A 72,089-nucleotide genomic window follows, 5' to 3' on the forward strand; every position below is an offset into this window, starting at 1 on the left:
CCAAAAAGGCCCCACAAGCTCATCTTTGATGATACCAGCCCAAACCAGTACTCCACCTCCACCTTGCTGGCGTCTGAGTCGGACTGGAGCTCTCTGCCCTTTACCAATCCAGCCATCTGGCCCATCAAGACTCACTCTCATTTCATCAGTCCATAAAACCTTAGAAAAATCAGTCTTGAGATATTTCTTGGCTCAGTCTTGACGTTCAGCTTGTGTGTCTTGTTCAGTGGTGGTCGTCTTTCAGCCTTTCTTACCTTGGCCATGTCTCTGAGTATTGCACACCTTGTGCTTTTGGGCACTCCAGTGATGTTGCAGCTCTGAAATATGGCCAAACTGGTGGCAAGTGGCATCTTGGCAGCTGCACGCTTGACTTTTCTCAGTTCATGGGCAGTTATTTTGCTCCTTGGTTTTTCCACACGCTTCTTGCGACCCTGTTGACTATTTTGAATGAAACGCTTGATTGTTCGATGATCACGCTTCAGAAGCTTTGCAATTTTAAGAGTGCTGCATCCCTCTGCAAGATATCTCACTATTTTTGACTTTTCTGAGCCTGTCAAGTCCTTCTTTTGACCCATTTTGCCAAAGGAAAGGAAGTTGCCTAATAATGATGCACACCTGATATAGGGTGTTGATGTCATTAGACCACACCCCTTCTCATTCCAGAGATGCACATCACCTAATATGCTTAATTGGTAGTAGGCTTTCGAGCCTATACAGCTTAGAGTAAGACAACATGCATAAAGAGGATGATGTGGTCAAAATACTCATTTGCCTAATAATTCTGCACGTAGTGTTGCCATCACAGATATGGACCCCAAAAATTTTAGTAGCTTCATAGTCACCCCACAGACACACCTGTCAGACCACAACCAACTGCTCCTATACATAAAATCCACAAGTAAACTACCAGCACAAACATCTCAGCAGACCGGCCTCTTCAGCCTACCTCCATCTTTTAAATGGTCCAAGATGTCAGCCCCAAAGTATATGGAGACCATAAACAGCACAGAGATCCAGGAGATGCTCCATAACTTCCATAGGAAAGTGTATGAGCTGAATCCAGAAGGAGTAAATCTTGCGGTAAGGGACTTTAATAATATACTTTGCACCATGGCGGAAATGTCTGACCTCAAAAGATGCAACAGAAGGCCAAAAAAGCAACAACCCAACAGCTGGTTTGACCGGGAGTGTAAAGATATAAGGAAGGCGCTAAGAATGGCCTCAAATAGGAAACACCAAGATCCGAACAACCCCAGCCTGAGGGAAGCCTACAACAACATACAAAGGCAATACAAAAATACCCTCAGAAAGAAAAAGCAAGGCAACATCTCAACCAAGCTCCTCCAACTCCAAGACGCTCTCCAGGACAACTGCTTCTGGGAACTATGGAAGCAGATGGACAAAACCAGCAAGAACACCAACCTCCACATCCAAAACGGCAACATCTGGCTCCAGTACTTCACGGACCTGTAGTAAGCCATTTCGAGGAAGGGTCAAAGCCCAGAACAAAAATAAATCACGAAAAAGCTGAAGGATATGGAGGAAAAAAATCAAAGATTTCCAAAACCCTCTAGACACACCGATCACGCTGCAGGAGATAACAGAGAGGATCTCAATGATAAAGAGTAAAAAAGCCAGCGGCCCAGATGGGATTCTTCCAGAAATGATCAAATACAGCCCGCCAGGTATCCAGGTCGCATTAGTAAAACTCTACAATGTTGTGCTGAGTGCCGGCTACTTCCCCCAGAGCTGGAACCAGGGCATCATCACCCCCATACACAAGGGCGGAGACAGGTATGACCCAGCCAACTATAGAGGGATATGTGTCAGCAGCAACCTGGGAAAACTCCTCAGCAGTATCCTGAATAAGAGGATCCTCAGCTTCCTCACCCAGCACAATATCCTCAGCAGAAGCCAAGCAGGCTTCATACCAAACCACCGCACCACGGACCACATCTACACCCTGCAGAGCCTCATCAAGAGCCATGTCCACAATACAAAGCAGGGAAAGATCTATGCCTGCTTTGTGGACTTTAAGAAGGCCTTTGACTCAGTGTGGCATCCGTGCCTATTCCTGAAACTTCTTGAAAGCGGAATAGGAGGAAAAACATATGATGTCATCAGAAGCTCCTACACTGAGAACAGATGCAGCGTGAAGGTAAATGGGAGGAGAACGGCTTATTTCCAGGAGAACCGAGGAGTCAGACAGGGCTGCAGCCTCAGTCCAACCCTGTTTAACATCTACATCAATGAGCTGGCGGCGGCTCTGGAGTCCTCCACAGCACCTGGTCTCACCCTCCATGACACTGAGGTGAAATTTCTCCTTTATGCAGATGATCTTCTGCTACTATCGCCAACTGAGAAAGGTCTCCAAGATAACCTGAAAATCCTGGAGAAGTTCAGTAACACATGGGCACTGCCCATCAATCCAAAGAAAACCAACATCATGGTGTTCCAGAAAAGAAATCGAAAAGCAGCCGGGCGTCCTCCCTTCCTGCTAAACAACTGTCCAATTTCAGAAACAGACAGCTACACCTACCTGGGCCTAGAAATCAGCCAATCAGGGAATTTTAAGAAAGCCATGGAAATACTGAAAGACAAGGCGAGCAAAACCTTCTATGCCATCAGAAGGCGTCTGTATCACCTTAAAGCACCAGTGACCGTCTGGCTTAAAATCCTTGACACCATCATCGCCCCAATCCTCCTGTATGGCAGCGAAGTCTGGGGCCCAGACACATACCCAGACCGGGCAAAGTGGGACTCTGGGCCAACAGAACTATTCCACCTAGAACTCTGCAAACACTTTCTCCAGGTCCACAGGAGCACCTCGAACAGCGCCTGTCGAGCAGAACTGGGCAGATTCCCACTCTACTTTGCTGTACAGAAGAGGGCGCTATCATTCAGAGCCCATCTACATAGCAGCAGTCCCTAGCTCCTACCATCACAAAGCCTTGCTACACCAAGAAGCCCCAGAAAAACAAAGCACCCCGCAACAAGTCACCCAAACCCAGCCTGCCCAATCCACCAACCAATATAGCCTGACAAAGGGCGGAATCCAGAGGACGATACACAAGTACAAAGAGGAGTATATTAGCGTCTGGAAAAACGACATAAGAACATCCCAGAAGCTGACAGTATACCAGAGCCTGCAGAGGGAGTACAAACTGGCCCCATATCTGGAGAAACTGCCCAATCCAAAAGACCGACAGATCCTGAGCCGGTACAGACTGAGCGCCCACAGCCTGCTCATTGAATCCGGGCGTCATCGACAGAGGTACATGCCCAGGGAGAGCAGACTGTGCCAGCAGTGCGACCAGGCGACCGTGGAGGATGAGGCTCATTTCCTGCTGCGGTGCCCCAAATACTCAGCAGTGAGAGAGACTCACTTCAGGAGACTGTCTGATCTCTGCCCAGACTTCACCTCCATGGAGGAGGAAGAGAGACTCTCCATACTGCTGGGGGAAGAGGAGAACACAACGGCCACAGCAGCACAATATATTACTGCCTGCCATGGACTGAGAGGAGCCTGATATACCATGGACTCTTATACCCCCACCCTGTATATGTCCCCACCCCCAACCCTACCCAATTATTTACCACTTGCTTTGGCAATGCTAAAATGTATTTAGTCCTGCCAATAAAGCTGATTTGATTTGATTGATTTGATAGATAGATATGAGATAGATAGATAGATATGAGATAGATGGTAGATAGATATGAGATAGATAGATAGATAGATAGATAGATATGAGATAGATAGTAGATAGATAGATAGATAGATAGATAGATAGATATGAGATAGATAGATAGATAGATAAATAGATATGAGATAGATATATAGATATGAGATAGATAGATAGATAGATATGAGATAGATAGATAGATAGATATGAGATAGATAGATAGATAGATAGATATGAGATAGATAGATAGATAGATAATAGATACGAGATAGATAGATAGATATGAGATAGATAGATAGATAGATAGATAGATATGAGATAGATAGATAGATATGAGATATGAGATAGATAGATAGATAGATAGATAGATAGATATGAGATAGATAGATATGAGATAGATAGGTAGATCAATAAACACTTTACTATTTTCTCATTTTGTAAAGCTGCAATCCCCCCCCCCCATAGATAGGTATGAGATAGATAGATAATGTCAATACACACAGGACATCACAGCTTTTTGTGTACCATGCTGACCTCTGTCCACCACGGAAAGTGCCTACAATGGGCTCATGATCATCAGAGCTTGAGTATGGAGAAATGGAAGAAGGTGGCTTGGACTGATGAATCACACTTACATATGAGGACGGCCAGGAGAGAATAGATGACACCAGGATGTACTATGGAAAGACAAGCTGGTGAAGGCAGTGTGAAGCTCTGGGCAATGTTGTGCTAGGAAACTCTGGATCCTAACAACATGTGGATGTACCACCTACCTAAACAGTGTAGATACAAGTATCCCACCACCACCACCACCTTTGCGGCAGCAGTTTTCCGTAATGGCGGTGGTTAGAAAAATGCCTAACCACGCTTCAAACTTTGTTCAGAAATGGTTTGAGGACAAAGAGTTTGAGGACTTAGCCTCCAAATTTCTCACATCTCAGACCCTACCTTTCAATTTGTAGGACTTAGGCTACATTCACACAAACATGAAGAATGGGCGCTATTGTAACGGCCGTCACACGGACATTTTTAGAGCTAGTTTAGGTCAATTGGGTTATTCACATGGCCATTCTCGTGTGCATGTAGCCTTTAAGGATCTGCTGCTATCGTCATGGTGCCATTTATCCCAGGACACCTTCAGAAGACTTGTGGAGTCCCTGCCTCAAAGGGAAAACGGCACAATATTATTGCACTGGGAACTAGCTATAAGATGGTCCATGGATAATAAATGTGTGAAATACAGGAACCACCTCTCTTACTCCATGTACTATTGTAGTAACCTGAGCCTTAGGCACTCGAAGCAGTGAACAGAGATAGATAATAAGCAACAGATCAGTTAACAGCAGCTTGCTGATGGTTTCTAGAGAAAAATATTTTATTTTATTGCAAAATCAAAGATTTTCAAAGATGACACTGTCCATACACTACCATACACTATATATCATTTTAGCTTTATTTGAGTTATTTTACAGATACGTGGAGGAGTGGAGCTGACACAGCACAGGTCACCCTGGTACCATCATTTCTTCTTCTTTATTGAGACCATCTTGCCGGGGGCTTCAGAAGTGGACATAGTGGTTGTGGTTGTGGATGTTGTCTGTTAATAATAATGATAATAGTAAGAAAGATATTCCTTCCTAGGTTACATATTAGCAATAATCACATAAAGCAGAGATGCTCAACCTGCGGCCCTCCAGCTGTTGTAAAACTACAACTCCCACCATGCCCTTCTGTAGGCTGAAAGCTGTAGGCTGTCCGGGAATGATGGGAGTTGTAGTTTTGCAATAGCTGGAGGGCCGCAGGTTGAGCATGCCTGACGTAAAGCATGCTCTTTACTCCAGTAATATTCCAATACACTGCCATCCTTAGGATGAGTATCAGAGTTTCTTGACTTTTGAGCATCTGGTTACCTGATATCTCTGTAAGGGCTCATGCACACGACCGTATGTATTTTGTCATCCGGAAAAAACGAATCCGGAAAAAACTACGGATGACATCGGAACAGCTGGCCCCTTATAGAACAGTCTGTGATGCGGACAATAATAGGACATGTTCTACCCCTTTGCGGAACGGACATACGGAAACGGAATACACACGGAGTAACTTCCGTTTTTTTTTTTTGCGGATCCATTAAAATTAATGGTTCTGCACACGGTCCCCAAAAAAAACAAAAACGGAATGGACACGGAAAGAAAATACGTTTGTGTGCATGAGCCCTGAGTCAAGATTTTTCTTTGGTGCAGCTAAAAAGCTTGTAGAGGATTAGAAAAACATGGCTGCTTTCTTCCAAAAAGGATTGTTGAGACTGGAGACTATGGTAACAACCCCTCAGCTGTTAGAGATATTAGGTCTGCAGAGAGTTATTTTCCTATGAAATTGATCATATGGTCAGATAGAGACTAATGAGTGGTGAGTAGTTATAATCTGGAGAATATTGTAGAGCTACCGTACCTAAGAAACGAGTTTGCCAGTTGTCAGCAGACGGTACAGGTATCAGTACAGACAGTATCAGGACAGTACAGGTATCAGTACAGACAGTATCAGGACAGTACACGTAATACTGCCATAAGGTGCCCGGCAGTCTTGTCTACAGATGGGGCCCCAGCAGTCTGTCTACGTGTACATGCAACCAGGCCCGTCGCTAACCGACAGGCAAAACAAGCAATTGCTTGGGGCCCCGAGCTGGTTGGGGCCCCGAGCTGGCCCGGGGCCAAGCAGAGCCGTTGCTTGTTTTGCTTCCTTTAAGGCTGAGTAACTCAGAAGATCCGATGGTATATTCTAACCCCCAAGCGTTCCCATGGTGACGCTTGGGGGTGAGATCAGTGAGATCGTAAAAACTCAAATCCGATGGTATATTCTAAGCTGAGCTCTTTACTTGGATTATTTGGATATCTTACTTTGTCTTAGCTCCGGTAATAGCAGGCAGTGCGGGGGGCGGCGCTCACTCACTGACCGACGTCATGCGCCTGCTCCTCCCACTAGGCGGCGCAGGCGCGTGACGTCAGTGAGTGAGCGCCGCCTGCACTGCCTGCTATTACCGGAGCTAAGACAAAGTAAGATATCCAAATAATCCAAGTAAAGAGCTCAGCAATGAGCAATGATTAAAGTTAAAGTAGTTACTGATTAGTTTATAAATATACTGCTGTGAGCGTCGGGGAGGGGGATCTGTGGATGGCACTGTAGGGGGATCTGTGGATGGCAGTGCCATCCACAGATCCCCCTACAGTGCCATCCACAGATCCCCCCTCCCCTAAACAGTGCCATCCACAGATCTCCCCCCTAAACAGTGCCATCCGCAGATCCCCCCTAAACAGTGCCATCCACAGATCTCCCCCCTAAACAGTGCCATCCGCAGATCCCCCCTAAACAGTGCCATCCACAGATCCCCCCTCCCCTAAACAGTGCCATCATGGCACTGTTTAGGGGAGGGGGGATCTGTGGATGGCACTGTTTAGGGGAGGAGGGATCTGTGGATGGCACTGTTTAGGGGGGAGATCTGTGGATGGCACTGTTTAGGGGAGGGGGGATCTGTGGATGGCACTGTTCAAATTTCATGCACATTAAATGCAACAGCAGTATTTGCACTGTAAACCTCCTTTTTTATTTATATAAAGTGTGGGTGAACTTAAACTGTATGGCTATACTGTGGTTCCTGTACGCTTTGCGTGCGTAAGGTGTGGAGGGGGGGGGGGGCCTCCATGTCTATTTTGCTTGGGGCCCCCAAATTCCTTCAAACGGCCCTGCATGCAACGGATAAGTTTTGCAGCAAGTTTGGTAATAATAAAACAAATAATAGTAAAGCGTGAGACTCACAGATGAAGATCTCCTGTTGAAGAGCACGTCCCGCACCTAAATGTAGATTAAACAACAGTTAGGCTACTTTCACACTAGCGTTGTTTGAATCCGACGTTCAATTCCAACACCGGAACTGCCCGCCGTATCCGGAAAAACGTGTGAAAACTGATTACATTTGAATCCTGATCAGGATTTTGATCACAATGAAAAAATGCATTGGAAAAAAACGGATCCGCCATTTATGGACTAACTTTTTTTTCACATTTTTCGGGTTTAACATGCAAAAGCCGGACCCGTTTTGACGGAACACAAGGCGCCGGATCTGGCGTTAATGCAAGTCAATGGGAAAAAGACCGGATCCCGCGTTCTGTCAAAGTGTTCCGGATTTTTGGCTGGAGGTAAAAATACAACATGCTACGGTTTTCTGAAAAGCCTGATCAGTCAAAAAGACTGAACTGAAGACATCCTGATGTATCCTGAACGGATTACTCTCCATTCAGAATGCATTAGGATAAAACTGATCAGTTCTTTTCCTGATTTGAGCCCCTAGGACGGAACTCAGCGCCGGAAAAGAAAAACGCTAGTGTGAAAGTAGCCTTACATTAGATAACTGATATCAGTGCTACATGTAGGAATTGCACTTTGTCAAGTTACCGTATGTACATCGGCCACATTTGTAGGATATTAGCTATTTTCTTGATGTTTGATGCAAGACAGAAACCCCTTTAAGGGGCATTATGTTTTAGATTTGATAGTTTGAGGCAAAATATCTACTTTTTACATATACACCCGGGTGTAAATTGTATGGAACCTATTACAAGGTGGAAAAGAAAACATCACACCTTGGAGAATTATCATATAGATGCCCACTATAGTACATTGGGGCCACCAGAGGAAAGGATTTTAATGGCTCTACATAGAATTGGTCCAATTTTAAGTGCAAACTTTGTGGTAGTATTGCATACGCACAGGGGTGCACCAGCAATGAGGCTAGGTCAGGTGATTGCCCCAGGTGGCAAGACCTAGAGACAAGCGGGGGCTGTGGGAATATCTCTCTATATTGAACTGTATCACAGTATGCCTTAAACAGTAGGGCTGGAGGGGTTGGGCGCCATTTCAATCTTCACCTCAGGCAGCAGAAAGGCCAGGTGCACCCCTGCACTTGCAGATTAAATGACTGATGGGTTATTTGTGAGAACAGGGTTGGACCCTAACACCAAATTATCATAGGATGCTTCAGAAGGCCAAGACTATGACACAAAAAGGGTCCAACAGAAGACAACCCCATTTGGAAGTCACTTCAGAGCCATTCATTTACCATAAGGGTGTATTTCTTATGGGGGGATTGCATTAACCTTATTGATGATATGTCCCATGTGTACAATGACAGGAATATGCATATATAAAGGGGAGAAAAACAGAGCTGGATCACACATCCACAATGCTATACTTAGGTCTACCGTATTTTTTGCCCCATAAGACGCACCTAGGTTTTTGGGGAGGAAAATAAGAAAAAAAATATTTGTAACCAAAAGGTGTGCTTTTGGTGGGTTTGGAACTAATGCTGGTCTGTGGATGGCACTGTTATGGAGGATCTGTGGATGGCACTGTTATGGGGGATCTATGGATGGCACTGTTATGGGAGATCTGTGGATGGCACTGTTATATATGTGCCATCCACAGACCCCCCCCCACCCCATAACAGTGCCATCCACAGACCCCCCAGCCCATAACAGTGCCATCCACAGACCCCCCACCCCTTAACAGTGCCATCCACAGATGTCCCCCATAAAACTGTCATCCACAGATTCCCCCCGTCACCGCTCCAGTGCTGCAGTATACAAATATAAAATGTCTTATTCAATTAAAAGTGATTAAACATGCCCCCTCACTCCTAATATTACTGTACACCCTAACAGCTTCTGTACAACGCCATTCATTCATAAAGTAGGCGGCGCAGGCACGTGACATCAGGGAGTTACGCTGCAGCCCGCCCGGCCTGCCTGCCTGCATTCTACAGAAGCTGTTAGGGTGTACGGTAATATTAGGAGTGAGGGGGCATGTGTAATCACTTTTAATTGAATGAGACATTTTATATTTGTATACTGCAGCACTGGAGCGGCGGGGCCGGAGTACAGTGACTGAACCGGCCCCGTCGCAATTGCCGGCCCCCAGCTCCTCCTCCCAGTCCCTCCCCGCTCGCTCATACATCGCAGCCTGCGATGTAAAAATGTCAGCATTCGCTCCATAAGACGCAGGGGCATTTCCCCCCCATTTTGGGGGTAAAAAATTGCGTCTTATGGGGTGAAAAATACGGTAATTAAACTCACTTCTCAGCGCAATATTAAAGTGTACAGCCCCCTATACTCCATGCTGTACAAGAGGCATTAGTGTACGTTTTTATCAAAAGGAATAAGCCCACTCACCACGCCAAGGTTGCCTCTGTTTTTGTGGCGCTGTGCTGGTGGGTTGGTGGGACCCAGTGTAATGGGTGGCATTGTCAGACAGCAGGGTTGCTGTTTGACTCCTGGGTCCTGCCACCTACTAGCGCAGTGTCGCTTTGTCACAGCATTGTGCTGCGCCTTTTTGTCAGAGTAGGTCCCACTCAAAGAGGCAACCTTGGCGTGACGACTGGGCTTATGCCTTTTGATCAAAATGTACACTAATGCGTCTTGTACATCATGCAGTATAAGGGGCTGTACACTTTAATATTGTGCTGAAAAGCGAGTTTAATTAGATCTAAACATAGCATTGTGGATGTGCGATCCAGTTCTGTTTTTCTCCCCTAGATACAGTCATGTGAAAAAATTAGGACACCCTTTGAAAGCATGTTGTTTTTTGTAACATTTTTAATAAAAGGTTATTTCATCTCCGTTTCAACAATACAGAGAGATTAAAGTAATCCAACTAAACAAAGAAAACTGAAGAAAAGTCTTTTCAAGATCTTCTGTAAATGTCATTCTACAAAAATGCCTATTCTAACTGAGGAAAAAGATAGGACACCCTCACATGTATTCCCTCTTAAATTGGCTCAGATCTCACACAGGTATATCACACCAGGTGCACATAATTAGTAGATCGTTACTCTGCATGTTGAATGAGGCTTGCCCTATTTAAACCTCAGACATTTAGTTTGGTGTGCTCCTGACTGTTGAAGTGAGAGTGAGCACCATGGTGAGAGCAAAAGAGCTGTCAGAGGACTTCAGAAAAAAGATTGTAGCAGCCTATGAGTCTGGGAAGGGATTTAAAAAGATCTCAAAAGATTTTGAAATCAGCCATTCCACTGTCCGGAAGATAGTCTACAAGTGGAGGGCTTTCAAAACAACTGCCAACATGCCCAGGACTGGTCGCCCCAGCAAGTTCACCCCAAGAGCAGACCGCAAGATGCTAAAAGAGGTCTCCAAAAACCCTAAAGTGTCATCTCGAGAACTACAGCAGGCTCTGGCTACTGTTGATGTAGAAGTACATGCCTCTACAATCAGAAAGAGACTGTACAAGTTTAACTTGCATGGGAGGTGTGCAAGGAGGAAACCTTTGCTTTCAAAGAGAAACATCGAGGCCAGACTGACATTTGCCAGAGATAAAGTTGACAAAGACCAGGACTTCTGGAATAATGTTCTTTGGACAGATGAGTCCAAAATTGAATTATTTGGACACAACAGCAGAGGACATGTTTGGCGTAAACCAAACACAGCATTCCAAGAAAAGAACCTCATACCAACTGTGAAGCATGGAGGTGGAAGTGTCATGGTTTGGGGCTGCTTTGCTGCAGCAGGACCTGGTCAGCTCACCATCATAGAATCCACGATGAATTCTACTGTGTATCAGAAGGTGCTTGAAGAACATGTGAGACCATCAGTTAGAAAATTAAAGCTGAAGCGGAACTGGACCATGCAACATGACAATGACCCAAAACATACTAGTAAATCAACCAAAGATTGGCTGAAAAAGAAGAAATGGAGAGTCCTGGAATGGCCAAGTCAAAGTCCAGATTTGAATCCCATTGAGATGCTGTGGGGTGACTTGAAAAGGGCTGTACGTGCAAGAAACCCCTCAAACATCTCACGGAGATGAAATAACCTTTTATTAAAAATGTTACAAAAAACCACATGCTTTCAAAGGGTGTCCTAATTTTTTCACATGACTGTATATGCAATGACAGCAATATGCTTATGATGCAATTAAAAGTGGGTGGTGCATGTTCTGTACAGATGGAAAGTAGACCTAACCATTATGTCCTCCGGTAAGCTCAAGAAACCCCAGTGAAAGGCTGTCTAACTAGACCTTAAAGGCTATGGACAGCTGCAGGGCAATTTTCTTTTTGGTGTGTATTTTCCAAATTTTAAGCTAAAATAATTTTGTAGAATTTGTCTTCATTAAAAATGTTCAGCTGTTTTTGAGTACAAGGGTTAAAAATCAGTCTGCAAGCTGCCAGATGAATCCCATCATCTGATAGCCCAAACTGATAACAATATGGCTTAAATAAGTGTTTATGAGGTCAGGAGATCAGAGATATGAGTTACACATGAGATGTCAGGTGAAGAGAATTAAAGAAAACACTGTGACAGCTTTCAAACAGACAGATTTTTAACCCTGGTAGCTCAGAAACATGTGAATGTCTTTAATTAAGACCAAATAAAAAAATTATTTTTAGCCCAAAATGAGTAAAGTACAATCTTAAAAAATCCACCCAAAGGTGGATCCAAGCCTGAAACTACAGTGTGTTTAAAGCAGGCATGTCCAAACTGCGGCCCTCCAGCTGTTGCAAAACTACAACTCCCAGCATGCCCTAATAGCTGTAAGCTATCCAGGCATGCTGGGAGTTGTAGTTTTGGAACAGCTGGAGGGCCGCAGTTTGGACATGCCTGGTTTAAAGTATGAAAATAATTAGAGCAGGTACTAAACTTCCTGGTTGTAGGCTCAGATTTGATTCCATCTTATTTGCTAGAAAAAACAGAGCAGCATGCAGAATAATTTTTTCGGGTAACATGACAGACACCATGACAGATGCTAAAAGACCCCTTTGTCCTGTATTGTAAGTCGATGGGGTCCATCTGGCTCTGTTCTGCTTGAACTTTGTTTTTCTTCTTCTATGATGGATCAGAAGAAAGGAATCCTAACACAGATGTGAACCCAGCCTTACCCCTGCACTGGTTTTACACAACCCCTCATCATGCCCCCTGGTCTTTTTACATTGAGCTTACCTTTCTTTCTGTGATGCAGGTTAGTAGAATGAAAAAACCCTGCCAACAAGATACATGAAATGAAAGAATAATAAATGATAATGGTATAACATGATCTATATCGTAGAAAATACAAAAAATAAGCTGTAATATCAGACATAACACTTTGACACCAGGGGCGCTGTTTCTTAAAACAAAATCCATGCAACGCCATTTGCCTTTGGATGGTCATTACCTTTGGTTTCCTACTTGTTATATTATAACTTACCCTACTCATGGATATTGTGGGCCATGTGGTGGGAGCTACTGTATGTAACAAGAGCTGCCCACAGCTCCCGTGAATATGTAGGCATCTAATCCAGTGTTCCCCAACCAGTGTTTTAGAGCTACATGTGATTCTTGGGCCCCTTGCATATGGCTCTCCAGCAGATATTGCTGGTAACTAGTGGCAGTAGGGGTAGCATTATGACAACTTGGTACCAGAGCAACAACCATATCACTGGACATTAGAATAAAAGCCATGTCCCTCAGTTATATTTTTACAATATCTTTTCATTCTATAACACAGATGTGTCCATATTAACAGGAGGTACATCCCCATTCCTACAAGCCTCATGATCTCTGCCAGGGGCAGATTGGCCATAGACCTTACAGGGAAATTTCCCAGTGGGCAGAATCCCACTGGGCCACCTGGGCCCTCCTATTTTGTGCTCCTATTTTGTGCTGCTGGCAGAATGGACTGTGGTGTTTGGCTGTGGTGGTATAATGTGCCACATTATGGTATTGCTGGCCCTAACTATCTATAATTTAGACCCAACTACAAAACAGGGCTTGAAGAAGATGGGGATAGGCTGTATATTAAAATATCATCCTGATTTCAGCCCTTGTGGGCCGAGCTGTTAATAATATTGAACCCTTTGGTCATCATTGATCAGATGCTATGTCCCAATAAAACGGCATGAGAACTGCACTGACTCAATACTTTTTAGTTTTCCCACATTCCAAAAACATTCCCTATAGGTTGTTTCCTATCAATGTGAGAGAATCTATTAGGTGGTCAGTATTATGATTCATATTGGAGGAGTCCTCCCAAATTTCAAAAAACATTCCCAATCCAGTGGCTTCCTATAGGTGTAGCATACAAGGAGAATTAGGTTGCGATTCCCACAAGGGGCAGGTTCTAATGTGGGTAATTTTGAAATGTGGTCAATACTACAAATTAATTTGTCACAACCTAAAAACAGGTAGTAGATACTGAGCTAAGCATATATAGCATGTTATTATTCACACACATATAAAATGGAATAAAGAAGATTAACACTGTGGTGCCTACTATTGGCACTTGTTTACCACAGTATCAAAACAACAATGAAGAAGGTGAAAAAAACTATTAAAAACCACAAGATTTATAAAAAGAGTGTATAACAGTTACTGTATCCTCCCATAGCACGCTCCTTAACTGATAGATGGGAGGAGAAACAACATCTTGTAATTGTGGTTTAGTGTCACATTTATCTGGAGAAGATGAGACAGATCTAGGTGTCCACTTGATAGCTGGAGAACATAATATAGGTCAGGGTGTTGGGGATCAGTTTCCACCACTATTATGACCTAATGAGGAACAATGACAGCCTAGAATCTCTGTCCTGTACCTGGAGGATAACTGTTTTTATAAGCATTGCTATATTTAAGGTTGCATTTTCATTCTTATTTCATCTTCTGGATTGTTGTTCCCATATAAACGGGACCTTATGTTTGTTACCTGGAAAGCATTCATTGCAGCAAATCCATATGTGAAAATCTGTTTGGTCAAGTAATCAAGTTCTGTCAACAAAGCAAATCCGAAGGACCAAGTCAATCCAAAAACAGGGGTTAGAACCAGGATGGCCTTCAAGATGCTCTTAGCTGTATCCCTATCTTCAGGATGGTTCTTATCAGATACAGAAGGGCGAGATAACTTGGCGATAACAACCAGAAGAGTAAGAAAGTTGAAGATGATGATGGATCCAGCTGGTATGGCAAAGGCATAGATGGCACCGCTTCCTGGATTCAACCAACATAGTTCTTCATGTCTATATCTATCTTTGGGGTAGAAATACAAAAATGTGCCAGCAGCTATGATGGCTGGAATCAAATATCCAACTAAGAATGACAGGGAAACATAAACTCTCTTTCTCAGATGGTGAAAGACAAAAAGTAATTGATGCAAGAGCATCACACTCTGGGCAAAGGTCCAGAAGAATAGAGCTAGATAGAAGAAATGGTTTAAGAAGGTTATTGAGAGGCAGATGAGCTTCTTGGTGATGATAGAAGGAAAAGCCGAAGACAAGAAGCAGACATCTGCACACAGTAGGGACACTGCAATGTTTACCAAGGAGATGTGTCGAAAATATGAGATATTTGTCTTGACTACGGCTTTCCATACATACCACTCAACCAAGACACAGATACAGAGAGAAAGTATGGAGACACCAAGTCCAACATAAGTCAATTCCTCTATTAAAGCCAGCGGTTCCACATTTATTGACATAAGTACTGCAAATGAGGTCAAGTGGCTGCAACTACAGTAGGTTATATTATCTTCCACCCATGAGGTGCAGCCACCATCTGACCAAGCCCCACCAGGACCTGGTAGAGAGAAGTCCCAAAAAACACAATGTTGGGAATACCTTTTATCTGACACATTTGTTTGAAAAGACATTAAGATATTGGAAGAAGCAGAAATGGAATCCGATAGCCGTATAGATGTAGACTGCACAAAGCTATTTAAATGTGCGTCATTAAATTTCTCAGTTGTACTTTGTAGGAGGCTACCGATGGTGTTGAAGGCAACACTGGTGATCTTCACCTTGTGTTTTTGCAGAAGTGAAAATATAGTTTGCTGATCAATTGTCGTGCTCACTCCAAGTTTCTCAAAGGTCTTCTGGTAGTCTTGCCCAGCTTGGCCTAGTTCATAAGCATTGCCTTTTACTTGGATATTTTCTACATCAATTTCAAAGGAGCCATTCTCTGCACGAAGAAGCTGGCTAAACCGCTCTACTGACTTAAGCACAGTAGAAGCTGGTGGACTATTGGGGGCTTTCCACAGAGATGTATAGCTCAAGTCTGTGAGGTTGTTGGCCACTTGGAGGAAACCCTGGAAGTGAAAGAATAGAGGTCACAAGGGGTGATTAAAGCATTAATAACAGGATATCTATAAAATTCACTCTTTTTTTTATGCCATAGAAGTCCCTTGGGAGATATCAAGATGTCCGTTTCTTGCTGGATCATTTTCATTGAACGAGGGTGACACTGTAAGGTCTTTACAAATTTATGGATATTTCTGTGGGTTCATTGCAGACCAGGCCATATTTTGAAGTTTAAAGGGCTGTCTAGTGAATTAAAGTTTGTTGTTAAAAGTATCTAAAAGTCTGTCCCTAACAAAGTCTCGTTAGGAGCGCTAAGATGAGGCCATAAGGGAAATGGGAACATTCAGAAATCTTTTCGAAAGTGCAAGGAGATCTCCATTCTCTACTCCTGCTTGTACTTTTCTGAGTGTACCCACCCGTGCCGTCATTAGGCTGGGTAAGCTCAACATCTTTATTTTCTTATGTTTGACTGTATATTGTTACGTCCCTCCTGGGGGTCTAGGGGATTGTATATGGCCATCACATTCCTCAGCCCTCTGCAACCCAGATGGATTTTCCCTAAGCTTTGGTGACTGCAGGCCATTGGTTCCAGACATTTGCAGGGTCTTAGGGCTTGGGGAATTGGGGAATAGGCTGAGCCCTTCCCATTTTGGGGAGGGATTGTATTTGACTACATGCAAATGAACACTTTTTGGTAGCAATTTCGAGCTTTTAATAGACAGAAACGTACAAAGAAAAAATAGCCTTACTGTGACTACATCGGACTCAAATGTATTGTTCAGAACTGATGCTATTTTGGAGATGGTTTCCAATATGGTGACCACTGCAGACACCTCCGCTGTATTGTTAACAAATGTCCCGCTACTGTTGGACATCTGTTGGATTATTTCTGGTACTTTTACATAAGAGCTTCCGAGACCTTCCTCCAGTGCCTGCAAAAACAGCATAAATTTATCAATCCATACATTCCAAAAAAACAATATATTCCTTATGGGGATTACTGAAGCTTATGGTGCACAGTATATAAATGTGGTGAAATAAAGGTTAGATTTTCATATAGTCAAAGATTTTCAGCATTGCCTTCCTGTGTTAGTTAGAAGAACTAGAGCATCCCATATACCAAAGTCCCTTAACGTTTTTGCCCAGATTGTGCTTGGACAGGCCTCCCTCCCCCTTATTCAGCCACCCCCCCCCCCCTTACACTGAGCATCTGTGGCTCCATCAGTGCTTCTCTGCCCACAGCCTACGACCTCTCTCTCTGTCTGCTGGGTGCTGGACTGGCCGATCATTATTTAGCAGTGCTAGTATAGCCTTCTTCTGATTGGCTACCCTATGGCCCAGCAGAGAAAGTTTACCAAGCCATGCCACAGGACTTAGGACCTGACCAGGGACCAGCATCACCAGTCAAGAGTGACTTGGCTGCAGTGCTTTGCGTGAAGATCTGCCCAGACACTCTACCACAGTGAAAGCAAGAAAGTTCTACACAGTGACAGTAAAAAGACTCAGCAGTGCACTGAAGAGTTTTAAAAGTTCATGGATTGGGGGCCTGGGGCACTATCCACTATGTAATAAGCAGAAGCAGACAAAGTTCATGGGGGGGTATGACACACTATATAATAAGTAGGCAGAAGCAGGCACTATTCATTGGGGGTATAGCACACTATAAAATAAGCAGCAGGCACAGTTAATAGAGGGGGGTTTGGTAAGCTACATAATGATGAGCAGCAGGCATAGTTCCTGGGGGTATGGAAAACTTTAGAGCACACAGCACCAGGCACAGTTCATGATGGGGGGGGGGGGGGGGGTAGGCACACTATAAAATAAGCAGCAGGCCCAGCTAATAAAGGGGTATGGTACACTACACAGCAAACGGCAGCAGGCATAGTTCACGGGTCTATGGAACACTATTTAATACACAGCACCTGGAACAGTTCATGGGGGTGGGGGTGGTATACTATATAACATTCAGCAGCAGGCATATAATTCATGGGGAGGTATGGCATACTATATAACACACAGCAGCAGGCACAGTTAATGGGGGGTATAGCATACTATATAAAATTCAGCAGCAGGCACAGTTAATGGGGGGTATAGCATACTATATAAAATTCAGCAGCAGGCACAGTTCATGGGGTGGATTACATACTGTATAATACGCAGCAGGCATAGTTTATGATGGGTATGACACACTATATAATATGGAGCTGCAGGCACAGTTCATGGAGGGTATGGTACACTATATAATATGCAGCAGAAGCACAGTCCATGGTGATATGGCACACTATATAATATGTAGTACCAGACACAGTTCATGGGGAGTATGGCACACTATATAATATGCAGCAGAAGGCACAGTTCATGGTGTGGGGGAGGCGACATGGGAAATTTGTGGGAGGGGCGGGGGATGGGTTTGGGGGCCAATTCAGATTCTTGCTATAAGGCCCCCCATTATGTTTCGCAGTTAGCAGTACTAAAGTCTGCACAATCCATTTCTGTTAGAATATAAGCTGATCACAGGGTATCCTGCTGTTGAAAACCCTAGTAATCTGTGGAGAGATTCTGCAACAATTGGTAAATTCCCTGCAGTGTTCACCCAGGAGAAATAAAGAATTACACAGTGATCATTAAAATCAATGGGCTATCCATGTGATATGAAATGGTCCTTAAAACCAAGGGATTCACTTTATAGCTGCTCTCCGCTCTGGTTAATGACCGCCCTCACCCCAACTCTGGCAACCCTGTTTAAGGGGTTATCCCATGATTACTGTAAAAATTACATCATATAGTACATGACAATCTCTTTCTTACTAAGCTAGTATTATCCCTGTTCCTCACATGGGTCCAGAGATCTCTCCATTCATTACTCTGCTAGATCTATATCAAGCTGACTCCTCAAGGGCAGGTCTTTTCTGCTGCAGCTAAGGGGGTGTGTCTTTTCTGCTGGAGCTCTCGCCCTATCACAGCTCAGGAAGCAGTTGAAGGATGAAACTGAGCATGTGCGGCCTTCTCAGTGAGTCGGACAAGGTAATAAGAAAATGAACAAGCAGGTGGCGCTATACAGATCCATTTTATTGAATAACTCAGTGGCAGTGAGAACTGTAGAATATGTTCCATTTAACTCAGAAGTCCTTTATAGTTTAATTGAAAATAGGTATTCAAAAACAAATGCCTGCATAATTTTCAGAAGTGTTAGTGGACATGAGTCATAGCTCAACTACCTGTACATGTTCTAGTATGTAAGGTAATGATAATGGTGGTACCTGAGCATTACTTAGAGACATCTGCAAAACCTGGTTTATGCAATTATTCTGTACCATCAGCCACACTCCATCTACCGAACAATCTCGAGTCAGATATCCAAATGTCCCAGAAGGGCAGAGTGCAGTAGCTGACAAGCCGGCTTTAGTAATATTCCAGGTCACCCCAGAGTTCATGTCAATGCCACAATATTTGTCGCCCACTATGAAAAAAAAATATAAATGTATTATAAATCGGTAAAAATGTTACAGTATTTTTATTGAAAAAGAAAAGGTCTCCACATCAACACAGATTTAACCCAGGCCCTAGACTCTCCTAATATCTATGAGAAATTGAGATTTTAAAAGTGGTGTGCACCGTTATATAGAGCACAACCCCAAATAACCCCTAACGACCTTGAATCACCTAGTAGTGCACATGACTCCTTCATCAGACCCCAACATTTTTCCAGGCTTTAAGACCCACCAGGTAATTAAAACCCAGATTTCATTTTCATGAACCTTGTATTCTTACTTCCCTTGCTGAAGGGCAGTGAATGTGCTCAAGCTGTAGCGCCCTAAAAGACCTGTCCTCCATCAGTTCATCGTTCAATGTGTTTTAACTCGGGGATGACAATATGGAAACAAAGTCATGGCCAGCCTGAACCTCCAGGTGACACAGATGGACATCAAAGTTAAGGTTGCTAATTATTTGGAGGTGTCGACCCCAGGAGACTTGCCTATTCATCTGGGAGGTCTCATCTTTCACAGGGACTCTTCCAGACATTGAACTTTGGCGTGCAATCCAAAACCATGTGTAGAAATGTGAACCATCTCCTCTTGTAACTGGTACACGTATCTTATCAACCTAAGCATATTCAATAGGTGGACTGTTATTAAAGAGACTCTATGGAGCCACTTAGTTTGTTATTTGCTGACCTCTTTGATTGATCAGTTATTGATATTCCCTTATGGACAAATTCTTTCCAGAAGTAGGTAAAATTCCTGATTGCACTACTTGCTTTTAATTAGGACACACCACATGGTCTGACCAGGACCACCTCACAATATGATTAACTCTACATCCAGTGTACGCACCTTGCATTATAGTCACAGGGATAGAAGACTCTTTCTGCTGTCCAGCTTGATTTGTAAATGTACAGGTGTAATTTGTGTCATTGGTGGGACGTGGAGGAGCCAGTGAAAAACATTTCAAATCCATCCTACTACCTATCAGATAAAAGATTTATTATAATACATGTCCAATTTGGTAGGAAAATTTGAGGAATTTGTGCCTCAACATTGAACATCATTTTCATGTTTCATCTTTTCATTTGCCTTCTAATTTCTTTCGTAATGTGATGCTGATCTATAAGATCTCAAAATACTAAAGTGTCTATTATTTGTCTGTCCATAACTCCTGGAGAGAAGCTAGATATAAGGTTATGTTCACATTTGTGTTGGCGGTTGCACTTGAAGCCTCACAAAGTCCTTCAAATTTGAGAGGAAAAGTTTCCCTAATGGGTTGCTATTTTACCGGTTATAGGGCTCACACAATACTGTCCTTTGACTCTGGTGCACTATATTACTTAGGGTCTTCTAGCCTTAACTAGGGAGCCACATGAAGTGTGCATTAGAGTCACGTGAAAAATTGATCTCCCAATAGTAGAACCGCAGTGATAAAAATTAATGTCTTCTAGTCAACCGTGTGGCCAGGAGAGTTTTTCAGACAATGGATAAATGTTGGTTATTCAGGCTTTTAGTTTTGGGTGGACTTTGCATCTGTTCCAAAAAACAATGGCTGTGGAGACTGGGTGAGAGAGGAACTGCCATATTGGCTCATTAGAATAGGAATCTTGGCAAATTATGACCAAAGGTCATCAATTAATGGGATGATATGGTAGATAAGATTACTTATTGTTACAATTGTTGCAGCAGTGGGTGTGTAACCACTGTGTTAACCAATAGACTTTGGGCTTATCCAACAGAACAGGCACCTTTGCAGGATACTAGCATGCTTTGGAACCTATTGCTTAGGCACCCTTCCACAGGAGAAGGTGTTAAAAGCACCACAGGATAGCCAGCCATGAGCTGCAGCAGATTATGGTGCATACATGCTGGCCCTTTAAGAGATGGAGGGGCACAGGAGGGACGACCAAGCTGGCAAGCATGTCTCAGCCTGTGTGGTAGAACAGAGCAAGCTTGGAGACTGGCCTGCTTGGAGAACAGGAAGTGGGGGACATTTTTAGACTCCTTGTCAGGTCTCCTTTAACGCCAACAGTTGTCCCTCTAAATGCATCGATATTGGGATGATACAGTACATTGTTTCACTCATCTCTTTTTAATGAACTACTGTAGTTTTACCAAATTACTGTTGGGTTGTGACTGCAAACAGACTCGAGCAATGTTATATACTCACCAGGCTGTACTCTTAGCGTCACATTGTTGTAAGTCCAGGTTACGTTGTATTCTTCACCGTCAAATGGTATACAGCATTCCAATACCAATTGAGAAATGTCATCTGAGGTTAAAGTCTTCTGGATTGGGTTGACAGTGATCTCAGATGGGAGGAGGATAACATTGACCTCTGTTTTTGCTTTATGGACTAGGGTGTCATTGAAAAACTGGCAAATATATGTCCCTGGAAGAAGCGGGAGGGAGTCTTATTCCTTACAGGTTAGGACTCTAAACAACTTCAACGACTGCAAAACAAAGAAATACGGTACAAGTGCAAAATCTAAAGTCTAATTTCAAGTCTAAGCTTCTCATAATGTTTAGATGTTTTCCATACATATGGAGTGGTTGGAAGATTTTCCTATTCCTATACTGACTATTATTGCTTCCCTTACTGGACATCTTCTCAAAATGATGCACTAGATCAGGGGTAGGCAACCTCCGGCACTCCAGCTGTTGTGAAACTACAACTCCCAGCATGCATACTTGCTCTGCTCTTCTAAGAACTCGCATAGAAATGAATGATGCATGCTGGGAATTGTAGTTTCACAACAGCTGGAGTGCCGAAGGTTGCTGATCCCTGCACTAGATCTAGGAGGTCTGCTGGTGGTACTGAATGTGATTGTTGAAGGGAAAGTGAAGTGTATGCCCTGGGCAAGTTCTAAGGCTCTAAGTTCTAGCTCATAGAGGAGGGAACCCCAGATTGAGAGTCCATATGTGTGATTTGGCTGTAGCTGAGGTTGTAGGACTATGTTTGGGAGATGCCATATATTGATAATATTCATATATAGGCTCATTAAGTTGCATAGTTGATCATAGACCTGAGGATGAAAATATTCTGGTCAGTGGTTATCAACAGTTTTCCTAACAAGTACACTGAACCAAACTTGGGTAGAATGTTGCCCAGATACCCTAAATATAACAGGAATGTAACTTGGCTGATCTAATGCCTCTTGAGGTCCTCAGTGTCCCTTGATATCTGATGGTTTCTGTAGATATCACATTGTCAGTAGGTAGCATTGTGATACCAAAACCATTGTTACCAATCCGTGAGTGAGCAAATTGGCACTAGTATACTAGGCTCTTCAGTAGGTAATAAGCCATGTCTCATAGCTAACTGACCTTCCCACCAGAGATCCGCCTTGCTGATGGTAAGAACAGAGATAGTCTTATCTGACTGGACCTGCATTGAGATGTCCACATTTTTTCCACCTTGATAAATCATGTTGGTGATGTTATTGGTGGTCAGAGACCAGTTCACAGCATTTATTGTTTCATTAATTTGACAGGTCAGCTGGATCGGGTCCCAGTATCTCACCATGAGCTTCACAGGCTCAATATGGGTTATTCCTGGAGAAAAAATTAATAAAATAAATACACATAGCTTACTTTTAGTCAAGATTGTGACAGGAAGCAATATTATAGTAGTTATATTCCTGAAAGAATACAAATGAAATATATAAATCACACGATATAAAAAAAACTCAGACTACTTATCTGCCATGGAGCAGCAAAGAAAGAGGAAGTGTTCACTGAGGAGGGGCTACTTATGGACTGGTTGGTGGGAGGGGTTACCCTTTAGGGTGTTTCTTTTGTTACCATGGTTACTCTTCTTGCTGCTATGGAATTTAGTAAAGGAAGAGACTGCAATTCTCGCCTCCGTGTCTTTAATAAAATCATGACTTTACGTTATAAACTAAGAAAATCATCAAATTATATTCCTGCACATAGGAGGCAGTATTATAGTAGTTATATTCTTGTACATAGGAGCAGTATTATAGTAGTTATATTCTTGTACATAGGAGGCAGTATTATAATAGTTATATTCTTGCACATAGGATGCAGTATTATAGTAGTTATATTCTTGTACATAGGAGCAGTATTATAGTAGTTATATTTTTGTTCATAGGAGGCAGTATTATAGTAGTTATATTCTTGCACATAGGAGGCAGTATTATAGTAGTTATATTCTTGTACATAGGAGGCAGTATTATAGTAGTTATATTCTTGTACATAGGAGGCAGTATTATAGTAGTTATATTCTTGTACATAGGAGGCAGTATTATAGTAGTTATATTCTTGCACATAGGAGCAGTATTATAGTAGTTATATTCTTGTACATAGGAGCAGTATTATAGTAGTTATATTCTTGTACATAGAAGCAGTATTATAGTAGTTATATTCTTGTACATAGGAGCAGTATTATAGTAGTTATATTCTTGTACATAGGAGGCAGTATTATAGCAGTTATATTCTTGTACATAGGAGGCAGTATTATAGTAGTTATATTCTTGTACATAGGAGTAGTATTATAGTAGTTATATTCTTGTACATAGGAGCAGTATTATAGTAGTTATATTCCTGTACATATGAGCAGTATTATAGTAGTTATATTCTTGTACATAGGAGCAGTATTATAGTAGTTATATTCTTGTACATAGGAGCAGTATTATAGTAGTTATATTCTTGTACAAAGGAGGCAGTATTATAGTAGTTATATTCTTGTACATAGGAGCAGTATTATAGTAGTTATATTCCTGTACATATGAGCAGTATTATAGTAGTTATATTCTTGTACATAGGAGGCAGTATTATAGTAGTTATAGTCTTGTACATAGGAGGCAGTATTATAGTAGTTATATTCTTGTACAAAGGAGGCAGTATTATAGTAGTTATATTCTTGTACATAGGAGCAGTATTATAGTAGTTATATTCCTGTACATATGAGCAGTATTATAGTAGTTATATTCTTGTACATAGGAGCAGTATTATAGTAGTTATATTCTTGTACATAGGAGCAGTATTATAGTAGTTATATTCCTGTACATATGAGCAGTATTAAAATAGTTATATTCTTAACCAAATTTATTTTTATTAAAAGAATAAAATACACTGTACAATCACATACCATCATATTCTTGGTGAAAAGGCAATATGACAAACATTCCACGGAAGTGACAATTATTGCATATCAGTACTGTATATGGTGTCTAAATGAAACCATTAATGGAACAAACATAAAAAGTAGGGAACGACGGGAAAGGGAAGGAAGGGTAGGGGGGAGAGGGGGGTCAAGAGTTTTCCAACTCCGTCAAGTAAACTTTCTTTAGTTTTTCCACGGTGACCAGATTTTAAGAAAGTGAGGGCGTGTTAAGGATTCCCAATGGGCCAGCTCTTCAAATCTATAGATCTGATCTACCTTGTCCCTCCACATCGGAACAGTAGGAGGTTCAGCATCCTTCCATATAATAGTTATATTCTTGTACATAGGAGGCAGTATTATAGTAGTTATATTCTTGTACATAGGAGGCAGTATTATAGTAGTTATATTCTTGTGCATAGGAGGCAGTATTACAGTAGCTATATTCTTGTACATAGGAGGCAGTATTATAGTAGTTATATTCTTGTTCATAGGAGGCAGTATTATACTAGTTATATTCTTGTACATAGGAGCAGTATTATAGTAGTTATATTCTTGTACATAGGAGGCAGTGTTCTAGTAGTTATATTCTTGTTCATAGGAGGCAGTATTATAGCAGTTATATTCTTGTACATAGGAGGCAGTATTATAATAGTTATATTCCTGTACATAGGAGGCAGTATTATAATAGTTATATTCTTGTACATAGGAGGCAGTATTATAGTAGTTATATTCTTGTACATAGGAGGCAGTATTATAGTAGTTATATTCTTGTTCATAGGAGGCAGTATTATAGTAGTTATATTCTTGTACATAGGAGGCAGTATTATAGTAGTTATATTCTTGTTCATAGGAGGCAGTATTATACTAGTTATATTTTTGTACATAGAAAACAGTATTATAAAATATATGTTTTTATACATGGGGCAGTATTATAGTAGATTCTAGTACATAGGAGATAGTATAATAGTATTTATATTCCAGTACATAGGAGGCGGTATTATAGTGTTAATATTTTTTAAAACAACACCACTTCTTGAAAAGAATCCATTACATGTAGGTGGCCACATAGGGAATTGATGTTTTTTTGCAAATATTAGTGTTCTTCTACATCTGTGATTATTACCTGCTGTTGAGAGCTGGGATGCAATGGCACCAGTAAGTGACTGTACAACCATAGTGTTGCTTGATGCAAACTGAGAAGCAGACAGTGGACCTGAAACCACCATCCTATAGTTTGCAACCACACTTCCTGGACTTGGGATAAAAGGAAAAACATCTTTATTTAACATTGAATACATTTTTGCCATTTATTTTATAGTATTATTTCCTTTGTACCTGAACCCGAGCACAGACACATTGAGAGGATTGCAGAACTTTGTGTAGACATTCAAGAGCTGCAAAAAAACAAAAACATGATAATTCAGCATTTGTTGGGCAAGAATTGGGGCTTGGCCTCACTGACTCCTCCCTCCTATCCCATTTCTGTTACGGTACTTTATATCAGATTGTTCAACATCCTGCCTCCGAGGATATAAAAGCTAAACAATTTTTGCCGAACATATTGCAATTTTTGTTTCCAATCTGTGAAATCCTTGGCCAAATAACCATAAATGGCATGATAACTATGACTTGGATTGTAAACCTACAATTTTTATATTTTTGGTCTAGGTACATAGCAATATAAGTCACTACAGGGATGGTATTTACAAAGGCAACCGGTTCTTTTTTGTTTGATTAAGGCCTCATGCACACAACTGTTGTGTCTTTTGCGGTCCGCAAATTGTGGATCTGCAAAACACGGATGGCGTTAGTGTGCGTTCTGCAATTTGCGGAATGGCACGGACAGCCATTAATATAACTGCCTATTCTTGTCCGCAAAACGGACAAGAATAGGACAGGTTATATTTTTTTTGCGGACCACTGAACGGAGCAATGGATGCGGACACGGAGTGCTGTCCGCATCTTTTGCGGCCCCATTGAAGTGAATGGGTCCACATCTACGCCGCAAAAACTGTGTCTCAGATGCGGACCAAAACAACGTTTGTGTGCATGAGGCATAAGACATATTGCTGAAGGTCAACTAGAGGCACTCCATTATCTATCTAGTATTTTCTAGATATGCTCCGATAACTTTGGACAAGAGGGCCAGATGTATGCTATAACTGGTGCTATAACTGGTGCTAAGAAGTCCCAACCAGTTTTTTGTGTAGGAATTTCCACCACACCTGGCTATGCTGATATTACAAAAAATCGGGAGCAAGCAGCTTGGTGGAAGTCATTGCTTATCTTATTAGGTTGCATTATTAATCACATTTTTCTAAAATTTAATTTAGGTGGAAAATTCCTTTAAATGTGAACATATTTACAACTACATTGTGAGTCTAATAAATATATAACACTGTGTTGTGATTGAGAAAAAAGCTAAACTTCTAAAAATGTTTTAAAGGGTTATTTCATGCTGGGACAACTGAGAGCGATCAACCAGGACAGCTTTCCTAGGCCCTGGGCTTCCTAGCAGACATTGGCTTGGTGATAGGTGGCACACAGGTGGTGTTTTTGTACAAACAAGTCTCAGTGTCAGACTCAGGACAAGGTCGGTGATACTTACGGCCAGAGTCATATTGTATTCCAGCGTTTGGTACTTTACCGAAGTTCGGTCTAGGAGATCTGTTGTGAAGGTCTCATTCAGGCTAATTGAGCCATTTATGTCAACTGGAGAGGGAAACACATGAGCTGAGGTTTCCAAAAAATCCCCCACAATATTGAAAGACATAACAAGGTAAATATGGATATACTATACCTGTTCAATATATGGCATCACCAGTGAACAAAGTAAACAAATGAACCATACTTATCCTCATCGATCCCTCACAACTGTTCTGATGATGGTCTGGTCTCTACTGGTCTTCACCTCCTACTCCTGGCTCAAAATGCCAGGTAAGGACCACTCCACTAATCACTGGCCATAGTGATGACCCTCATCAGCCAGGGATTGGTGGAGTGAGCATTTCCTGGGGTTTGCAGTGTGTTGAGGTGGGACCACTAAGCAAAACGCAATAGGGGGCAGTGTCAGAACAGCAGCTATACAGGATCGGTGAGGATGAGTATGGTTTATTTTCTATTTTCCCCTTTTTTCCCATGGAAACCCCTCTTAACCCCTTTACTGCCCTAGTCCACCAGAGAGGTTATTAACTGCTTTACTACCCTAGACCACCAGGGTTGTTATTAATAATGTATTAACTGTCCCAGACCACTCTGGATTTTACCGTAATTTTTTTTATTGCTCTAGACCAGGCATGCTCAGCCTGCGGCCCACCAGCTGTTGCAAAACTACAACTCCCAGCATGCCTGAACAGCCTACAGTTATCAGCCTACAGCAAGGCATGGTGGGAGTTGTAGTTTTACAACAGCTGGAGGGCCGAAGGTTGAGCATCGCTGCTCTCGACCACCTGGAAAGAAACCATAAACCCCATTCTCTGCCCTCAGTTAAATGGGATGTTACCATTACCATTAACCCTTTCACTACCCTAGATTTCCATTGGTGTTACGCATTTCTACAGAGGAACTCCCTGTATCTAGCTGTTTTGCTTTTTTTTTTACAGTCATTATTATTTTTTATTATAATGAGAAAGTGTAAGGCTACTTTCACACTAGCGTTTTTGCTGGATCCAGCAGGGTTCAGCAAAAACGCTTCTGTTACTAATAGTACAACAATCTGCATCCGTTATGAACGGATCCAGTTGTATTATATTTAACATTGCCAAGACAGATCTGTCATGAATGAAGGACGGATCCATTTTCTATTGTGTCAGAGAAAACTGATCCGTTCCCATTGTGGTTTGCCCTCCGGTATGAGAACGGAACAGAATGCATTTCGGAGCACTCCGTTCTGTTCAGTTACGTTTTGTTCCCATTGACAATGAATGGGGACAAAACGGAAGCATTTTGGTTCCCAGTATTGAGACCCTATGACGGATCTTAATACCGGAAAATATTAACGCTAGTGTGAAAGTAGCCTAAGTTACAGGTATGCTTGTGGAAGGGGATCTACACACTGATTTTGAACAGGGACCTTCAGTGGTCTATGTCTACCCCCATTAGTGTTTAATAGTCAAATTGTACAATAGTCTACCCCCCTTCAAAATTGCAGAATCTAGAACAGCTAATGGCTCTAATGTCTATAATAACGGCCATTAACCCTTTAAACAAAAAGCATCGTACTGTTTCTACGGCCTGATGGTAGCTGTGCAGTGTATAGTCATAGTGGCTTACCTATATGGTCAGAAATGTTTGGAGGACTTTCACAATAGGGAATATTGTCATTGGGAATAAACAGACAGGAACAAAAAGAAGAGGAATTGCTGCAAGGACGGTAAGTGTAGCACGCAGTGATGTTCCATTTGTAGCCGTCCTTACAGATACACATCTTCCCTGTATCAGTCACATTACACTCTGGAAAAAGAGAAAATCGTATCACTGGAGATTCACTGTTTGGACCTACTGCACCATCCTACAACTTTTACATATAAAATACCTTTGAAATGACTATTACATCAACTATACCCTATGCCTCATGTCAGTCACACAAGAATTGATATTGCCCTGTGTTTTATACCACCTGCCTTAAAGGGAGTCTTTCACCTAATCTGAGCGTTTTAGACCGCTCAGATCAGGTTATAGACTCTTTAACCCTCATTACGATCATACCCGTCTCTTATGTGTCCCTCGCTCAGATAATGAAAATAATACTTTTTAAACTTATGCAAATTACCTTCTGAAGGTGCCCAGGGGCGGCGTTACTGGGCGATGTGCCCAGAAAAACACACCTCCAGCCGGCGGACGTCACGAGCGGCACCAGAGGACGGCGGGCTGGGAACTGGCCCGCACCTGCGCACTGCTCTGCCCATTATGGGCAGATGAACAGCTTTTCATATTGCGCATGCGCCGGCCAACTAAAGACAGCCGGCCGGCGCATGCGCAATATGAAAGGATGTTCCTCTGCCCATAATGGGCAGAGCAGTGCGCAGGTGCGGGCCAGTTCCCAGCCCGCCGTCCTCTGGTGCCGCTCGTGACGTCCGCCGGCTGGAGGTGTGTTTTTCTGGGCACATTGCCCAGTAACGCCGCCCCTGGGCAACTTCAGAAGGTAATTTGCATAAGTTTAAAAAGTATTATTTTCGTTATCTGGGCGAGGGACACATAAGAGACGGGTATGATCGTAATGAGGGTTAAAGAGTCTATAACCTGATCTGAGCGGTCTAAAACGCTCAGATTAGGTGAAAGACTCCCTTTAAAGAAGACCCATCACCATGAAATGGAGTGCAATCTGCAGGCAGCATGTTAAAGAGCAGGAAGAGCAGATATATATACGTGTGTGTGTGTGTATGTGTATCTATCTATCTATCTATCTATCTAGGTACAAAAATTGGACTGCACTCCAAACAATTCGTGAAAAAAATCTGTGTTTATTCACCCATCTATGGCAAAGCGACGTTTCGGCTCCAACTGAGCCTTTCTCAAGCCTGAGAAAGGCTCAGTTGGAGCCGAAACGTCGCTTTGCCATAGATGGGTGAATAAACACAGATTTTTTTCACGAATTGTTTGGAGTGCAGTCCAATTTTTGTACCTTCATTACTGGGTAAGCACCTGCTGCCGACCTTGGACTTTGCACCCATATATCCGAAGGGTGGTGCCGCCTGTGGTTTTTCTTTTATCTATCTATATATATATATATATATACACAGTTGCAAGAAAAAGTATGTGAACCCGATATGGGATCATGCCCCCTGATGTCTTCATAAAGTTGTAGAACTCTTAGAATTCTGCACTGCTTCCCGTGACGTGATATACCTGATCACATGATCGGATGCGCGATCACATGTTACGATCATATGTTCCAAGGTCCTTGGACATGCGCACTTTAATGATCGGATCAACGCGCGATCATGTGACCGGGAGGTTTGGAAAGGTCCTGTGACATGCGCATTGTAACTAAGGGCACGCCGGGATCCACGTGTATCGGCTCCATCGCACACTTCTGGGACCCGTCTCATCATCTTACTGAAGGTACACCTGTACACTTTAGGTTATTAAGAAGACCTACACATGTGTTCATTATCACAATTAGTGTATCATGTTTTATTTTTATGCTTATGTTGAATTTTAGAAAGAAGGAATGATGCCACATTATCACATTTAAGCTTGCTATAGGATGTGATTGTATAAATATATTGACATTATCGTTTATATTATTATTTTGAATTTATTAATCTTGATGAATGTATTTGACTTGTTAATTACTCAATGATGTCAAGCTGTATAAATATGCACAATGCACTGCCCACTTTGTCACTGCTTGAGAAAGATCCCAGTAAGCGGATCGAAACGTTGCGTGTCTGGTGAATAAAGCCGTTTTTCTACCTTTTACTACTTGGATGTGCTGTGGAATTTTTCTATTTTTATGCATTGGAGGTGGATCGCCCCCACAGCCGCTGGCACTCCGACCGTACTCTACAGATAGCTGTGCTGCCCACACCCTTCTACCTTTGTTATACACAGTCATGGCTGTAATTGTTGGCACCCCTTAAATTCTTTAAGAAAATGAAGTATTTCTCACAGAAAAGTATTGCAGTAACACATGTTTTGCTATACACGTTTATTCCCTTTGTGTGTATTGGAACAAAACCAAAAAAAGAAAGGAAAAAAAGCAAATTGGACATAATGTCACACCAAACTCCAAAAATGGGCTGGACAAAATTATTGGCACCCTTAACTTAATATTTGGTTGCACCCCCTTTGGAAAAAAAAACTGAAATCAGTCGCTTCCTATAACCATCAATAAGCTTCTGACACCTCTCAACCGGAATTTTGGACCACTCTTCCTTAGCAAACTGCTCCAGGTCTCTCTTATTGGAAGGGCGCCTTTCCCCAACAGCAATTTTAGGATCTCTCCACAGGTGTTCAATGGGATTTAGATCTGGACTCATTGCTGGCCACTTCAGAACTCTTCAGCGCTTCGTTGCCACCCATTTCTGGGTGCTTTTTGACGTATGATTGGGGTTATTGTCCTGCTGGAAGACCCAAGATCTCGGACGCAAACCCAGCTTTCTGACACTGGGCTCTACAGTGCGACCTAAAATCCGTTGGTAATCCTCAGATTTCATGATGCCTTGCACACATTCAAGGCACCCAGTGCCTGAGGCAGCAAAACAACCCCAAAACATGAATAAACCTTCACCCTATTTCACTGTATGTACTGTGTTCTTTTCTTTGTAGGCCTCATTCCTTTTTCGGTAAGCAGTAGAATGATGTGCTTTACCAAAAAGCTCTATCTTGGTCTCATCTGTCCACAAGATGTTTTCCCAGAAGGATTTTGGCTTACTTGTTCAAGTTCATTTTTGCAAAATGTAGTCTTGCTTTTTTATGTCGCTGTGTCAGCAGTGGGGTCCTCCTGGGTCTCCTGCCATAGCATTTCATTTCATTTAAATGTTGATGGATAGTTTGCGCTGACAGCCTGCAGGACAGCTTGAATATCTTTGGAACTTGTTTGGGGCTACTTATCCACCATCCGGACTATCCTGCGTTAACACCTTTCATCAATTTTTCTCTTCCGTCCACGCCCAGGGAGATAAGCTACAGTGATATGGGTTGCAAACTTCTTGATAATGTTGCGCACTGTGGACAAAGGCAAATCTAGATCTCTGGAGATTGTTGATATTTTTCCACAATTTTGGGTTTTTAAGTCCTCAGACAGTTCTCTTCTCTTTCTAAATAGGATAAAATAGAATACAGCGGCTCACCCGTATTACGTATGGATAGGTGCTCACCCTCTGGTCCTACCCTCAGGATCCACAGAAGAAAATGTACTATATATAAAATGAGGGGGCACTCACAAGAGGAAACCACTAATGGATGATACAATAGTAATTTAATATTATAAAAACAAACCCCTAAGATACATATAAAACATACATCAAAAAATATACCTATATATATATATGTGATATACAGCAATAAAGCAATTCATAAACCAATTCCCACTGGTGGTTAATAATATATAGCAGCCTGTTCAGTGCCGTGCATATAAGTTCGTAGCACAAACTTTTTGAGAATAATGTCCCAATTTCAGTTGTGGTGTTATATCACCTTCACAGAGCTATATGCATAATTTGGGAGCCCTGGACATGGGTTGTATTCAATTGGAACGAATATTATTATCAGTCCGGATCGATGGCTTAAATGACCCGTATCACTGAGTAAATAGGAACTTAAGCCCCTTGGGACTATATCGTAATAGCTCCACTGGGGCACTGTTGGTCCGGTATGATGAGCGAACAAAGATGTATTGTCCTCCCAGTTACTTACGGTTACTTGCCGCTGTAGATTCTCGGACTCACCCCTCTTTGTTATCTGACTGCAGCATCAGTTTTCCAGGTGGCCGTGCCGGCCAAGCGTGGCGTCCCACGTGACCTGGTCGTCTGGGGTTCCGAGTCGGCGCTTTGGATGACGTCAGCAATCTGCGACTCTAGCTTTAGTGTGCGGCTGTACCTTTAGTGGCGGTTGTTTGGGGCTACTTATCCACCATCCGGACTATCCTGCGTTAACACCTTTCATCAATTTTTCTCTTCCGTCCACGCCCAGGGAGATTAGCTACAGTGATATGGGTTGCAAACTTCTTGATAATGTTGCGCACTGTGGACAAAGGCAAATCTAGATCTCTGGAGATTGTTGATATTTTTCCACAATTTTTTGTTTTTAAGTCCTCACACAGTTCTCTTCTCTTTCTGTTGTCCATGCTTAGTGTGGCGCACACAGACACACAATGCAAAGACTTAGTGAACTTCTCTCCTTTTTATCTGAATTCATGTTTGATTTTTATATTGCCCACACCTGTTACTTGCCCCAGGTGAGTTTAAAAGAGCATCACATGCTTGAAACAATCTTATTTATCCACAATTGTGAAAGGGTGTGACATTATGTCCAACTTGCTTTTTTTCTTCCCTTTTTTGGTTTAGTTCCAATACACACAAAGGGAATAAGGGGTGCCAACATTTACGGCCATGACTGTGTGTGTATATATATATATATATATATATATATATGTTGAGGAAGGGTTGAGACGGATGCATATATGTCCATGCATGCCCGCAAACACGTGCGGGCATGTATGGTATATATGCATACATTACCAACGCACCATGGGATGATGTGCGCAGATGTGCCCAGCATCTGCGCACATCTGCCCATGATGATCCCCAGGGGCTCATGGTGGCCCCTGTGGGAAATATGTGCCCCCTTATATTGTAGGGGCTTGTGCTCCCTGATATATATGTATGTGCCCCCTTAAGATATATATATATATATATATATATATATCATATAATGCCCCCTGTATCATACCATATAAACCCCCCCCCCTACATGGACCCAGATGCATCAATGTGAATGTGGCCCAAGCATTCACATTGATGTATTCTGAGTAAAGGCGCCAGGATGACCGGATAAGGTCCGGTCATTCTGGTGACCTCAAAAGGATTCAAATTCTAATGAATTTGAATCCTTTTGTTCTAATTATCTGCAGCCCTGCTGGAGATAATTAAACATGATAGAGAGAGAGGAGACACCTCCGCTCCCTCTATTATGTGCATTCCGGCATCGCAATTACCATTGCGATGTCCGGAATGCTGAGAGCTACAGGCGGGAGATCAAAGGATCTCCCGCCTGTCTGCAGCGCGTCCCCGATGTGCGGGCCGGCGCAGTGACGTCATATCACTGCGCCGGCCCACGTGGATGATGGGGACGCACGCGCGCCCCCTGGTGGGCGGCGCAGCGCGGGAGTGCGGGCGGCTGGGTTTAAATATCCGGCGGCCCGGCACTCAAGAAGAAAGGTTAGGGTCTGGGCCCCCACATGAGGAGAGCGCGTCCTGCGCTCAGAAGTGAGGACCGGACCCCCACCTGATAGGAGCGCATCCTGCGCTTAACTGGACGCCCGACCTGACCCCCCTCCAACTGATGGGAGAGCGCATCCTGCGCTCAGGAGAAGATCCCTGCCGCCCCCCCAGAGGAGAGCGCGTTCGGCGCTCTGTACAGAGCGGCCCCCTGGCTGGCGAGGATCACCCTAGAAGAACGAGCATGAGTATCACCCCCTTATTCCCTGACCCCCATACCCACCTTATCATCCCCTATCTCCCTGCTGTGTGCCTGCTGCACACCCTGTACCCGGGCAGATAACCCCCTCACTGCCAGTCCCCTGATAACCCCTATCCCCCCTCACCTAACCCTTCTCCTACACCCCTGATCCCCTGGTTAACCCCCCCCCCCTCATACCCCCTACTGCTCCCTGTGTGCCCTGATAACCCTTGCCCCTGGAATAACCCCTGCACTGCTGCGCTGTAGAGCATGCTTCTGCTCTGCAAACAAACTGTATCGTGTTTTACCCTCTTGTAACCCCGTAGGGACAGTATAGAGCTAGGCGGGTGGGTTGTTAATGTTACTTGTATGTGTGTATTGTATAGTTAGTTTGTGGGTGGAATTGGGAACGTGTAGTGTAGTTTAGGATTGTATATTTGTAGTGCTGTGTATTGTTAGTGTATTGCGTGCTTAGTGTTAATAAATACCGTTATATTTGTACCCCTTTGTGTAGCGTGTATTTGTTAGCGGTAGCGAGTTAGTAAGTGATTAGTGTAAAGCATAGCGAAAGTATTGTGTTTATTGTTATATAAAGGTATAAATAGGCGGAGTCTTCACTAGACGGCTCCTCCTATTTAGGAATATTAATTATTGATATTCGCATAATATTGGTGATTAATATTCCCCCTTTACAATATATATATATACAGTACAGACCAAAAGTTTGGACACACCTTCTCATTCAAAGAGTTTTCTTTATTTTCATGACTATGAAAATTGTAGATTCACACTGAAGGCATCAAAACTATGAATTAACACATGTGGAATTATATACATAACAAAGAAGTGTGAAACAACTGAAAATATGTCATATTCTAGGTTCTTCAAAGTAGCCACCTTTTGCTTTGATTACTGCTTTGCACACTCTTGGCATTCTCTTGATGAGCTTCAAGAGTTAGTCACCTGAAATGGTTTTCACTTCACAGGTGTGCCCTGTCAGGTTTAATAAGTGGGATTTCTTGCCTTATAAATGGGGTTGGGACCATCAGTTGCGTTGTGGAGAAGTCAGGTGGATACACAGCTGATAGTCCTACTGAATAGACTGTTAGAATTTGTATTATGGCAAGAAAAAAGCAGCTAAGTAAAGAAAAACGAGTGGCCATCATTACTTTAAGAAATGAAGGTCAGTCAGTCCGAAAAATTGGGAAAACTTTGAAAGTGTCCCCAAGTGCAGTCACAAAAACCATCAAGCGCTACAAAGAAACTGTCTCACATGCGGACCGCCCCAGGAAAGGAAGACCAAGAGTCACCTCTGCTGCGGAGGATAAGTTCATCCGAGTCACCAGCCTCAGAAATCGCAGGTTAACAGCAGCTCAGATTAGAGACCAGGTCAATGCCACACAGAGTTCTAGCAGCAGACACATCTCTAGAACAACTGTTAAGAGGAGACTGTGTGAATCAGGCCTTCATGGTAGACTATCTGCTAGGAAACCACTGCTAAGGACAGGCAACAAGCAGAAGAGACTTGTTTGGGCTACAGAACACAAGGAATGGACATTATACCAGTGGAAATCTGTGCTTTGGTCTGATGAGTCCAAATTTGAGATCTTTGGTTCCAACCACCGTGTCTTTGTGCGATGCAGAAAAGGTGAACGAATGGACTCTACATGCCTGGTTCCCACGTGAAGCATGGAGGAGGAGGTGTGATGGTGTGGGGGTGCTTTGCTGGTGACACTGTTGGGGATTTATTCAAAATTGAAGGCATACTGAACCAGCATGGCTACCACAGCATCTTGCAGCTGCATGCTATTCCATCTGGTTTGCGTTTAGTTGGACCATCATTTATTTTTCAACAGGACAATGACCCCAAACACACCTCCAGGCTGTGTAAGGGCTATTTGACCATGAAGGAGAGTGATGGGGTGCTGCGCCAGATGACCTGGCCTCCACAGTCACCGGACCTGAACGTAATCGAGATGGTTTGGGGTGAGCTGGACCACAGAGTGAAGGCAAAAGGGCCAACAAGTGCTAAGCATCTCTGGGAACTCCTTCAAGACTGTTGGAAAGCCATTTCAGGTGACTACCTCTTGAAGCTCATCAAGAGAATGCCAAGAGTGTGCAAAGCAGTAATCAAAGCAAAAGGTGGCTACTTTGAAGAACCTAGAATATGACATATTTTCAGTTGTTTCACACTTTTTTGTTATGTATATAATTCCACATGTGTTAATTCATAGTTTTGATGCCTTCAGTGTGAATCTACAATTTTCATAGTCATGAAAATAAAGAAAACTCTTTGAATGAAAAGGTGTGTCCAAACTTTTGGTCTGTACTGTATGTGTGTGTATTTACTAGTTAAAGGACACGGCTTTGCACGGGTATATTTCATCTATTTAATTTAATGTTTGTGTGTGTCGTTAAAAGATATCGACAGTATCCACTATAACAGTGACATCTACAGTACCCTGCCCCCTTAACAGTGACCTCCACAGCGGTCTGCCCCCTAAACAGTAACAGCCACAGTGTCCTCCCCTTTAACAGTGACCTCCACAGTACCCCGTCTCCTTAACAGTGATTTCCACAATAACCTGCCCCCTTAACAGTGACCTCCACAGAGCTCCATTTCCTTAAAATGAGACCTCCACAACACCCCACCCCGTTAACAGTGGCCTCTACAGCACCCCAACCCTTTAACACTGACCTCCATAGCGGACCGTCCCCTTAACTGTGACCTCCACCATTTCCTGCCCCCTTAACAGAGACCTCCACAGTGCCTGCCCCTTTAACAGTGACCTCCACAGCATTCTGCCCCCTTAACAGTGACCTCCACAGTGGCCCACCTCTTTAACAGTGACCTCCACAGCGGCTGCCCCTTTATTAGTAACCTCCACAGTACTCTGTCTCTTTAACAGTTATTTCCACAACACCACGCTCCCTTATCAGTGGCCTCTACAGCAATCTGCCCCTTAACACTGAAGTCCATAGCGGTTCGTCCCCTTAACTGTGACCTCCACAGCAGCCTGCCCCACCCTAGATGCCCCCTGAACTGTGACCTCCACAGCAGCCTGCCCCTAGGGTGGCCAGAGGTCCGGTTTTAGGCCGAACAGTTCGGCCTTCAGACTCCCTGTCCTCCATCCAGCACAGGGCCTGGATGGACACAGGGATGTACTTTTGAACAGCACGCTCTCAGACAGCAGCACTGTGCTGTCTGAGTGTGAGCTGCAGGGAGAAAGTCACCCTCCGTCCAACTCCTGCAGCTGACAGAAGTTGATTTTTACCTTCATTTTTTCAATCCCCATCGGCTGTAGAGTGGGAGGGAGTGTGACCTAACTGGATTGGGGGCATGGCTTAACGGGACCTGGGGGTGGGGTTTTTAAGTCTGTCTTTTGAGGGTGGCCTGAATGGCCACCCTACCTGCCCCCTTGACTGTGATCTGCACAGCACTACGCTCCCTTAACAGCACCCTGCCCCTTTAACGCTAATCTACTGCAGTGAAGAAAAATTGCTGGGTTGTAAACCTGGTGTAAAACTGTGTGTATGTGGAGACAAAGGGCCTGCGAGCTTCTATTGGCTGATAAGGGTCATGTGACCAGGATTCTATTGGCTAATGCATTTTTTGGGGGGAATATCTCAGGAACGGTACGTGCTAGAGAGCTGAGACCAGGTCTAAAACCTTCCCGGACACCTGATGTACCTGTGTGCCAAATTTTGTGATTGTAAATGCGACGGAGCAGATTCCTATAGTGCACACACACACATACACTCAGCTTTATATATTAGATATGTAACACCCCAGAGTTGTGTTACTGCACGCCTCTACCCCACTACTATCTTCTAAGAGCTTTTATACTGTCATCTGATGTGATTTTGCTTATGTCCTCCACAAATGTGCATAAACCTATGTTAAATGCAATTGTTCAAGTTATTTTCCTGGTATACCAGCAGGTGGCAGCATCATTGGTAGAGATAGTTTTAATGTTATGGCAGTTCAGAGTGGAACGATCCTGTTCTATTCTGCCCCCCTGCTGAAGAGAAGTGGAGGATTCCATCTTCCTGCAGCAAGTGAGGGAAAAACCATTTAGAGCCAGTTGAGTTTCCCCCTGTATAGGGAAGACAGCAAGGACCAAGTCTCAGTCTCAGTCATATTCCCAGTCTGAGCACCTTCAGCCTCAGCTGGATGAATAAGCAGAAAACTACAGACAACCTCCAGAGTTCCAGGAAGAAAGCATCCCTTGAGAAACCATCTAAGAGATAAGTCCAGAGACCTAGGAGAAGCCATTCCTCCTCAGCTAGTCTGTCCCCACAAAGCAGAAGTTATAGAAAAGTGCTGAAGATTAATTCCTGTCACAATTACAGAGCTACCAAGCAGACGACTTCTTCTGCAAGCTCCAAGTTTAAAGCAGAAGCATTCATTTCCTGCCAATCATTGCTAAAACCTGCTGGGACCACAGACCAAAGCTGCATATTGCTTGGATACAAGTTATCTTCAGTAACTTGCAAAATTCCTCTATTACTCCTACTATCACTACACTCACATTTATTGCAAGTGAGCCAGGAGCCAGGAGTCCAGCCGTACCCAGGTAAAAGACACCGTTGACACAATTATCACCACCCTATAGAGACGTAATAGGTCATCACACCACTCTGGCATTCCTAATCTGGGACGTGCGTTATAACTCCTTGGAAGGGCCCTCGGGTAGTACCCTGCGCACGCTGCAATTGGCGTCACGACAAATACAGAACTTTAACAACCCCTATCCTGGCCATTGCAGATATAGTGGGAAACGATTAACTAAAATATGTAATTTACACATTTTAATCTCTGCCATTTCTGATTTTATTATTCACCAGGGAGGTGTTATCAGTGATTGATAGCATTCTCTGTGTAAGTGTGTATACAGAGTTAGCTGTCAGTCTCTGATAGTTGTACATGGAAGAGATGTTATCAGTGATTGATAGCATTCTTTGTGTAAGTGTGTATACAGAGATAGCTATCAGTCTCTGATTGTTGTACACAGGGAGGCATTATCAGTGACTGATAGCATTCTGTGTGTAAGTGTGTATACAGAGATAGCTATCAGTCTCTGATTGTTGTACACAGGGAGGCATTATCAGTGACTGATAGCATTCTGTGTGTAAGTGTGTATACAGAGATAGCTGTCAATCACTGATAGTTGTATAGTATACAAGGGAGGTGTTATCAGTGATTGATAACATTCTGTGTGTAAGTGTGTATACAGAGATAGCTGTCAATCACTGATAGTTGTATAGTATACAAGGGAGGTGTTATCAGTGATTGATAACATTCTGTGTGTAAGTGTGTATACAGAGATAGCTGTCGGTCACTGCTAGCTGTACACAGGGGAGGTATTATCAATGAGTAATAGCATTCGCTGTGTAAGTGTGTATACAGAGATAGCTGTCGGTCACTGCTAGCTGTACACAGGGGAGGTATTATCAATGAGTAATAGCATTCGCTGTGTAAGTGTGTATACAGAGATAGCTGTCAGTCTCAGATAGTTGTACACAGGGGAGGTGTTATCAGTGACTGATAGTGTTCTCTGTGTAAGTGTGTATACAGAGATAGCTGTCAATCACTGATAGTTGTACACAGGGGAGGTGTTATCAGTGATTGACAGTATTCTCTGTGAAAGTATGTATACATAGATAGCTATCAGTCTCTGATTGTTGTACACAGGGAGGTGTTATCAGTGACTGATAGTGTTCTCTGTGTAAGTGTGTATACAGAGATAGCTGTCAATCACTGATAGTTGTATACAAGGGAGGTGATATCAGTGATTTATAGCATTCTGTGTGTAAGTGTGTATACAGAGATAGCTGTCGGTCACTGCTAGCTGTACACAGGGGAGGTATTATCAATGAGTAATAGCATTCCCTGTGTAAGTGTGTATACAGAGATAGCTGTCAGTAATAGATAATTGCACACAGGGGAGGTGTTATCAGTGGTTCATAGCATTTTCAGGTGGGGCTCTTCAGTACTGTACTGTGCCTGCGCCGGTCACTAAAGCCAATGTGCAGGCGCGAGACTTCAGGGCCAGAGGCTGACGGTGTGAAACAGGAGGAGCTGTAATGGGGGGGATTCTGCTGGCACTGTTTATGGGGTCACTCTGATGATGCTGTTAATGAACTCACATTGATTGCTGGGTGGCGTAGTCTTACATGTGGGCAGAGTTTTAAAATTTCAATTTTCTCTGAAAATTATTTTTAAAAGTTGGTCAGTATGGTTTAGGCTCCATTTAGTTATGATTTGAACCTGACCACTTATGTCCATTGTGTCTGTGGACTCCATATGCTGACCAGTTGGAACCGACCCTAAGTCAGTGGGGGGAGATTTATCAAAACTGGTGTAAAAAAAAACCAATCAGATTCCACCTTTCATTTTACAAAGGAGCTTTAAGAGATGAAAGGTGCAATCTGATTGGTTGCTATGGGCAACTAAAGCTACTTTTACACTTCCTCCGGTGTGAATTTCGGCAGACTTCACCGGATCCATCCCAAGTATAATGGTGTCCGGCGGAGATCCGTACACTTTCTGTCAGACAAGCAGAGAACCGGCCGGACCAAACCTCTGCATGCTGCAGTTTGTGTCCGACTGATTCACTGCTTGTCTGCCGGAACAGCCATGCCGGAGTTTCATACCGGAGGTGTAAATCTAGCCTAAAGGCTCATGCACGCGACCGCTCCGTGTTTTGCGGTCCGCAAATTCCTTATCCACAAAACATGGATGCCGCTCGTGTTCGTTCCGCAATTTACAGAACGGGCCGCCAAAAATAGAAATGACTATTCTTGTCCACAAAATGGACAAGAATAGGACATGTTCTATTCTTTATTGCGGCCCCACGGAATGGATCAATGGATGCGGACAGAGTGATGTCCGCGTCTTTTGTGGCCCCATTGAAGTGAATGGGTTCGCATCCGACCCGCAAAAAAAATGTGGCTCAGATGCGGAACCAAACCACGTTCGTGTGAATGACCCCTAAGTCTGTTTTACATCGGTGAAGTTACCCAGCATGCTTCAGTGCTGAACATATGATGGATGCAGGTGGTCACCAGGATGCCCACAATGCCCGACCAATGGCCAACTGTTCATTACAGAAAACGTATAAAAGTCTCACCTGTTGTGATGTTGAATTGCACCAGGGTCACACTTAAGGTGGAACTGATGGGTAATGTGTAGGATATTGGGCTACTTAAATAAGCTTCAGCCTCGGCACTGCCACATCCTTCCAAAATGAAGTCCGTATAATACACATACTCATATACACTCTGTCCGGCTGCAAGAAACATAAAACGTTCATATTGGCAACTGGGTGTAGATTTAACCCCATAGGGACACAGCCTTATTTCACCTTAAGGACCAGGCCATTTTTTGCAAATCTGACCAGTGTCACTTTAAGTGCTGATAACTTTAAAACGCTTTGACTTATCCAGGCCATTATGAGATTGTTTTTTCGTCACATATTGTACTCCATGACACTGGCAAAATGAAGTAAAAAATATTATTATTTTTTGCCCCAAAAAATACCTAATTTACCAAAAATTGGGAAAAATTAGAAAATTTCAAAGTTTCATTTTCTCTACTTCTGTAATACATAGTAATACCCCACAAAATTGTGATGATTTTGCATTCCCCATATGTCTACTTCATGTTTGAATTATTTTGGGAATGATATTTTATTTCTGGGGGATGTTACAAGGCTTTTTTCAGAAATTTACAAAAACTCAATTTTTAGGGACCAGTTCAGGTCTGAAGTCACATTGCGAGGCTTACATAATAGAAACCACCCAAAAATGACCCCATCTAAGAAACTACACCCCTCAAGGTATTCAAAACTGATTTTACATACGTTGTTAACCCTTTAGGTGTTGCACAAGAGTTATTGGCAAATGGGGGTGAAATTTGAGAATTTCATTTTTTTGTCTAATTTTCCATTTTAACCCATTTTTTCCACTAACAAAGCAAGGGTTAACAGCCAAACAAGACTGTATCTTTATTGCCCTGACTCTGCCGTTTACAGAAACACCCAATATGTGGCCGTAAACTACTGTACGGCCACACAGCGGGGCGTAGAGTGAAAGGTGCGCCGTTTAATTTTTGGAAGGCTGATTTTTATGGACCGGTTTATTTACACCATGTCCCATTTGAAGCCCCCCTGATGCACCCCTAGGGTAAAAACTCCCTAAAAGTGATCCCATCTAAGAAACTGCACCCCTCAAGGTATTCAAAACTGATTTTACATACGTCGTTAACCCTATAGGTGTTGCACAAGAGTTATTGGCAAATGAGGATGAAATTAGAAAAAAAAAAATTTTTGCCTAATTTTCCATTTTAACCCATTTTTTCTACTAACAAAGCAAGGGTTAACAGCCAAACAAGACTGTATCTTTATTGCCCTGATTCTGCCGTTTACAGAAACACCCAATATGTGGCCGTAAACTACTGTACGGCCACACAGCGGGGCGTAGAGGGAAAGGTGTGCCGTTTGGTTTTTGGAGGGCTGATTTTTATGGACCGGTTTATTTACACCGTGTCCTGTTTCAACCCCCCTGATGCACCCCTGGAGTAGAAACTCCCTAAAAGTGACCCCATTTTGGAAACTACGGGATAAGGTGGCATTTTTTAGGGGACTATTTTTAGGGTAAATATGATTTTTGGTGTCTCTATATTACATTTTTGTGAGGCAAGGTTACCAAAAATTTAAATTCTGAAATTCCATCTCCATTTGCCATTAACTGTTGAGGAACACCTAAAGGGTTAATAAAAAAGGCCATCAAAATCGGCTTCCAGAAACCATGTCGGTCCTTTCCTTTTGCGGCCTCCCTTTTACTGATACAGCAGTTTACGACCACAAATGTGGCGTTTCTGTAAACTGCAGTATCAGAGTAATACATTTTAACTTTTGTTTGGTTGTTAACCCTTGTTTTGTTACCGGAAAAAACGTATTGAAATGGAAAAGTGCCAAAAATAGCGGTTTTGGTACCTTTTTTTTTTTAACCGTGTAAATCTGGGGGGTTAGGTCATGGGATATTTTTATAGAGGAGATTCTTACGGACGCGACAATACCTAATAAGTCAATTATTTAGGTTTTTGACTATATTATCCTTTTTGATACCAATTTTTTTTTGGGTATCTCTAAAGTCTAAGTGTCTAAAGTCAAATTTTTTGTTATCCAATTATCTTATGTGGGGGCTAATTTTTTGCGGGATTAGCTGACGGTTTTATTGGCACTATTTTGGGGGCTATATGACATTTTGATCGCTTGCTTTTAAACTTTTTGTTATGTAAGGTGACAAAAAAATTTTTGGACCGTGTTAATCTGGCGGGTTGGGTCATGAGGTATTTTTATAGAGGAGATTCTTACGGACGCGGCGATACCTAATAAGTCTACTTTTTTTACATTTATTTAGGTTTTAGACTATATTATCCTTTTTGATACCCCAATTTTTTTTTTATATCTCTAAAGTCTAAGAGTCATTTATTTATATTTTTTTATCCGATTATCTTATGTGGGGGCTCATTTTTTGCGGGATGAGACGACGGTTTTATTGGAACTATTTGGGGGGCTATATGACTTTTTGATCGCTTGCTATTAAACTTTTTATTATGTAAGGTGACAAAAAAAATCATTTTTTGCACCTTTTTATTTTTTTTCTGGACCGTGTTAATCTGGGGGGTTAGGTCATGGGGTATTTTTATAGAGGAGATTATTACCGACGCGGCGATACCTAATATGTCCACTTTTAATAAATTATTTTAGTTTTTTTAGGTGTCTCAAGTCTGAGAACCAGTTTTTTTTATCCGATGTCAGTGCTAAATTAGGATATAAATTTAGTACTCCATGGAAGGGTGGTACTCCCTGAAGCAACCGTCAATGCAGAGGCCCGGATGATCGGCGCACGTGTCGCACTGAGTAGTGGTGTCCTTCCGTATCCCCCTCCTGTGACACACTCTGCACTTTTTTGGGGTTCGTCCCTTCTTTCCAGTATGGGGGACCACACCTGGAAAGTGTTGGCCAGGGACGATCTGGGCGCCTCCAGTTCCCGAGGTACTCCGGCCTGCTCTTTCCCGGTCCGAAAAGATCAGGGCCTTGAGGACTGCTTCATAGAACTGGAGGAATGTCCCTGTGCTGCCAGCGCTTCGGGATAGTACAAAAGAGTTTTACATGGCAACCTGCACCAAGTAGACCGCAACTTTTTTGTACCATGCCCGGGTTTTGCGCATGGCGTTATATGGCTTGAGGACTTGATCAGAGAGATCAACTCCTCCCATATACCGATTGTAGTCGACGATACAATCGGACTTGAGGACCGTCGCCGCGGTACCTCGCACAGGGACAGGGGTGATGCCGTTACCATGAATTGTGGACAGCATAAGGACATCCCTCTTGTCCTTATACCTGACCAGCAACAGGTTTCCAGTGGTAAGGGCACGGGTATCATCCCTGGGGATAGGTACCTGGAGGGGGTGGGCAGGGAGGCCGCGTTGATTTTTCCGCACGGTCCCACAAGCGGACGTTGATCTGGCGGCAAGGGACTGGAACAAGGGGATACTGGTATAAAAGTTATCCACGTAAAGGTGGTAACCCTTATCCAGCAGTGGGTACATAAGGTCCCACACAAGTTTCCCGGTAACACCCAGAGTGGGGGGACATTCTGGGGGTTGAATCCGGGAATCTCGCCCCTCGTATACACAAAATTTGTAAGTGTACCCTGAGGTACTCTCACAAATTTTGTATAGCTTCACGCCATACCTCGCCCGCTTGGAGGGCACATACTGGCGGAAAATGAGTCTCCCCTTGAACGCAATCAGAGACTCATACAACCGCGACCTCCCTTCCAGGTACATAGGCCTCCATGAATTTGGCCCCAAAGTGATCGATGACCGGCCGTATCTTATACAGACGGTCATAGGCAGGATCACCTTGGGGGGACATGCTGCATTATCGGAATAATGCAGACATTTCCGGATGGTCTCAAACCGAGAGCGTGTCATGGCCGTACTGTAAAGTGGGGTCTGGTAGAGGACGTCCCCACTCCAGTAATGCCTGACACTGGGTTTCTTGACCAGGCCCATATGCAGCACGAGGCCCCAAAATGTCCTCATTTCGGCTGCACTGACCGGCGTCCAGCCACCGGGCCTGGCCAAAAAGGAGCCCGGGTGTTGAGCAACGAACTGTTGGGCGTACAGATTCGTCTGCTCCACCATCAGATTTACCAGTGGGTCACTGAAAAAAAAGAAAAAAAAAAGTCATATTCAGTGTAGCCCACTGTGGAAATCTGGATTCCTGATTGGCCTACAAAATCAGGAATCACGGGCTCGTATCGCTCTGGGCTACACCAGACTAGTTCACCGGCAGGGTGCTTCGGTGTATTTAACTGGCGGGCCTGGAAACCAGTACGAGCCCCAGAGCTGCTCGTACTAGTGTGGGCCACAGGGTCCCTAACATGGCGGTCCCCTTGCTCCGCCTGGTGGCGTCTCCGCCGCCTTGGGGGCTCATCATCATCGCTAGATGATTAGGAGGACGCGGATGACAACAGGAATGATGGGTAATCCTCGTCCTCACTGGGACTTTTGGACTTTTGGAGTCGGAGGCAAGCTGGGCGTATGCCTCCTCGGCCGAGAATGTCCGGCGGGCCATAGGGGAGTGTGTGTCTGCGTGTGTATAAATCTTTATTTGGTGTGCGTGTGTGTGGGGGCACGGGTGTTTACGAACTCACCCTAAAACTAACAGAAAAAATAAAATAAAATTAAAAAAAAGGGCAAAAAATGTGGAAAAATTAATTCTGGGGTGAGCGATGCGCTAACAGTGGCCGGACGCTTAGAGTGCCGGCCACAGTCAGCGTACACAAAAAAAAAAAACTGCACCCCAAAAAAGTTGGGGGGGGGCAAGCGGCAGTACCCCTGGGGGGCCTAGGGTCACTGTGCTGTGGACCCCAGACACCCTAACTTAGGGTGATGCAATAAAAGTTTTACAAACTAACTTTCCCTTTTTTTTCCTGCCTAACCCAAACTTTCCCTATGCTTTCCCTATGTACCTGAAGTTCAGATGGGGGGTGCTGGGGCACAGATCGGGTCCTGGGGGGCACAGATCGGGTGATGCTGGCACCGATGGACGACACGTGCAGGCAGCTCCTCTCTCCTCCGGCTCCGGAACACAAAAGGAGGAGGAGAGGAGCGCCTGGATCTTTTGAATCTCCCGCCGGCTCGCCCACAGACCAATCAAAGGCGATCCTGAGAGGTGATGTCACCATCACCATCCTGTTCCGGGTTATCGGGTCTTCAGAGACCCGAATAACCCGGAAATGCAGAAAACCGCAGGTCTGAATTGACCTGCGGTGTTCTGCGATCGCATACATGGGGGGGTCACAGGACCCCCCGGCGCATTTGCCCCAAGTGCCTGCTCAATGATTAGAGCAGGCACGGGGGTTCCGATCACCGCCCGCTGCGCGGCGGTGATCAAAAATACACAGGGCGTACATGTACGCCCTGTGTCCTTAAGAGGTTAAAGAGCAGCTTCCTGGTAAAATTACCTGTATTGTTTAAATCAGTTGCTAAAATCCAGAGACAAAAAAGACTTTTATTCCTTACACAAATCAGGGCTTCAGTGCACTGAAGGGAGTGCCCAGCACTGGAAAGCTGAGATGCACCAAGGGTCTAGGCCCCGCCACTGAGTGCACTGAAGCACTGGTTCGTGTAACAAATAAAAGTCTTTTTTTCCTGAGGTATGCTGCAACCGATTTTCACAACACAGGTATCATTATAGTCAGCTCTAGGAACCCTACCTGGCAGTGTACCTGGTTAATAGGGTTTGTCCTGCTGACAGATGCTCTTATGGCATTAGGAGGAAAAATATTTTAATGTCTTAATAGTTAAGACATTATCGGGTGCAACGATACCTGTTATGTTTTTTTTTTATTGTGTGTATATATTTTAATATATATATTATATATTTAAATGTAAAAAAAAAATTCTACTTAATAACTTTTAGCCCCCTTAGAGGGCTAGAACCTGGGATCTTTTGACCCTTTGTCTCATTTACCATAATAGAGAGCTATTACGGTTTATAGAGATTCTATTGCTTCGCCTGCTGAGCCATGCCTTGCGCACAGCTTTGCAGGCAGTTTACCATGACAGGCCTGGAAACCTTCAGCAGGCTATCATGGTAACCGATCAGGCCCTCGCAATTTCACTGCAGGGGCTCCGATTGGAAGGCAAAAGGAGCCGCCTCTCTCTGCCTAACTCTACAGATGCCGCGATTGCTATTGAATGTGGCATCTGAGGGGTTTAATGACCACTCTTGTCATCATCACCAATCCCGTTCATTGCAGGCTGGGTGTCTGCTGTATTATACAGCTGGTACCTGACGTGTATGGAGCGGGCTCAGCACAGAAGCCCGCTCTATAAAAGCCCTTTCACATAATGCCGCACATGTATGGCATTATGCATTCAGGTGTTAAAGGGGTTTGCCTATCTCATTCATTGGGGGCTCATTGTTAGGATATGCTCCCAATGTCTGATCAGTGCAGGTCTCACCTCTGGGATCCACACCTAACTCTAAAATGGAGCCTGCAAAGAAAAGAAAATCAGACAGCACATGCACGGCTGCCCTCTATTCATTTACATGAAGTGCTGAAATTAGCTGAGCACGCCACTCCATTCGCTTCTATGAAACGGCGTTCTGCTATTTTTGGCCCTCCCATAGAGATGGATGGAGGGCAGCTGCGTATGCGTGGTGCGCTCTTGTTCACTTTGGGAGCTTTGTTCTAGAGATAGGTGTGGGTCCCAGAGGAAGGACCTGCACTGATCAGACATTGGGAGCATATCCAAACGATTTGTCCCCAATGTATGAGATGGGCCAACACATTTAACCACCTAACTGTTCTGCTGTGGGAAGAGTACTTAACAGAGTAAGAGCTGAGCTCAGGCAGAAGTGGAGGGGGGGGGGGGGGGCTGCTTTAGATGCTGATATCTCCTCAGTGGTAGAAGCTAGAAGCTGTAACTTGTCATGTTTGAAAGCTGACATTCCAGGCTTTTATACAAGACCAGCATTAGTCCAAGCAACAGAGGAGATATCACTGTTAGAAATCGAGTTGGGAATAATTGCATGTAAAACCTGGTTTTACTTTCACTTTCAGCTGCATTCACTGCATCCTAAATTCTAACAGTGATATCTTCCCATGTAGTGAAGATATTGCTGTCATCCTGGTATTGGTGGAATGTCAGCTTTCAAACAATACAAACCTGTCAGTATGGAGGAGGAGGGTGCAGTTGCAGGGCTGACAGGAGGAAAGGAAAAATAGTAAAAATATATAGCAATGTGGCATCATTATCATCACTGTACAGACCCACATAATAAAATTATGTTATTTTTATCACACAGTGAACGTTGTAAAAAAAAGATTCATAAAATAATGTAAAAATTGCTGTTTTTTTTTCTTTCACCCTAAAAAGAAAATAATAAAAGTTATTTAATACACTATATATACACCTCAAAAAACCTACAACTAAAAAAAATATAGAAGAAAAAATTTAAAAGTTATGACTGTTGGAACACAAAGAGGGAAAATATTATTGGTCCTTAAGACTAAAATTAATTATGTTACCAAGGGGTTAAAAATGCATTTGTGTCGCCTGAGTTGTGCGCCAACAAGATTTAATGCAGACACACATTAAAAATCTGCAATGAAAAAGTGACATTTTTGGGAGGGTTTTTCCAATTTTAAGGGGCCTGTTAGGGGGTTAATGCATATATTGCTTTCACCTGAATTACAGCGCACAATTCTTAGCAATAAATGTACAGTAGTGGTGATAAATGTGGTAGTCATTGGCTACTATATGAAAAGTCATCTACAAGGACACCCAAGTCCTTCTCTATAAGTGACTCTCCCAGTGTTGCATCCCCTAGATCTGTGATGGCTAACCTCTGGAACTCCAGCTGTAGTAAAACTACAACTCCCAAGATGCACACTTACTTTGCTGTTCTCAGAACTCTAGAAATAAATGGAGCATACTGGGAGTCGTAGTTTCACCACAGCTGGAGTGCCGGAGGTTAGCCATCACAGATCTAGGACATACACTCACCTAAAGAATTATTAGGAACACCATACTAATACGGTGTTGGACCCCCTTTTGCCTTCAGAACTGCCTTAATTCTACGTGGCATTGATTCAACAAGGTGCTGATAGCATTCTTTAGAAATGTTGGCCCATATTGATAGGATAGCATCTTGCAGTTGATGGAGATTTGAGTGATGCACATCCAGGGCACGAAGCTCCCGTTCCACCACATCCCAAAGATGCTCTATTGGGTTGAGATCTGGTGACTGTGGGGCCATTTTAGTACAGTGAACTCATTGTCATGTTCAAGAAACCAATTTGAAATGATTTGAGCTTTGTGACATGGTGCATTATCCTGCTGGAAGTAGCCATCAGAGGATGGGTACATGGTGGTCATGAAGGGATGGACATGGTCAGAAACAATGCTCAGGTAGCCTATGGCATTTAAACGATGGCCAATTGGCACTAAGGGGCCTAAAGTGTGCCCAGAAAACATCCCCCACACCATTACACCACCACCAGCCTGCACAGTGGTAACAAGGCATGATGGATACATGTTCTCATTCTGTTTACGCCAAATTCGGACTCTACCATTTGAATGTCTCAACAGAAATCGAGACTCATCAGACCAGGCAACATTTTTCCAGTCTTCAACAGTCCAATTTTGGTGAGCTCGTGCAAATTGCAGCCCTTTTTTTCCTATTTGTAGTAGAGATGAGTGGTACCCGGTGGGGTCTTCTGCTGTTGTAGCCCACCTTTCTTTCCCATTCTGACATTCAGTTTCAGGAGATTGTCTTGACCAGGACCACAACCCTACATGCAATGAAGCAACTGCCATGTGATTGGTTGACAAGATAATCGCATTAATGACAAATAGAACAGATATTCCTAATAATTCTTTAGGTGAGTGTATGAAGCACGGAGATTGTTACTACCAAGATGCAGAACTTTACATTTATCCACATTGAACCTCATTTGCAAAGTTGATGCCCAATCAAGTCAGCTCATAGTTTATGGACATCTTCCATAGACTGTACAGTACTACAAAGCTTAGTGTCATCTGCAAATATAGAAACTTTCCATTCTGGCTTATACGAGGGGTCTGAGGCAGGGCGAACCCTACTATCCATATGATATCCACAAGCCCAAATTGAATAGATGGACCCTTTCAAGCTTCATTTTCCCAAAAGTATCCAAGGTACTCGACCCCCAACCTTGTCTGTCTCGGACCTGGTTTCTTAAAGGGGGTTGTTAAACATGGACAATTCCTTTTAATTGATTCATTCTACACTGCAGGACTTCGAAGATGGAAATACTTACAAGACAGCTGCCTCCTATCTCTTTCTTTACCCATTTCCATCTCCTGTTTGAAAATGAAAACATAAAATAATTAATAAGAACCCTTTTCTCAGAAAACATATAATTGCCCCTTGGTTACTACTGTGGTCTTTTGTGCATCTGGTGTCGGCTACATGCACTCACCAGTGTCCAGGCCACCGTAGTGTTTTACAATTAGGGTTGGATTTAGGGGGTTGCAAACTGGGCAACAGGAGCAAATAAAAACCGCCTAGTATTATTTTGCACTGTTATTGGCAGCATTATCAGAATTGGAATATTATGTGTGCACCATATGGCAGTATTATGGGGCATCTGTAATGGAGTGTTATTTGGAGACTGCATATTAGTTGGCTGCTATATGGTGGTATTATGTGGGCTGTATATGGCAGTTGTGCTGTTCCAGCCTTTATTCTTGTATTCTGCATTATATTATCATTTACCATGTTGTGTAACGCTGCCACCCTGTGGTTATTCTTATAATTCATTTATGTGTGTTATGTAAATTACCATTACAATGCTCTCCTCCCTCTTTTGTGACATCACATCCTCTGAAAGGTCCTTCGTACTTCCTCTTTGTCGCAGACCTTCATGATGGTGAGAGCTATTCTTTTTGACCTCTAATATCCTCTAGCATACCCTCATTTCCCTGCATTTGTTTCCAAGACAAATCAATAAATAATCAAAGCTTCACCATTGTATTCTCCTCACTGGATCATCACATGCAACTGGTGTCTATATCTGGAGATATTAGTGAGTTCAGCTATCTACCATTGCTTGTACAGGGGCTATCACTCATAACCAATCAGGGGATAATCTCTAACGTACATCTGTGGCAGAATAGTCAAAAAGAAGCTTAAATCTACAGTCTTGCATGTCTACACACAGTCTGCCTGCGAGCTTAGAGCTGTCTGCCATCTTACACGCACGTGGCTTCATAAGCACAGTGCACAAGCTGGAATACCCTCTTAAAGAGACAGTACCGCTTAAACAGGAATAACATGTCCACAAGAAGCTTAGTGGATCTCTTGGTAACTGAACATACAGAAAGTCACCCTGCTCCCAAAAACTCAGATATGCAGGAAGCAGAGTCCATGTTAACTGAAGAACAAGCAGTACGATCTAAACGTGTTATCAAGCCAACACAAAAGATCAGAGAGAACTTTGAGGCGACCAAAGAAGAGTTCAGTGACAATTTAAACGATTTATGGCAGAGAACTGAACACTATATAGCAGCTCTTTTACGATATAACAACGACCCAACAAAGTTAACCACAACGTTGAATCGCTTGACTAACTCCTATGTCCGCTATCAGCGACTCTCTGCTAAGTACATCACTTTCCTGAGCGACTCTGATTTTGACGAAGCCTCTGACGAGCTGAGTGAGAGAAAGAATCTCCTTGAAGAGAAGGATGCCATAGTACAAGATGCTAAGAGCAAGGCAGAACTCGGCATCGCACACTTACAGGAGGCGAGATCCCATCGATCAACTTCAAGTAAACATACAAAATATACCCTTTCATCTTCCAAAACCTCTCGTTCCGGAAGGTCAGCATTGCATGACAAGCTTATAGAAGTCCGGGCAGAAGCAGAGGAAGCTAGCGTAAGAAGTTCCTTTGCTAAGAAGGAGGCGGAGATTACGAAGAAGAAAGCAGAAATGGAGGCTAAAATGGAGGCTAAGAAAGCAGAAATGGAGGCTAAGAAAGCAGAAATGGAGGCTAAGATGGCAGAAATGGAGGCTGAGACAGAAGCCCAGCTAAAGATCCTCCAGACAGAAAGGGAAGAAGCAGCTACCTTAGCTAAACTAAAGGTCCTCCAGCAAGCATTAGGCCAAGGTACCGACCCAGACTGTTTCGTCCCAGGAGAAGAGGAAGACCCTGCCGACCGCACTGCCAGGTATGTGCTAAGGCAACCATCGCCTACTCCTCCTGTAAAATCGCATGCACCAACGCCACTTCTAACTCACCAACTGAGCGAACCCCCAGAGTACCAGAAATCATCACAGCCCAGTAATAAGGTAATATCTAGCACCAAGCAGGCTGATCATCCAGAGACTAAACTGCAGCTTAATCCTTATGCCACATCATTCCATCCTGATCAATCTCAACCTTATCTGCCAGAGCCCCCACATGCTCTAGAGACACGACAACACAATACAGCAATATGGAGTGGGAGATCAGACATGTCAGACTTTGCCAGATACATGATGCGCAGGGAGCTGATTAACGTTAGTCTCTCAAGGTTTGATGACCGTGCAGAAAACTACAGGGCCTGGAAATCGACCTTTAAAGCAGTAATCGGTGACATAAACCTCACTGCCATGGAGGAACTTGACTTGCTCATCAAATGGTTAGGCCCAGAATCTGCAGAACGCATAAAGACATTAAGAGTGGTTCATGCAGGCCACTCAGAGCAAGGTCTCGCTGCAGCATGGGAGAGACTTGAACAGACCTATGGCAGTCCAGAAGCTATAGAAAGTGCCCTATTCAGGAGACTTCAAGCCTTCCCAAGGATAACTGGCAAAGACAATCGCAAACTCCAGGATCTAAGCGACCTACTAAAAGAACTTGAATTGGCAAAAATGGACCCACGTCTGCCAGGACTGAGTTACCTTGATACCGCCCATGGCGTCAATCCAATAGTGTCGAAACTACCACATGGCATGCAAGAGAAATGGGCAGACCAGGGCTCCAGATACAAGAGAGAACACAATGTGTCTTTTCCCTCTTTCTCTTATTTTACCAGATTCATCAGTGACCAAGCTCGAAAGAAGAATGACCCCAGCTTTGACTTCACTGAATCCACTCTACCTGCTTCATCCTCATGTTCAAGGTACGACAACACCACAAATAAACGTAGAGACTTAAGGGGGACAGTATCCGTTAGGAAAACCAATGTTCCACTCATTTCAACCTGCACTACTAGGAAGGAATACCCTGTCCTCAAAGAAAAGGACCCTAACCGCATGTGCCCCATCCATAAAAGACCTCATCCTTTAAAGGAGTGTCGTGGGCTCAGGGCAAAGACCTTGCAAGAACGCAGAGAGATACTCAAAGAGCTTGGAGTGTGTTACAAGTGTTGTGCCTTATCTAATCATATGGCGAAAGACTGTAAGGTTATTATCAAGTGTGCAGAATGCAGCAGTGACAAGCACGTTACAGCAATGCATCCTACCTTGCCTTCAGACAACGCACCATCTCAAGCTGCGACCAATGCCGTCGCACTTCATGGCGGGGAGCCACCGGCTCGAGAATTAGCTACAACTACTATTTCCTCTTCCTGTATGGCGATATGTGGCAAGCAGGCTGATTCTAAGTGCTGTGCAAAGGTGTGTTTGGTCAATGTCTACCCAGAAGGGCAATCTGAAAGAGCCATCAGAATGTACGCAATTATTGATGAACAAAGCAATAGGTCTCTGGCAAAACCTAAATTCTTTGAGATTTTCGGCATAGCAGGAGAAGCAACGCCATATACCCTCAACACTTGTTCTGGTCGTGTAGAGACTTATGGCAGAAGAGCCACTGGATACCTTATCTCCTCCATAAAAGGGAACGTTCATATACCCTTGCCAACGTTAATTGAATGCGACCAAATACCAGATGAAAGAGATGAAATTCCTACTCCAGAAGCTGCATATCATCATTCCCACTTGAAACATTTAGCTAGTGAGATCCTCCCTATGGACATGAATGCTGACATCCTACTTCTGCTCGGGAGAGACATTCTGAGGGTCCACAAGGTGCGTCAACAATGCAACGGTCCTGATAATGCCCCATATGCACAGAGACTCGATTTAGGCTGGGTAATCGTGGGCGATGTATGTTTAAATAAGAGCCACAAACCATCTCAAGTGAACTCCTTCAAAACCTTTGTGCTCAACAATGGTCGCACATCTCATTTTAAGCCATGTGTTCATCATTATGAGGTGAAGGAAAGGCTTTCTAACCTCTTAAAGACACCAGACGTCATTCCTACCAGTTATGACAACTTGGGAAAAACTGTGTTTTGTACAACACCAGACGACGACAAACTGGCCTTTTCCATGGATGACAAAGAGTTTATTAAAATAATGGACGATGAATTCTTCAAAGATGCATCTAACCACTGGGTTGCACCTTTACCTTTCCGTGCTGTAAGAGCCAGACTTCCTGACAACCGGGAACAAGCACTCTCCAGATTTATCTCCTTGCAACGTACGTTAAAAAGCAAACCAGAAATGAAAAGTCATTTTGTGGCCTTCATGGAAAAAATATTTTGCAATGATCATGCAGAGCTGGCTCCACCCTTACAAGAGCATGAAGAATGCTGGTACCTTCCATCCTTTGGGGTATATCACCCACGGAAGCCAAACCAAATAAGAGTGGTATTCGATTCAAGTGCCAAACATAATGGCGTATCTCTGAACGACGTCCTTCTCACCGGTCCGAACCTGACCAATAATCTGGTGGGAGTGCTCATGAGATTCAGAAAGGAGCCAGTAGCCATTACTGCTGACATTGAACAAATGTTCCATTGCTTTATCGTGCGGCAAGATCATAGAAACTACCTCAGGTTTCTTTGGCATAGAGACAATGACACCAGCAAAGAAATGGTTGAATGCCGCATGAAGGTGCACGTGTTTGGTAACAGTCCTTCACCTGCTGTTGCTACATATGGCCTACGGAGGGCTGCCTTAGATGGTGAGTCAGAATTTGGGGAACATGCCAGAAACTTTGTCGTGAGAGACTTCTATGTGGACGACGCACTCAAATCCTTCCCTACAGCGGAGGAGGCCATAGATCTGCTCAAAAGAACACAAGGTATGCTTTCAAAGTCTCGTCTAAGGTTACATAAGATAGCCTCTAACTGCGCTGCCGTAATGAAAGCCTTCCAGCCCAGCGATCATGCCACAGAATTCAGAGATTTGAATCTGGGGATAGACAATCCACCAGTACAGAGAAGTCTGGGCCTGAGGTGGGACTTAGCAAATGACTCCCTTGGATTTCAAGTTAACTGTGCAGATAAACCATTTACTAAACGGGGAGTTCTCTCAGTGGCGAACAGCCTATATGATCCCCTGGGATTTGTGGCACCTTTGACTGTACAAGGCAAATTCCTGTTAAGACAGTTCTCAGAGTCTGTATCTGACTGGGATGCTCCACTGCCCTCTGACAAACAACAAAAGTGGGAGTTGTGGAAGGAATGCTTGCATGCATTAGACAGTATTCACATACCAAGGTGTTACACTCCAACATCCCTTACAGCCACTCGGAGGAGAGAAATCCACATCTTCTCAGATGCGTCTACTGAAGCCATCGCAGCTGTTGCTTATTTAAAGGTAATAGACTATTCCAATCAAGCACATGTTGGATTTCTATTTGGAAAGGCAAAATTAGCTCCAAAACCTGAGCACACCATTCCTAGACTCGAACTTTGTGGGACTGTGCTAGCCGTAGAGATTGCGGACTTTATACAACGTGAGCTGGATATTCAGGTGGATGACATTCAATTTTACACAGACAGTAAGGTTGTCCTGGGTTACATCTACAACCAGTCAAAACGCTTCTACGTTTATGTCAGTAACCGCATCGAAAGGGTTAGAAGATCCTCTAAACCTGAACAGTGGCACTATGTTCCATCTCATCTCAATCCTGCAGATTGCGCCACCAGACCGGCATCTGGAAGAGTCTCTGCAACTTCTTCTTGGTTGACAGGTCCAGAGTTTCTGCTGAACCAGAATGAAGAAACTCCTATCCAAGACGTCTTCAGTCTCCAGGACCCTCATGAAGATCCAGAGATTCGGCCTGAAGTTAGTACCTTCATCACCAAGTCTGAAAGGAGCGCTGGCTTGGGCTGTCATCGCTTTGAACGCTTCTCTAGATGGTCAAGACTCATTCACATCATTGCAAGGTTAGTCCACATTGTTCATTGTTTTCATGCTGAGAAGCATAACACTGACTGTCGCAGTTGGCACCTGTGCCATAAACCTCTAACGGCAGAAGACATTATTCTAAGTGAATTGCTTGTGATACGTAACGTACAGCAGAGTGCCTTTAAAATGGAACTGAAATGTATACATGACAAGCAAGATATACCAAAAGGCAGCCCCATTGTCAACTTGAAACCAGTAATTGATGATCGTGGCATGCTGAGAGTTGGTGGTCGCCTAAACAAGGCTAAGCTAGAGATTGCAGAAATAAATCCCCTTATTATTCCTGCCAAACACCACGTTACTACACTGTTGATACGGCATTATCATGAAAGAGTCCAGCATCAAGGCCGACATTTCACTGAGGGCGCTTTAAGAGCCGCAGGTCTTTGGATAGTGGGAGCAAAAAGACAGGTTGCTCATATTATTCACCATTGCATTAACTGTCGCAAGGCGAGAGGAAAATTACAACATCAACAAATGTCTGATTTGCCAGTTGATAGGACAAGCACCGAACCACCGTTCACTTATGTTGGTCTGGACGTCTTTGGGCCATGGACAGTCACTGCACGTAAGACCAGAGGTGGTCATGCAGAAAGCAAACGATGGGCAGTGTTGTTTACATGCTTAAGTGTATGTGCTATACACATTGAAGCAATAGAATCCATGGACGCTTCTAGCTTCATCAATGCTTTAAGATGATTCCTCGCCATCAGAGGACCAGTAAAGCAAATAAGATCTGACTGTGGAACCAACTTCATAGGAGCCTGTCGAGAGTTGCAAATTGACTCTAAACCAGTTCAAGACTACTTAGCCAATAATGGTTGTACATGGATCTTTAACCCCCCGCATGCCTCTCATATGGGCGGTTCATGGGAAAGAATGATAGGCATCACCCGCAAAATATTGGACTGTATGCTTATGAACTCAAACTTCTCAAGGCTCACCCATGAGACTTTGACTACTTTCCTGGCTGAGGTATCTGCTATTGTCAACTCAAGACCTCTTGTACCTGTATCTATGGATCCAGAATCCCCTGCCATTCTTACTCCAGCAACTCTTCTCACTCAGAAGTTTGGATCTGTTCCTAATCCACCTGAAGAGTCTTCTTCTAGTAACATATATCTGAAACAGTGGAAGCACGTTCAACATCTGGCCGACTGTTTCTGGAGCAGGTGGAAAAAGGAGTATTTAACGCTTCTGCAAGCACGTAGAAAGTGGCAACAGGTCAAGCCAAACTTACAGATAGGAGATCTTGTACTCATGAAAGACCAAAAGGTGGAAAGAAACTCCTGGCCCATGGGACTCATCTCAAAGGTCTTCATCAGTGAAGATGGCAAAGTTCGCAAGGTGGAAGTGACCATCGCAAAACAAGGCCATCCCAAATCCTTTATCAGGCCTGCATCTGAGATTGTTCTCCTCTTACCCGTGGAGGAATGATTCTTTACTTGAGGAACTTTATTCCTGGCAACCGGAAGACTCAAGGCGTTGGACTGTTCCAGTTTACCATTTCTAGTATGTTCTTTCGTTTGTTTTTTTTGTCTTTCAGGTTCCAACATTTCATGGACATTTCGGTAATTGCATATATAGTGAAATCCAAGGATTTCAGACGGGGAGTGTGCTGTTCCAGCCTTTATTCTTGTATTCTGCATTATATTATCATTTACCATGTTGTGTAACGCTGCCACCCTGTGGTTATTCTTATAATTAATTTATGTGTGTTATGTAAATTACCATTACAATGCTCTCCTCCCTCTTTTGTGACATCAAATCCTCTGAAAGGTCCTTCGTACTTCCTCTTTGTCGCAGACCTTCATGATGGTGAGAGCTATTCTTTTTGACCTCTAATATCCTCTAGCATACCCTCATTTCCCTGCATTTGTTTCCAAGACAAATCAATAAATGATCAAAGCTTCACCATTGTATTCTCCTCACTGGATCATCACATGCAACTGGTGTCTATATCTGGAGATATTAGTGAGTTCAGCTATCTACCATTGCTTGTACAGGGGCTATCACTCACAACCAATCAGGGGATAATCTCTAACGTACATCTGTGGCAGAATAGCAGTATTATCTGGGCACTGAGGAAAACTATCTAAGGACTGGCCAACATCTGGAGAGCCACAGGTTGGAGACCACTGATGACGGTTCTGGTGGAAGATTATGATGTATTCTTAAGACAAAAGGACAACCCATATAGATGTCTCATGGTCAAAAAATGATTATATGCTGGGTATTACAGTTTTAATTTCTTTAAAAGGGTTGTGCCATGAAAAGTATTCTACATAATTGCATACTGTATAATTAAAAATGTATTCAATAAAATCTATCTGTATAGGGCCACCTGCTCTTTGTTCTTTTCCTTATTTCTCTGTCCACCTCACTGAGGTGGTCGCAGACACTCAGTTTAAATCTTTAACTGTCACCAGACATATCTTCTGTTAGAAACTGTGACAGTTAGGCCCCTTTCACATGGGCGAGTATTCCGCGCGGATGCGATGCGTGAGTTGAACGCATTGCACCCGCACTGAATCCCGACCTATTCATTTCTATGGAGCTGTGCACACGAGCGGTGATTTTCATGCATCACTTGTGCGTTGCGTGAAAATCGCAGTATGCTCTATTTTGTGCGTTTTTCACGTAACGCAGGCCCCATAGAAATGAATGGGGTTGCGTGAAAATCGCAAGCATCCGCAAGCAAGTGCAGATGCGGTGCGATTTTCACGCACGGTTGCTAGGAGACGATCGGGATGGAGACCCGATCATTATTATTTTGCCTTATAACATGGTTATAAGGGAAAATAATAGCATTCTGAATACAGAATGCATAGTAAAATAGCGCTGGAGGGGTTAAAAAAATAAAATTTAACTCATCTTAGTCCACTTGATCGCGCAGCCCAGCTTCTCTTCTGTCTTCCTCTTAGCTGTGTGCAGGAAAAGGACCTGTGGTGACGTCACTCCAGTCAGCACATGGTCCATCACATGATCTTTTACCATGGTGATGGATCATGTGATGACCAGAGTGACGCCACCACAGGTCCTGTTCCTGCAATCAGCAAAGAAGGAGACAGAAGAGAAGCCGGGCTGCGCGATCAAGTGGATTAAGGTGAGTAAAATTATATATTTTTCACCCCTCCAGCGCTATTGTACTATGTATTCTGTATTCAGAATGCTATTATTTTCCCTTATAACCATGTTATAAGGGAAAATAATACAATCTACAGAACACCAATCCCAATCCCGGGTTTGGGTACCAAACATGCGCAATTTTTCTCACGCAAGTGCAAAAAGCATTACAATGTTTTGCACTCGCGCGGAAAAAATCACACATGTTCCCGCAACGCAACCACACCTTTTCCCACAACGCCCGTGTGAAAGAGGCCTTACAGGGAAAGAGTTGAAGCAGATGGGAAGTGCCCCTGAGAAATGACTAGGGTTGATCGCGAATATTCTAATCACTAATTTTTATCGCGAGTATTGGCACTTTCAGAATTTGCGAATATCTAGAATATAGTGCTATATCTTCGTAATTGCGAATATTCTAGATTTTTTTTCCCCATCAGTACCCATGATCCGTCACTGCATCTTGCTTGTGGGCCAATGAGAAGGCTGCAATATCTTTGACTTTAGGAGTAGTGTTGATCGCAAATTTTCGTATTGCAAATTTTTTTCGCAAATTTTCCGATTGCCGATTTTCCCAATCAAGAAAATAATGACTGGAGATCACAAATTCGTGAATATATGACAAATATTCGTCAAAATATTCACGAAATATCGCAAATTTATATATTACCCCTGCCGCTCATCACCGGAAATGACATGCCCCCTGAAATAAATCTAGCAGAACAATTGGGGCAATGAACGGAGAGATCTCTGGATCCATGTGAGGTACAGGGCTGGTTCTAGGTATTGTCATAGATTATATGATCTGGTTTACATTTTTTTTACATCAGTCATGGCATAACCCATTTAACTCCCTTAGATTTTTCAGATTTTGTTTTATTTTTACACAGGCTTAGGTCCTAGTGTTGAGCGGTCACATAGTGGCAGTGCTCAGGTATACTATGGCTATGCATTCACAGTCTAGTTCTTTACATTTCTTCCTTACCATCTGGAGGGAGGATAGACTCTGCCGTGTCTCATAGTTCCAATAACCTTGGCTTGTTCCAATCATCAGATACAGGAATAACGCAGAGCGAATGTTTCTCATCCTGAATCACAGCAGAATTTACATCTCAGTTAATGATCATCTCAGATTTCTCTATTAATGCCGTGCCTGTTGGTACAGGCGACACCATCATAACAACAGCTAAAGCGCCTCTATAAACAGCGCCATCAGAGTCATGGTATCCCAACAGGAGTTTCCATAAGTCAGAGGGGGTGAACATACTTGTGGTCACATCAGGGTGAATTCATCAAGCCCTGCACATCCGAATTCTTGCTTCAAAAAGTCATAAAAAGAGGGCTTTGTGACTTTTTGGGCTTATTTCACTCCAGCTGTGAAAAGTGGCCATAAAAGTGGTGAGATTTTAAACGTTGCAAAATTTGTCGCAGTCTTACTCCAGTAAACATGTGTTGTCGAAGGTGGAGTAACATCTCAAGACAGAACTTGAAGATGCACTAAATTTATCAAACATTATGTGACATTTAATAAATTTAAAGGGGTTGAACCCGGACATATTCCCGTTTTCATCCAGGCAGCCCCTCTTACATGAGCATCAGAGCATTTCATGCAAGGTCCTTTTCTGGAGATCCGGTAACGTACCGGGCTCTCCATGGGTAAGCTAGGCGGAGGCTTCCACCTAGCAGTGAGCCCGGTGACATCACCAGCACTAATGGGCGGGCTTTTAGTGCTGCCTTAGACTGTAAAATGGCTAGTGCAGCGCTAAAGCCCGCCCATCAGTGCCAGTGACGTCACTGGGAACACTGCTAGGCAGAAGCCTCTGCCTAGCAGTGTAAAAATGTATACAAAAAAGCCCTTGCCCTGCGCGATACAGCACAGGGCAATAGAGAGCATCTCTCTGAAGCTCAAGTCAGAGGGACTGGGTGGGGAAAGAAGATATATTTTCGCGTTCCGCTCTGAACCTGGACAACCCCTTTAATAAATTTGATACATTTGGTGCAAATTATGGCAGCACAGACTACTGCGAAACTGATTTTAAAAATTCCCCTCATGATAGATCTCCCCCGTAGTGTAGATACTAAACCTATCAATAGACAGATACACGATAGTTTTGAAAGAAAAAGTCATACACATTGTGATATACACAGATAATCTACTTTCATAAGTCAGAAGGTCTCACCCATACTTCACCACATTTCTTACACCTCCCCCCCCACCCCGACTCATGTTTCGAGCTTCATCAGGAGTGTAGGAGGTTTATATATATATATATATATATACATAGTCAAATGTTAATTAAACTTTACAGCACCTGTAGATAATCAGCTGGTTCCTTACGTGGCACACGTTCACAAACCCTGGTCGGAGGTGGATCACGATGATGCCCATTTGACTTGCATCATCTCGTTCCAACGTACTTTCTTCAGATATGTGCGGAGACGTGTCCACTCCTATCATCTCATGATCCGTCTAGTTTGTAAATATTTGATTGGCAAACATTTTCTAATTATTTTGTGTATCTACAAGTATTTACTTTGTGTCACTGATGTTTTGTTGGACGTGATGATAACTTAAATCCCACCATTGGCACCATACATAAATATTCTACTAATTGTGATATTTAGTATATATGGGGACGGATACTGATGCTTTTATCACCTTTTGTATGATATTTGCTGCCTCACTGTTTTCCCCTCCTGTTTCTCCTCCCATTTTTATGGTCTGTTGAGCTGCTTTGCTCATGTCTAGAGGGTTTGTCTCTATACTGTGGATTGCGAGATGCCAGGAGTAGAAGTATCTCCTGGTCATCCACCACCTGCCTAGGTTCTTGCACTCTATGAAGAGCCATTTACTCATCTACAGGTGTTGTAATGTTTAATTCACATTAGACTATGTGCACTGTATGACCATAAACTGATGGACTTTCCCCCTAATGACTGAGTTCCCGTGTTTTAGTTGCACTCATTGCAAGCAAGTGTATAACATTCAGCACGCAGTCATGTCATCTCCAAGGACCAACATTGGTAGTATGGGTCTTACTAAACAAGTCAATGTGGCACATTTGCCACAAGCCAATCCATGAAATGTTAGATCTGCCCGATCACTTGTTAGTGCAATTATTGGGAAGTCTAGGACTTTTAGAACAGGAGTCGGCAACATCCAGCACTCCAGCTGGTCTGAAACCATACCGTACTTTTAAAAAACCAATAGAGAGACAACATCACTGGTGCGCAGCGCAATCTATTTGCACTAATTGTGCCCCGCACATAGGGAGAATACCCCCTTCGTGACTTCCCTACACAATAAGAATGTCCCCTTAGTGTCCTTCAGACAGTGATGTTGCACTCTTAGTGCCTCTGACATAGTATGATGCCCCCTTGATGCCCCTCATTCCGAATGCTGACCCTAAGTTCTCCCCACACAATAGAATGCCCCCTATATGCCCCCTTAAAGTAGAATGTGCTCATAAGTGCCCTATACACAGTGTGAGGTCCTTTTAAGTGCCCCAACACAGAGTGATGCCCCCTTAAATGTCCCCCACACAGTGTGAGGTCCCTCAAAGGAGTTGTCTCGCCTCAGACATTGGGGGCATATCCAGAGGTGAGACTAGCACCTATCTTTAGAACAGAGCCCGCAAAGTGAAAGAGGTCATGCACGGCCGCCCTCCATTCATTCCTGCGGGAGCCTTGAAAGTAGCTAAGCGGTGCGCTCGGCTATTTTCAACAGTCCCACTGAAATGAATGGGAAGTGCACCACACAAGCACGGCCACCGCTCCATTCACTTCGATGGGGCTGAGGGAAATAGCCATCCTTCACTTAGCGGGCTCCGTTCTAAAGAGACGTGTGGATCCCACAGGAGGTAGTGATATCCCCTAAATGTCTGAGGTGAGACAACCCCTTTAAGTGCCTCATACAGAGAGATTCCCTGTTAAGTGCCCAACCCCACACAGTACAAGTGTCCCCCATACAGTATGAGGCCCCATTAAGTGCCCCCATACACAGTGATGCCCCCTTATTGCCTCCAAACTGAATACTCATCCATCCTACGTTCCGGCAGGTACTGCAGAGCATGTCTGCTCTGGCCCCTGGTCTGTGCTGTCTGTGACTCAGCACTGTGGGTGTGATGATGTCATTGTATGGAGCTGATAGCTTCCTTCTTTACCACTCTTTTCAACTGTATCTACATCCTGAGGCTACAGGTACAGTTGAAATCGGGACATACTGCAGCCATCCCGGGGCTGCTGGACAGTGGCTGAGATTCAGGACTAACGCGCTAGATCCAGGATGGTTGGGAGACCTAGTAAAACTACAACTCCCAGCAGTTGATAGAGCGTGACTGCTGGATCTTGTAGTTTCAGTTGGAGTTTCCCGAACCCCTGATCTAAGCATATCAACAACTCAGCCATGAAGCAGTAGACCACACAAACATATGTGCTGAAGCGCGTGGTGTGAAAAAGTCACTTAGATTCCCTTAGATCCAAACTACCCCTAGAAGTGACATCAGCTCAAGAAATGGGGATCATTCTAAATAAAAGTGGTATCATACCTACTATAAATGAGTCAATGGAAGCTCTTAGCGCACATATTTGATCAAACATGTGTCGGGCCCATCTACCAGGCGTCAAGGTGGCTTCCGCCAATGGGTCCCTAACACTAATATACCGCCTCTCTTGGACTTACCTAAGCCTACAATATTCAGGGCAGTGTAGAGACCAGCTACATACGTACTCTTATCAGAAGCCCCAGGTAGATGGGCGTGTTCAGTCTAAAAGAGGCCGCTACCCTCAATTAATACTACAAGAAAATTTAGACTAGAACCTTCAGAATCACAGGTGCATATCCATAAAGCAAACATGATTGATAAAAAAGAAAATGGCTGCACATTATACATACAAACAATAGAGCTAAGAAATGGGGATCATTCTAAATAAAAGTGGTATCATACCTACTATGCGAAAGCCACCTTGACGCCTGGTAGATGGGCCCGACACACGTTTGATCAAATATGTGCGCTAAGAGCTTCCATTGACTCATTTATGGTAGGTATGATACAACTTCTATTTAGAATGGTGTGCATTTTCTTTTTTTATCAATCATGTTTGCTTTATGGATATGCACCTGTGATTCTGAAGGTTCTAGTCTAAATTTTCTTGTAGTATCAGCTCAAGAACTGTGCATTGGAAGCTTAATGGAATTGGTTTTTCATGGTCAAGCAGCTGCACACAATCCTAAGATCACTACGAACAATGCCAGGCATCAACTGGAGTGGTGTAAAGCACGTCACCACCAGACTCGGGGGCAGTGGAGACGTGTTCTCTGGAGTAGTGAATTATGGTCCATTGTCTGGCCGTCTGATCGATGAATCTGGGAATGATGGACGCCCAAGGTATGCTACCAGAACTGGTGTCAAGAAAAACTGGCTTTGTTGTCCATTGCAACTAAGCCAGTTTTCCTGTACACCAGTTTGATAAATCTTCCCCTAGTGCCTACTGTAAAACTTGTTGGGGTAAAGGTAATGGCATGGAGCTTTTTGGGGGTTTGGCTCTTTATTTCCAGTTAGGGGTATTGCTCATACCACAGCATACAAAGACATTTTACACAATTGTCTCTTCCAACTTTCTGCTTTTGGGAAGACCCTTCCATATTCCACAACTGTGCTCCTGTGTACAAAGCATGGTCCATAAAGACACAGGGGCGAATTTATGAAACCACAAATTCTTACTTTTTGCTGAATGGGCGCAAAATCCCACAGACACACTCCAAAATCTTATGGAACGCCTCGAAAAGGGGCAAAACCTGCAAAAGAGGGTCCAAAAGTGTGGAATGGGAGGCCCAATAAGCCCATGTGGCTCATAAGAACTTCACAATACACCCTTAGATAACCTCATATAGATATTTATCACTTACCTCCTAGTATAGAGAGTCCTTCTGGTCCATGTATACAGGTCCTACCGTCGTCTGCGTCTGGTCACCATCTGCATGACTGTCGTGTTGCCTTCGTCATAGATCACACAGCAATGACACTGCCCTGATTTTAATAAATATCGGAACCAAATGAATCCTAATTCCTTGTCAAACATTGCTGGCCCCTGAGATTTATGGTCCTGTATGTTAACGGCCACTGTCTACACATGATTTCCATATGTATTTGAATGGTACATGTGTTTTCCAGTGGGAAGGGAGTGTCTGTCACATCAGTGCCGGAGGTACCGTGGGCACTGCGCTCCATAGGGAAGATTTAGATACAAGCAAGGTCAAATCAAAGACTGTTGAGGCCCCGGGGATAAATATGTGTAGGGGCCCACTCCTATTGTTTGCCATTATACTGGCCAAAAATATTTCCATGTCTAAACTGCAGCACAAAAGACAAAGATATGATATCATACAGTGCACAAAACATGCTACCATACAGTGCCAATGACCATACCTATCTACCACCATACTGTAGCAAATAATATTACCATATAATATACAGGAACCACATAATACTGCCCTACAGTTCCCCAGTAATACAGGGTGAGTCAAAAGCCGCCGGACACCCTTTTCTTTCAGAATAACGAAAGGGAAAATGAAATATCTGAATACTGCAGCAAGTAATGGGCGAGGGGGCTATCTTTTAGGCTATGTCCGGAACATGGACACCATCTTGGAAGCAGCCATATTGGATCAAGGGCAATTTTTTTCCAATGGGAAGGGGGTCCTGTAGCATATCAAAGAAGTCCAGAAATCGATTGCCGGAATCAGATTTGCAATATCTCTTGTGGTTCAAAAGTTATCAACACAGAAAGTTGCAACAACAACAACCCGGGAACGTTCCCTGTGATGCACAGCTATTTGACGTGTTCAATGTGTTGTCCCTGGTGCTGAACACAGAACTTTGAAACTCTCTGTGTTGATAACTTTTGAACCACAAGAGATATTTCGAATCTGATTGCGGCAATCGATTTCTGAGGAAAATTGTTGGTCTTCTTTGATATGCTACATGACCTCCATCCCATTGGAAAAATTTGTCGTTGATCCAATAAGGCGGCTTTAAGAGATGAGCAAATCGAATCCCACAAAGTGGAATTTGATCCGAATTTCAGGATCAATTCGATTCGCCTAGAAGCCGAATTTCTTTGTGCTTTGTGTCAGCGAATCGATTTAACCTGAAATAGTATAAACAACTAAAAAATTCAGACTTACCTCCTCCATTTGCTCGCGATGGGCCGCCAGCCTCCATCTTGCTTGAAGATCTCGTCCGAAATCCCGCGCGACGTAATCTCGCACCTCACAGGATTTTGGCCAAGATCTTCAAGCAAGATGGCAGCGGCCAGCCCGTCGCGAGCAAATGGAGGCGATAAGTTAGATTTTTTTTTTATTATTAATTTTACACTCAGATGCCGCGATCATGTATGAACGCGGCATCTGAGGGGTACAATGATGGGAGCAGCGCTATCGCAGCTCCCTGTCATTGCACCCGCTACTTACAAAGTAATTTGTCACAAAGCAATTTTTTTTTTTTAATTCGTAGAATCAGCCGAATCAAACTTCTCTAGCGGCGTTCAAAATGGCGGCCATGTTCCAGATATGGCCTAAAAGATAGGCTCCCTGACCCATTAGTTGCTGCGGTATTCAGATATTTCATTTTCCCTTTCGATTCTGAAATAAAAAGGTGTCCTGAGACTTTTGACTCATCCTGTAGTTCTATATATTGCACAAATAATAGTACCCTAGAGTATAGATACAATACTGCTATATAACAAGCGTGAAATAGTGCCTCACATGCCGTTGTTAGGGGATCGGTCCCTATGGGCTGCATTACTCTTGACTCTCTGACTTGAACTCTGGGTCCCACATGAGTATGGCCTGTGACAGACATGGAGAAAGCAGGGCTAACAGGAACAGGCATGGTGGTTACAGTGTTTCACAGAGGCTAAAATCTTAATGGTTACAAGCACAACAGTTCTTTACAATAGCATTAAGCTTGAAGGTTACTTTTCTTGGCTGAGGCACTATGCACAGTGGTTACACTTCTCCTCAGAGGCACTAATCTTCACAGTTGCACTAGCAGTTTGCAATGAAGGTCCAGATGGGTTTTACCGATTGGGATGTGTCCCTGCACAGTCTGATGCTATCAGTGCTGCCAGTGTCAGACTGTGCAGGGACATCCCCCCAACTGCTAACACTCATCTGACCTTCATGGTAGACTGCTGGCAGTAGAATTAATAGAGGAATGGCAAAACATAGAGTCATGTTTTTAGGTCAGTATTCTCTGCTGATTCATTTCATGCACTGAAAGGGAAAAAACAGGAGGCCGACACCATTCTAAATGCAGTAATGTCACGTCAGCACTGCCACACACCATGAGCTGATGGACACGACCATGTTTAATGTCTCCTGCAAGAAGCATCAAATTGTGTTGGTGGCACATTAGGGGCATTATTCTGTGTTGGGAACACATAAGGTAGCAGTTTATTGTGTTGGAGGTACATAAGGAGGCATCCTACTCTGTGAGGCGCAGATAAGGGGGCATCCTACTGTGTCAGGGATACTTAAGGGGGGCATCCTACTGTGTGGGGGAAATTTGATGAGACATTATACTGTGGGGGGGGGGGGGCACATAAGAGGTCACCATATTAGCAGTGTGATGGGGCAGAGCTTAGAAGTGCTACAGGGTGAAGCTTAGAGGTGTGAGAGATGTCCCCAGACATAACTTTGCTTGGAGCCCCAGAAATGCCAAATCCTCCAATAGTCCCAGCAGGAGGTCAGGAGTTGCCTCAAGCTTAGAATGCATTTTCAGGGTGTCTGTCAGCAGTTTTGACCATACTAAACTGCTGACAGAAGTAGGCAGGGACTGGGGAGAGCAGGGCAGATGTATTTATTGTGAAACCTTTATTATCAGGAGAAGTGTGAACATGAATGTTTAATCTGCCAGATTCTGTTCCTGGCAGAATCGTCAGCTGCTTCACAGCCCCTCCCCTCTGCTCTGAGTGACAGCCATAGCAACCAACCAGGAGACCAGAGGGGAGGACCTGAGAGGCAGCTCAATGCAGAGAGCACTTCCCAGTGGAGCTCCACCTCCTGAGTGTCCTGCTTTCCATCCAGCACTCACAGCTACCTACTGGGCAGGGAACTGCAAGGCCTTATAAGCCATTGGCTGCCCTTTCCAACTCCTCACCACCAAGCATTTATGCCAAAGGTGGGCCTTCAGGAGGGACCCCTTTTCTGTGAAATCACTTACATACCCAGTAGCTATTAATGATGGCTTCTAAGGGTTTATATGGCAAGATGTAAAGTTATCCCCAATCGCGGCCATTCACTCGGGATCCTGGCTGTCATAAGGTAGTCAAGCTCCATGCAGCCTAGTCAGTGCCGTAAAAATGGCACATTGACAGATTTAAGGCTCATTTCTGACCGTTGTAAAAAAGGAAAAATGGTGGTCGCTATAGGCTTAAGGAATAAATCACTGTACAATATTGATTGGATTTAGATTAAAACCAGAAAAAAGTTTTATTTTCCTCCAATTTAACATAAAAGCTCCAACATACAAAACATAAAGAAAAGACCCCGCCTCGATATAAATGGCTCCATATATAATGGTCTGCCTTAAGTAAGCAAAGAAAATGAGCTCGCTGAAGGACCACTGGATAAATCTTGAGGAAAGTTGAAATGGTAGCCTCCTGTAATAAAAAAAAAACACACAACGTAAAAGACCAAGAAACACAATAAAACTATGAAAACAACTAAATCTACACCTTGTAAAATGTGACATAATCATCAGAACAGGGAGTGATGAAGGTAGTGGCCAAAAGTGGAAAGTCCTGTAATGCAGCTGCAACATTTTATGGGTGTGCAGAAATTGTGATAGGTGCGGTATGGATTTTCACGCCCTGGGCAGAACCCCCGTTGTGTAGCGCAGCATTGACGACATTCTAGTCCTTAAGTGATAACAGGCTGAACTGGATGGACAGATGTCCTTTTTCAGCCTTATAAACTATATAAGTGACATTTTTCCAGCTTCATACCTACATTTCAGATATACAGTGAATGTGTTAAAATAGCAAAAACCAATGTACTTGGTAAAATCCATAGGTGCTGTGGTTGCTATTGACCGTGGCATTTAAGGAGTTAAATGGCCAGAACTGGTGTTAGCTCCAATCCCCGCTGTTATAGCAGGATGTCGGCTATTATTTACCGCTGTCTCCTGTGCCTGCACCATCACCCGAAGAAAAAAGTTATCTATCTCATTAAAGGGGTTATCCAACCACTGAAATGCCATCCCATATGCCCGGGCACCTCACACACAATGCACTTACCTCGCTTCCCGGTACCGCGTCGCTTCTGAAGCCCGCATGGCAGCCGCTGCTTCTCCCCGTGCGCGGATGAAAGCATCCTTTGTCGGGGAAGGGGGCAGCCAATGGGAGGTGGCAATGGGGACGAGCCTCTCTAGCATCGTGGGTGACATTAGGGAGGCTCGTCCCGGTCGCCGCCTGCTATTAGCTGCCCCCCCCCCCCCGACATAGGATGTTTTCATCCGTGCACGGGGAGAAGCAGCGGCGGCCGTGCAGGCTTCAGAAGCTACACGGATTCCGGGGAGCGAGGTAAGTACATTACGTGTGAGGGGCCCGGTTATATGGGGGGGCATTTCAGGGGTCGGATAACCACTTCAAGAGAAACAGAACAAGGACCCCTTTACACGGGACAACAAAGCAGGCGACTGTTGGTTAGGAAGTGTTCATTCCCGGCAATCGCCTGCTCGTTGGTGGAGGAGACTGGTGCATTTACATGCAGTGATCTCCTCCACAGTAGGGGGAGGATTGATCGTTAATGTCATCACTTGTCTCCATACAGAATCATTGTTTGCCAGCAAAAAAGACGATTTTTGTGATCTTTTACACTGCCAGATAATCGCTAACGAACGTTCCTATTAAAGAGGTTGTCCATATAGGAGTGATCCGTACCATTGAAAGGAATGGAAGGCTTGGGTGTAATTACACCTGCTCACCGCTGCAGATGCAACGGCTAGAAGGTAAACAGTGAAGGGGAGGCAGCGCTGGCACGGCGCGAGTCTCCTCTTCAAACAGCTGATCGGAGGGGGCGCCGGGTGTCGGACCCCAGCCGATCTCATATTGATAACCGATCCTGAGGAAAGTAGTAAAAAGTAGTAATAATAATAGAGCAGCACAAAATGGATCTTTTGACCTGTCCGGAATGCATCAACCGTGGTGGAATCGCCAATCCAACGCCATCCCATAAGTACAAGTAGATAAGGAAAGAGTTTCACAGCAGCATGTCCAGTGTGACTTTTTATTTGGGGACCAAGAGTGCACACACAAATACACGACGTTTCGGCTACACAGTAGCCTTTCTCAAGTATACTGGTACCAAATTCATTGAACATATAAATACTATAATGAGCCCCCCATGTGACAAAATATAACCAATAAGCAAGACATACTACCTAATATCACCTGTGCGCTAATTAAAACCATTGTTGCTGCCAACAGAAATGTTGGTTCAAAGGTCAAAAGTACCTGTTATTCATTAGGCAGCCTCCAGCTGCACCTCCACACTGGCCATACCTGTCGGCGTCTCTATGGTCCTAACGCGCATGTCCGTGATGTCATCACGTCTGTGGGTGGGGGGGACGCCGTCGCCACTGTCAGCCAAGCGGCCGCTCTCCTCCCCTCATGGATTGAATATTGAGTTTAATGAAATTATGTAGACAGATAGAGTACCTTTTTAAATATTGAGGTCCAATTCAGTATATCATGTTTTTACTGGGTATGTTATGGTATATATATATACATAATTGTTTTACACTTTTGTATTCACAGAATAGAAATACTTATTAGCACATTACTTATATGATCATCTGCTCCCTTTTTGATTCTCTGTCATAGATGTATGTTCTTGGCATCTGATTGATGACAATATCTGTTGATAATGGCAATGTCAAATAATCTTGTCTATACATGGATCCAGTTGGCGACTATCTGGGCCTTTTGTCTAAACAATCTGCTTAATATATATACCAGACATAGTTGTATGTGGGATATATGATGGCGCTTTTTTTAGGTGCATCTATTATAATATATTAGCATTGGTTATGTATCGTTTCTATTGTTGTACCC

At 43.6% G+C, this 72,089-nt stretch overlaps 1 protein-coding gene across 1 annotated transcript; it reads right to left on the reverse strand.

Annotated features, from left to right (window-relative positions):
* Window positions 1-12,667: 12,667 nt before the first annotated feature.
* Window positions 12,668-51,855, reverse strand: LOC122934055 (adhesion G-protein coupled receptor F3-like). Its single transcript, XM_044289202.1, has 15 exons — window positions 51,766-51,855; window positions 50,923-50,965; window positions 48,080-48,112; window positions 41,661-41,819; window positions 28,675-28,854; window positions 27,011-27,114; window positions 25,738-25,796; window positions 25,526-25,656; window positions 22,602-22,829; window positions 21,445-21,666; window positions 20,124-20,255; window positions 19,050-19,249; window positions 16,539-16,721; window positions 14,424-15,797; window positions 12,668-12,721 (listed from the first exon to the last, which is right to left on the reverse strand). The coding sequence occupies exons 1-15, from the start codon at window positions 51,853-51,855 to the stop codon at window positions 12,668-12,670; spliced, it is 3,192 nt and encodes a 1,063-aa protein (XP_044145137.1).
* Window positions 51,856-72,089: the final 20,234 nt, after the last annotated feature.

Source organism: Bufo gargarizans, chromosome 4 (genome assembly GCF_014858855.1).
Source record: "Bufo gargarizans isolate SCDJY-AF-19 chromosome 4, ASM1485885v1, whole genome shotgun sequence".
Taxonomy (NCBI): Eukaryota; Metazoa; Chordata; class Amphibia; order Anura; family Bufonidae; genus Bufo; species Bufo gargarizans.

What these genes read in the sequence shown, in the direction of transcription:
- LOC122934055 (XM_044289202.1), bottom strand. Translation starts at nt 51,855, where the DNA reads ATGGCAGACAGCTCTAAGCTCGCAGGCAGACTGTGTGTAGACATGCAA. An exon ending in AGATAGGAGGCAGCTGTCTT is followed by an intron (nt 48,113 to 50,922) that starts GTAAGTATTTCC and finishes TTTTCTTTGCAG; the next exon opens with GCTCCATTTTAGAGTTAGGT. An exon ending in GACGCTAAGAGTACAGCCTG is followed by an intron (nt 20,256 to 21,444) that starts GTGAGTATATAA and finishes TTTATCTGATAG; the next exon opens with GTAGTAGGATGGATTTGAAA.